We start from the raw sequence: 72089 nt of genomic DNA on the forward strand, positions 1-72089 counted from the left end.
TTGTTGATAAGTGTTGCATTCTGAGTAAAACAAGCAGTCTACACAGCTTTAGCCCAAAAGTAGGTTGGCCACTTTGCTTCATCAAACATAGTTCGTGCAGCTTCAATAAGAGTTCTATTCTTTCTTTCAACAACTCCATTTTACTGTGGAGTTCCAGGAGCAGAAAATTCCTGCTTTATTCCATGGTCTTTGCAGAACTCTTCCATGATCAAATTCTTAAACTCAGTGCCATTATCACTTCTTATGATCTTCACAGAATCTTTGGCCAATTTATCCAGTTGCTTGACATGATCAATCAAGATAGATGCAGTTTCACTTTTTGTGTGCAAGAAATACACCCATGTGTATCTGGTGAACTCATCCACTATGATCGTAGCATATTTCTTCTTTGCAATAGACATGACATTAACGGGACCAAATAGATCAACATGTAGTAGGTGATAAGGCTCAAGAATTGATGATTCAGTCTTGCTCTTGAATGAAGATTTTCTTTGTTTTGCCTTCTGACATGAATCACAAAGGCCATCAGGAGCAAATACTGATTTTGGCAGTGTTCTCACAAGATCTTTCTTGACTAGTTCATTTATATTGTTCAAAATTTAAATGAGAGAGTTTCTTGTGCCAATTCCAGCTTTCTTCAATTGATGCTCTACTTAACAGACAGATTGCAGAACCATCAGTACTTGTTAAAAGCTTGGCTTCATAAATCTTACCATGCCTGTATCCTTTCAGAAAAACGTTGCCTGTAGATTTGCTTACAACTTTACAGTGTTCTTCAAAGAAATTCACATGATAACCTCTGTCACAGATTTAACTCACACTTAGTAGATTGTGTTTAAGTCCTGAGACCAGAGCTACTTTTTCAATGATGACATTCCCAAGGTTAATATTGCCTATCCCAGAGTTTTTCCAATATTGCCATCTCCATAAGAAACACCTGGGCCAGCTTTCTCCAAAAAGTCTGATAGCAGGGCTTTATTTCCAGTCATATATCCCGAACATCCACTGTCCAGAACTAGGATGTTTTTCCTGTTGCCCTGCAATCACAAAGACCACTAATGATTAGTTTTAAGGACCCAGACTTGCTTGGATCCTTTGGCCTTTTTAAGTTTGTTAACATTTGCAGCGGATTTAGCATCAGAGTTTATGTTAACATTTTTCTTATCGGAATTTACATTATCAAACTTTGAATCAGAACTTACACTAGAAGGAACAATGCTAACTTTCTTTAAAGAAGGTTTTATTTGATAATAATCATAGTAAAGACTATGATATTCCTTACAAGTATAAATGGAATGCCATAAACTACCACAATGAAAATAAGGATTTTGTGGCTTATATCTAACAGACTGACTCTTAACTCCTAATTTTGAATGTAAGGAGTTTATATTCTTATTCTTCCTGCAAAAAGAAGCCAGATGGTTAGAATTTCCACAGTTATGACATGTTTTTCTAGGAGCATTAGGAACAGGCTTATAATTATAACTTTTGTTCATACCTTCCTTTCCATTCCTATTTTTCCTAGGTGGCTTTACCTTGTTTACATTCTTAACATCTTTCAGCTTATGCTTAAGCTGCTTCTTTGTCATTAAGCCTATGTTAACTTCAGTTGGCTTATCCTGTTTAGGTTTTTCAGAAGTTACTTTCTCCTTAACTTCTGATTTCTCACTATCAGACTTTGCAGTTACAAACTTAACATGATTTACCTTTGGTTTTTGTTTAACAACTATAAGCTCAGTTTCTACAGTTCCCTTACTGTTCTTATCATCTCCATAACCTAAGCCCTCTTTCCAGTTTCCACTACTAAGAATATCCTGAGTTGCTTTACCAGAGTTAGTCCAAGTCCTGGTAATTTCTCTTTCCTTTTCTAACTCAGTTTTTAGAGATTCATTCATTTTTAGCACTTCATCCCTAACATAAAAGGCATCATCTCTATCTTTCTGAGTTTGATGAAACATGACTAACTCTTTTTCTAAATAATCATTCCTCTTTTTATAAGCAAGATTTTCAGAAGTTAATCTTTCACATGTTAAATTTTGATCTTTATAACTAATGAACATGGTTTTAAGATATCTTCTCAACTCAGTAATATCATCAGTATGAAAGGCATAAGTAGTTTGAGGTACCTTTAAGTCAGCAGTATCAGAACTGCTATCAGCATTTGCCATCAAGGCATAGTTTTCCTCATCCTTAGAATCTGAAGCTCTGACCAGCTTTTCTTCTTTGTGACAAGAGCCTTGCCTTTGTCACTCTTCCATTTTCTGCAATCAGGAGATATGTGGCCTTTCTCACCACAGTTGTAGCATTTAACATTTGAGTAATCTCCTCTGTCAGACTTTCCTCCTTTGCCTTCAGATTTTCTGAAACCTTTCTTATCAGAACTTGCACCTTTCCTGGAAAACTTCTTTCCTCTCCTGAATTTCCTGTATTCAATCTTTGTGATTCTTTCACCATAAGAGCACACAGCTTCATCATCTCCTCATCAGGGTCCATCTCAGGTATACTTTCAGTTTCTGAGTCATCATCACTATCAGAACTCGATGACTCAGTATCAGACTTTGTGATGAGAGCCTTGCCCTTGCCTTTCTTTGAGGCAACAACTTTTGGACTTTCCTCATCAGCCACAAAAGCAACTGTCCTTGACTTTCTTCCATTCCTCTTGCTTCTTTGTTCCATCTCAAGTTCTTGAGTCTTGAGCATCCCATAAATTTCATCAAGAGTTGTTTCATCAAGATTATAGTTGTCTCTTATTATTGTGACCTTCAAATCCCATCTTTTAGGAAGAGCTAACAGGAATTTAAGATTTGAATCTTCAATATCATACTCTTTGTCAACTAGTGACAAATCATTCAAGAGTTTGACAAATCTGTCATATAAATCAGTTAATGACTCATCAGGCTTTGAGTCAAAGTGCTCATACTCTTTAGTGAGTATAGTCTTCATATTCTTCTTGATTGAATCAGTTCCCTGACACCTAGTTTCCAAAGCATCCCATATCTCTTTTGCAGTCTTGCATTGAATTACCTTGTTTGACATGACATTATCAATGGCACTATGCAGCAAGTGTCTTACCTTTGCATCCTTTGCAATCGATGAGATATCTTCAGCAGTGTAATCACTTTTCTCCTTTGGTACAGACTTTGCTGGCTGACCTGCAACTTCCACAGAGAGTTTGGTTGGCATATGTGGTCCTTCATAAATCCTGTCGAGATATTCTGGATCTGTAGCTTCCAGAAACATAACCATCTTTACTTTCCATATGGAATACTCAGAAGGTTTCAATATGGGAACTCTTATAGTCTCATATCGACTATGGGTTATGGTTTTTGGAGGTTCTTCAGTTTTGGTGGGCTTGGTTGGAGTTTCTTCTTCAGACATGATTTTTTTTGGATCTTAAACGGTTTGTGTGTTAACAGATTGCTCTGATACCACTTGTTAGGTCACACACACTGTAGAAGGGGGTTGAATACAGTGTTTAGCACAATCAAATCGAATATAAGAACTCAAGTAACAGAAAACATATTTCATTCAACACAATAAACTCTATTACAATATGGAACTGTCCTCTCTCAGTGATGAACAAATTATCACGAGAGCTGCTAGGGTTACAAAGAATAATAACTTCGATAATGATAACACTTATAATGTAAACCCTATACATGTGTTTCTATACTACACAGTTACAAGATAAATTCTAATTGATATGGAATATAATTCTGCTTCCTAAAATATATCAACTAGTTATCTTTCTTCCAAGTATTTTATTCTTCATAGAATTCTTTCTTCATGCATATTTCTTTCTGTCTTAGTCTCAATCTTCTTTCCTTTTAATCAGCCGCCTGCCTAATCTGAAAGTCATCTTAAGTCCTGATATTATCTCCTGATAAATATCTTCTGACAACTTAAGTTCTAATAACTTAAGTTCTGATATCTTAAGTCCTGTCTTCAGTATAAGTGCTGATTTCCAGTTAAGTACTGATTTGTCCTGTTATGTAAGATCTGAAAACTAAACACAAATCATATTACACATGACATTATCAAATATATCTAACACCGTATAAACTCCAAAATAAGAATTGAAGTGTTATAAGTTATTTGGAGTACACATGACATTATCAAATATATCTAACACCATATAAACTCCAAAATAAGAATTGAAGTGTTATAAGTTATTTTGAGTCTAGCTTTTATTCTATTTATAACCTTGCGATTACTTTGATGAGTAGTAAGTCACGATTATTGATCTAATTGCGATAGTATATCTGTAAGCAGTTGCACACACGCATGTCTCTGATTTGTAGGTTGATTTGTGAGGTTGATTGATTTTTATGCGAATAACTGCATTTGTTGAGATGTTGCTTGTTGATTGATTTAGTTATTTTATTGGGGATCGTTGCAATCATTTAGTTGCATTTATGCATTTTTATTTCTTGTTCTTTAAGTCTTTTTATGCTTGAGGACAAGCATTGATTCAAGTTTGGGGGTATGTTGAGTGGCATTTATGGCACTTTATTACGTTTCGTAAAGCTTTGAATTGGTGTATTTGTACTCAAGTTGTTGGTGTTTTACGTGTTTTTATAGTGTTTTTGCATTGCAGTCATTTTCCAGGTAATCAGGTAAATTAGCATGGTTGTAGTGCTAATTTGGTGTTTGGATGGTGTTGGAATAAAGGCTCGTAAAAAGACCGGCTTAAATCAGCATGAAGAAGAAAAGAATTCAGAATTTTATTCAGGAGGACAGCGCGCCTGCGCTGGTCAAGCATGCGGCCGCGCCCAAAGAGCAGAAATTCAGCGCGCCAGCGCTGGTCAAGCGCGCGGCCGCGCCAGGTCGGGGTAGCAGAATTCTGTTTCTATTAGGATTTTGAGAGTTTGAAGCCCAGGTCAGTTCTACAACATATATATACATAAATAAAGACGTTTGACAAAAGGAGAGACGTACAAAAGCTAAGGAAAAGGAGTAAAGAAGACCGGAGAGCATAATTCAACCAAGGCGAAGAAGATCTAGTTTATTCTTGTGATTCTTTGTTTAAGTTGTAATGTTGGATGCTAGTTTTCTTATTCTTCAACCTTTACTTGTGTTTCGTACTTGGTTTTATTAAGTATAAAGACTACGTTTATTATACCATGCTTCCATCAGAACCCACGTTGATGATGAGTCCGATTATGGGCTAATCGTTATCGTGGGGTTCTAGCGGATTAATTTATGGATTTATTTAGTTAATTTATTTTGATGTCTTAGTGTGTGGTGATTGTATGATAACCTAGTATTGGTTGTGCTTATTCATCTTATGAGTGTCACGAATTTATAAGATAGTGTGTTAATTCTTAATGCAGCGAAAGTGAATTTAAGGATTTAGAACTTGCCATGCTAGCTTAGGTTCATGTGTTATTGTTATGCATGATTTGTAGGTAATCTTAACCATCTTACTTGCCCTATGTAATCACGATAGATAATTTGTGCATTAAACCGTTATGTTATCAAATTCTATAGACATATAGGGTGTCAGTATAATTGGTGTCGATTCAGCTTCTATCTCTTTTGTGGATGTCTGGTAGTATAGTACTCATACAACGAAAGTTGGCGTTTATCAGTTTCGTGTTATCTGATTAGTGTTATCACCATTACATGCTAAGGTTAAGAATGAAAAGGCTATTTAATGAAGTACTTAATGAAGTTAGAATCCCATGTTTGTGTCATATATTATTCAACTCTCTTTACTCTCTTTAGTTAATGTTCTCTAGTATAATTCTCATTAGTTAATCGTAGTATAATCAAAACTCAATTTATTATTCGTCTTAGCATTGAATAATAGCGATATCATTGTTGCATAGGTGCATAAATCACAAAGTTAGCCTAAATCATTCTCTGTGGGATCGAACTAGAACTAATTCTATATTACTTGCGAACGCGTATACTTGTATGAATTTTAGCGCGTGTATAGCGACTAATAGTGGTTCAGGACAGGGTGGCTGGTGTAACATTTTTTGCTGAATCTGTTGTTGTTGCTGCATCTGTTGCTTCATTATTACCATCTGTTGTGGCATTAGATGGACCATTTGGTTCATGGTATTATTATTCTGTTCCTCAGAACTACGGTTTGAAGTCTCAGTTCTGGTCTTTCTTTTTGGTGCCATTTATCTGGTAATAAAACAAACAGTTCTTTTAATAATTTTATTAAAAAGTTGAGAGTGGATAAAGAAACAATTTAACTTATATTAAAACAAAAATTTTTAAAAACTTAGGATTTTTAAACAAATTGATTGGAAACAATTTAAAATTTTTAAATAAGTAGATTGAACAACACTATTTTAATCATTCCATTTATCTTTTCAGAACTAAACAGAATTTAAAATATGGAAATACTGTAAAATAGTAAAGTAAATATAAATGCTGTAAAATTGAAAATTTAAGTAAATAGAAGAAAAAGGTTAAAAAGGTTTATTTTATATAATAGACACCAGCATCAGGTGTTAATGCTTGATGCATACGTCCAACGTAACCGCTGCTGATCAAACCTGGATACTACACATCTAGCTAGTCTCACTATAACTATAACTGCCTTTATATACATATATCACATATACTACAAGATCTCGGTCCAACTGTCGTAGATCAGAACCCTGGCGGAATACGGTCTAACTCCCGTCGAAGGGTCTCAAGAACAGACTGGGCAAGACGGGTAGCTCTATAAAACTCTGCATATGTATGAGTCCCATAATGGATCAAGTCCCCTAACTCTTAAGAAGCCTGGTGGTACGTCTGCTGAAGTCGCTGCCTCAATAGGTAATCTTACTGGAGTGCTTGTAACATCCGGCAAATATCGTGAAATTATTTGTATCTATATATGATTATTATGTGAATATTATATGAATTTTTGGTGAATTATCTGATGGTTGATAATAATATTTGGATGTTTGTATATAGTAAAATGTGAGTATGTTAATTTTAATATGTCCAGAATAAAATATAGATAATTAAGGTATTTTTCTGGTAATTTTTGGAGTGTTATATGATTTTATAATGATTTATGAATTTATTAATTATTTTCTGAATAATTACAAAATTATTTTATAAAGCCGGGAATCGTCAGACTTCAACCGTTTTTACGTTTTTACAACCCGAAATTCTTCCAAAAACTCCTTCCTAACCTAATCTGGTGATTCCGGACATTTTCCGTGTTTTGACTTTTTCGATCCGGATTACGGTTTGACCCGTGTGAGGCCCGGCGCAAGATTTTCGATACGATAATCATTTCGGCAAATCAACAAAAACCGTATTCTCAAAAGACGAATAACATTACATTATTTTCATATAAAGTGTTTTATAAAAAGCCCGGTTATGATAATTATCCAAAACTGATATCAAATCGGATCGTTATTGCAGTTACTTAGCGGCTAAGCAACTAATTTAACGATCCAGAACGAACCAATATTCCGTAAATATAAATAGCATATTTCTTATTTCATTTTATTCGTTTATTCATTTACAACCAGTAAAAATACAGTTAAGACAGAGAAAAAACCCTAAAAACGATACGTTCCTGAGAATCAAACGCACGAACGAGGACGTTACCGAACACCGATTCAGGCGTGTAATATATCAAAACGAAGCTCTCAAAAAATATTTTCATAATCAATCATCCGTTTTTATGCAGTAATTAAGGTATTTTTCTTATTTATTTGTTTTTAATTCAAATTATTTAAAGATTAAATTATGAAAATTTGTTCTTGAGGTTGTTTATATGATTTGATGATTTCATCTTGTACATAATATTTTTTTGGTCAATTTGATATATTATATGTCAAGAACCGAGTTCAATAACATATAGAAATTGAGGTTTGCTTTTTTTGAAAATTTAAAAATTAGGGTTCTTGGTGTTCTTGAGTCGAAATTTGGGGGTTTTTGTTTGAATGATTGTTGATTCGATGTGATGTTACAGTCAGCTTTATCTTTTAATTTCCAGTCGATTTATGTTAATTAATTGAGTGTTCTATTACAGGAGATATCAACCCGAGTTCATTGGTTTTGGAGTTTTTATTTTCGAATTTTCTGAATCAATCACTAATTGTTTGTTGATTATGAATATATGGATTGATTGTATGTTTTACAAGCTTCATTTTTCTATTTATTTCGTTAATTTTGGATGAGTCTTGCCCATAATCGGCGATTGGCCGGAATAACTGCCGGCGAGCTTCGTTTCCGTCGGAATCGATGAATTCAGATATGAACATTGTTGATATGGATTGGCCTGGGTTAGGGGATCGATGTGTGTTTTGTTTGCACTTAAAGCAGAGACAAACAAGATCGTTTTAAGATCGACGGAGCTTGGCCGGAAATTCGGCCGTCTGCCGGAATATGCAAAAATGCCGTCGGATTCTTGATGTTCTTCATGACCCGTATGGGTTGAACTCCGACCCGATTAACCCGAATTCCGACCCGGAAAATACCCGGTTTTAATTCTGTTCTACCCAACTCAGATTCTAAGAATATGTTTCTGGATTTAGAATTTTAAATATATATGAAAATGTATTATTAATTTCAAATTTTTAATTTTTAATTCATTATTTATTTCTGAAAATTATTTTTAATTCTAAAATAAATCTTAATTATTTAATTAATTAATTATTTAATTAGTCAATTAATTTAAATATTAATTGATTAATTAATTTAATTAGTTATTAAATAATTTTAATTATTTATTTAATTGGATTTAATTATTTAAAATTGATCTAAAAATTCCGAAAAATAGTTTTGAGCTTTAAAATATTATTTAAAACTATTTTCAAGGCTCGATAATTATTATAAAATAATTTTAAAGTCGTATTTTGGTATTTCAACCCTATTATTTAATTATTAAATGATTCAGAGACCATTTTAATTACGAAAAATGTTCAAAAATTTATAATAAATCAACCGTCCGTCCGTTTAATACGAAACGAACGCCTCTAGACTCAGAAAAATAGTTTGCTTTTATTAAAAATATTTTCGGGACCTAAATTCCTTTGTATCTAAAGGACGTTTGTTTTATGGATCATTCCGAGTCAATAACTGATCGATAAAATATTCTTTTTGACCCAATTTCAATTCTAAACATATCGAGACCTATCTTTTGACGATTCAACTTATGTGCTACATGAATTACGTGATTATGTGGATAATATGATTACATGCCTTATGTGTACGTATTATGTGAATAATGAGTCAGCGTGTCTTTTAAACGTTATTTGAACAAGATGTGATTCTTATCTATTATTATCGGGCGGGTAGACGATAGGGATAAGTGTATAGACTAGTCAATTATATATTGTCAGTTCATTGAATAGTATTATTTATGATAGATGCACATAGTGCGAGACGTTCAAAGCCAGATAGAGACTGTAGAAGTAAAGCCTGATTGCGTGTAGTACTGAAACTAGTGGATTCAGAATAAAGATAAACCTAAGAGGGTAAATAATAAAAAAGGTCAAGTAGCCCGTCAAGGGTAATACAGATGCGACAGGACTGAGTGATATGGCAGCTAGTTAAAGATCGGAGGATTATCAATTGAGGCAAGTATTCCTAACCTTTTTCCTAAAATACTGCAAATATTTGTTCGCTCCTATTCTAAGTTCAGAATAGTTAACTGTTTTATATTTCGCTGCAATTACTCTTATTATACCAGTTCTTTTCATTATTGTTCGTATAATTCAATTGCTCTCTTGAGCAAATACCCATTCATTCGGGTTATTTGTGAACCCTGATTTGGGATGTTTTGAAATCAAAATGATTTGATATCAAAATACTCTACGGGCTGGACGATTATTATAAGGACCAGTGATGAGCTGGATCCTATGGGTCGGAGATGGATAGGACCCTTAGGCCATAGTTTCCTGGGTACCCCATATGTTGGTTGGGTCTATGCAGTTGGATATAGATCTGCACTATCTCCTGACTGATCAGCAGGTTATAGTGCATATGTTGGTTTCTAGTGTCCAGTCTAATTTATTGTTGATCGCCATTAACGGCATTCCTTTCTGAATAGTTCATAATTACAAACTCACACCAAGATTTAATTCAAAAGGATGAAATATTGAAACGATTACTGTCTTTTTTTTCGGAAAAATGTGATTTATGATTAAAGGCCAATGAGGGCCAATGTTTTGTTCGCTCAACTATCTAAATATGTAAAAACGTTTTTAAAATCATTCAACCATCGTTTCCAGGAGTTTTCTGCTCTGATACCTGGAAACCATTTATGATACTTGTTGGGCATTTTTGGCTCACTCTTGGTTTGTGAACTCTTATTTCTTTCAGTATTAAATGAGGGCAAAGTGAATAGCTTTTAATAGACAGCGAAAGTGGTGAGATTCCAGCTGAGGAAATTTGGAGATGTCAGAGTGATCAATACAAGGACATTAGTAATGAGGTAATGAAATTATATCCAGACAATGTAACTTTAGAAGGTTAAATTCTTGTTTTATACTATAACCTGTAAGCGATCCTGAATATTAGGGGTTATCTGTATATTTATTTTAATATACAGGTTTTATTATTATTTAAATTTGTGTAGTGACACCCAATCCTGACCCCGGATTTGAGGGCGTTACAGTTGGTATCAGAGCTATAGGTTATTGGTCACTGAAATAAGAATAGGTGAGGGTAAGACAAGAATGATAGGTCATATAAGATAGAAAAGACCCTAGGCATACTCATTTGAAGTTCGAATTGAGTGTGAATGAGGATTGGCAGGTCCGATACGGAATTGGTAAGCCAAGATTGTTGGGGCAAGCGTAAGGCGAATAACGCAACACTATAGGTATATTGAGTTCTCAGATCCTATAGTAATGAGGAATCGACAGATCGACGGAGACTGGGCATGTTACCCTACGTTTCATGCGGTTTTGAAGAAGATACGAATGAGTCTTGTGAGAACTTTGCGTAAGAGAGGCTAGGTGAGTTTTGGGTACGATTTAACTTAGAATTAGGCAGTAGGACGAGCTTCACGCTGGAGGCAACAAGTTGATGGAAGCTGATAAAGAACCAATGTTGCACGTTTCGAAGGTACCACCGCTACGAGAAGATTCATATCACTTATCGGGAGCTGCGCAAGGAATGATATCTACCTTACTAGGTATAGGTAAGACTAGCAAGAAGATGCGACCCTATCTATAGACTGAACATCGAATCGCCTGCGTGGTTGTAAGCATAGCGTCAAGGACGACGACAAGAATGTCAAAAATAGTACTAAATGTCAGCATTGCGGTAGGATTGTGAATAAAATGATATACATCGGTAAATGAAGTTTCGTTGACTAATAAGTGCGAGCATAATCCAAGGAAGAGTAGAAGATGTACCAAAATGGAGAGACCCTTATATGGGCATTCCTTTAATTAGATATTTCATTAGCAGATCAAGTGAATAGCAAGTAACTTATGTAGTAATGACAACCAAATAATTGAATTTCAAAATTTTAAAATGAGATTTCGGAGAAGATTTTCTTAATCAGCTTTCAGAAAATGACCTAAAAAGAAGAATGAAAGTAGACCTAGTATTATTAATCTGAAGGACCAAGTAGCCCCACTAGTGAGAAGAAAGTTTAAAGTTTTTCGTGAAACATGAACATAAAGTTTGTTTAATATTAATGATTAAATCGACTTGTTAAAACATTATTTACCCAATTCATGAAATTGTTAAAATTTAACGAGATTCGTAATTTGAACGGATAGCGGATGACTGAAAGAAATGGAAGAATCTTCCAGATAATTGGAGAATAATAGTATTTCTATCAACCGAGTGGAGACGTTGCGGGATCGACTATTACCTTACGTGGCATAAAGGAAATAGGAAGTAATAATTATAAATTTTGTAGGAACGCGATTTTGATCAAATCATTAAAGCATTTGATGTGGAGGCATTTCCAGACGACATTTTGAAAATATAATGTGACCTAAATTGTGAATCTCTCATTCGACTAGGTTCTGAAGGCATAATTAGGTGAAGCGTGGAAGGTGATCAATATCAAAATTCCTCTTCTTAATATGATAGCGTATGTTCTTCTTCATTCTTAGATACGTATAAGTTTCTTCTGTGGATAAATCATATGAGGTGAAGATAAAAGAAAATTTATTGTATTCCTTCTGAATTGTTTCACTCCTCAAATCACTAATTTCTGAATGAGACAAACAGTGTTGTGGTATGACGCTTTGTCGAAATGATGAAGAGTCGGGTGGGACGCCACCTAATCATGTGTTGTATGCCATATAGTACGAAAGACTGGCCATCTTGAGTACGAATATGGTTGTCTCATTCACATCTAAATCTTCACTCATTCTTCTTCCTTCAATTTACTAAATTACAAATTCTCCCAATAGTTTGTGGCATTGTTATTCCTTATTCAGTTTTCAATCAAAATTATATTCGCAAACTCTCCTTTTGGGTAAAGTCTTTTCTTTGATGATTTCAAAAGAAATGAAATAGTGTGGCACGTGGAAACATACAACAAACATAGATACGACGGCAAACCGATAAATGGTGGACATCTGCGGATAAGGAAGAAGGAATTCATCGATAACATGGACGTGGCGAAGACATCAAGTTTGACAGTTGTTCGTGTTACGAGGATCTCATCAGTAAGATAGATTGCGTAAACATTCCGCGCTTTAAATCAAAAGATTTTGACGTGAAATGAGTGATTAGGCTATATAAAAAGCAAACGAGTGTCGGGACAATAATCGGAGATCAAGGGAATTTTGAACACTGAATCAGACAGGAAATTAATACGTGAAGCATCCCTTTGCCGTGGAAAGATATTTGTTGTGAAGATTCAAGATTAAAGAAATCTTAATTATAAATAAACTTTGAACGTGTTCTTCAAGAGATTGTGAAGTTATCTACCTTGAGTAAATAAGTTACGATGAATTTAATACCCTTAACCGGGTCGGTGACAAAAGTTCGATACGAGAACATAAGTGGAGATAGAGTAATGGGGATTCGACTGCGAGACCTTTTAAGAAATAACGAACTGATGATGGAGTTTTCACCCGATTGTGATGATGATAATTAAGACCCTGCGTGGTTATTGAGAGATAAGCAAACTCACTAATGAAATTGAGTGTGTATTATCAAAAAAAAGGAGTATTGGTGTAGTTCGTTGAAGGATGCGGCATAATTTTTAAAAGTAACTATACCCAATTAGTAATGGTAAGGGATAAATTAAGAAACTTGCGAAATAAATTTTTTAGAAACAACAAGATAAATTTTAAAGTTCGCTAATAAAATTTTGTGATATTCTGAAAGAACTGAGAAAAGTGTGGTTATAGTAATCATTGTTGGTTTAAGACCTTAAGTCTCATTTCAAAAGATATACGTTATGGCAATTAATCATACCTATACTAATCAAAATGATATAGTTCGAACTATGGTGGATGGATGAATTTGGTTGATGGAAGTGGATGGATATGATTGCAGACGATTTGGTAGATTGATGGTGTCATCTTGAGTCCGATTGGTAGTCGATGATATAGGGGAGGTGCTGCCCAAATTTTCAGAAATTACCCTACATGTAAGGATAAAGAAGTATATTCTCATTCCCAGTTGTACTCTAAATGGTTGTGATTTCGGTTCTTGAGGAAGAATGTTATGATCAAACTGACTTTGTAATTGGTCTTTGATTCCAGTTAGCTAGTCTTCACTTGGTTTAAGTGATCATTTAAAAGAATTAATTGATCAACTTTACCAACTAATGGTTAGCTAAATGGAGATCGATTCCAATTAGATTGAGTCAAGCTCTAACATGATTTTCAGATCCAAAATCAAAGCAGTTAGCAAGTTGAAGGAAGTGATGGCAGCAGCAGGAATCAAAAGTTTAGTAGAATTAGCGTGATGTTACCACATCTATGTGTCAGATTTTATCTACATGAATACGCTCTTTTCGACAAACAAGAGGAACAAAAAGTAATTGGTACATGCAAGTAAGAAAAAAAATTTCAAGATCTGAAGGTTCAAGATAAAGCAAAGATATTCAATCATCTGTAATAGCATTCCAGGAAGGTCTTGAAAGTATACCCATGTTAAATGACGATGGAATAAAAGTTTTCGAAAGCTCGCAAATCCAAGTATCCGATGTAAGACAAAGACTAACAAAGTACACATGTGAACTTGGGAAGAAGAAATGTTGATCAATTGGAAAAAGCCAAATATGCGATCAATGATGATTTAAGTGAGGTTAAGAGAGTAACCATCGGTGAATTTGATAATTTTGTCAATAAGAACTTAAATATTATAAATAAAAGCCTTTTATTAACTTCAGAACTGGTTTATCTAATAACACACATATTAATATTATCAAGAAAAAGACATTCCTTATGTTAAAAGAGTTAATGAGTAATGAGAATGAAGAACTAAATAAGAAAGGAAGTGGAATCAAAAGGGTGATAAAGAAATTCTATAAAATAGTTCAGGATAAGCAAGTGGTGATCGTCAGCTGTGTCAGAACTAATAGGAGAATGAAGTGAAGCGCCGATAATTGAAGATAGAAATTTCATTCAAAGAATGCGTGTAAGCAGGGAAGATTAAACAACAGTATTCGTGGCAAACTATTAGAGAAGAACGATACAATAAATCTCATATCGGAATTCTCCATAATTAAAGTGAAGTCCCGAAGATTCTAACAAATGATTTACCAAGGTTACCTCGGGAAATGAGGTAAGAATTTCCATCAGTTACTGTACGAGTCGAGCTGGTGTCAAAAGCCCTGTATCGTATAACCCAGTAAAAATGAGATATTGAGTGAAGGAAAACTTCAGAAATGTGGAATGCAAGAATAATGAAATAAAAGGGGTACCTCGCGCTATACACAAAAGTGATCATGGAGAAAAGAGAAGGGAGGTATGAAGTCACGCATCGCTTATCAGAATTTGTAAGTCTGAAGATTAAATGAACATAATGTATAAGAAGTAATTGGATAGTGTAATTATATTTATAACATTCTCGCCCATTCAAGAATTAAGGAAGACCAAGTTGAACACCTGGAGATATGCATGTGAAGGGTAAAAGATTAGCAACTGCGTTCTAAGCTACAAAGGTATGAACTCTGGCTATAATTACTTATAAGCTACAGAAGTATGGTTAATTACCAACCAAGCAAGATCCATTCAGAGACAGATGTATTGAGTAGAAAAGAAAGAGTGAGCATCACTAAGATTATTGAAAACTGGATAAAGGAATTGTAAAAGTTAGGGATTGAGAACAGGTTTTGATCCAAATTCTGGATTATACTGATACTTACTTTGTTGTTAGATATCAAAGGTGGTATTAATATAGATGATTGATGTTGACTTCAGTATGGAATGTTGTGAGCATTAAAGTTCATATTGATATCTAATTTAATATGACAATAAAATTAGTATTAGTACCAAGAATTCGGTTTTGAATAAAATTATGGTTCATTCTATTCTAAACTAATATTTCCTTTTCAGATAGTAAAAGATTTCGCTCGATGAATATACTTGTAAGTGATTGAAAAGAAATTGAAAAATACTACGAAGTGATGAGTTAAATGCAAATATCGATATTTTCTTTTAATTTTTAGTTTTGAATAGATTTAGAACATTTCGAAGCATCAGACGCCATGAGCTCAGTATATCGGGCGCAGACGGATTGAAAGTACAAGAGACCAACTAAAGATTCTCGAATACGATTGAAAGCGATCATAGGCCAGACTAACCAAACAGAAGGAGACGCGAGAAGTAAAGTAGAACAATCAGGAAAATGGAAGGTGCATATTGTAAATTATTAAGTAGAAAGAAAATCAGATTGGTATAAATTAAGTTAGTCCATCAAGACAATGAGATAGATAGAACGATTACGAATGAGTTGGCCTTGTTGTTACAGGCATTACGAGTTCATAAGATGTTCAAATGTATATGACTAAGAAAGGTAATTTAGCTCCCTACGTATAAAATGAAGGTTGATTCGAGTTACGAGAACGACAAAAAGCAAAATATGCCTTGGTCTCAGTGCATCATTTACAAATAAAGAAGAAGATTACAGGAACGGTTAAAGAGCCTCGAATGCGAGGGGAAGCGTTTACAAATTAGGTTATTTGAACAAAGAAACATATGAGGACGGGGTTTAACATCGAGTAACAGTTGGAAACGTACATAAGCACAAGTTACTAAAATTAGAAAGAAAGAAAAAAAATTTAAGATGTGTTATGCTGGTCCCTCCTAGATATTAAAATAGACAGGATAAATAGAAGTGAGTTGGCTTCACCGCTACCCGTATAGCGAATTTATAGGGCATTTATATGTACATATCCAGAAGAAGTAAGTTAGCTCCATTATATATATAGGAGATGGAGAGTTGAATTGAGTTATACAAGCAACAAATAGAATATGATGTTAGCGAGAGGCTATTAAGGAAGGATTGATATTATATGTTAAAGTTATGAAAAATTATAAGGTTGAGAGATTAACCTGAAAAAAATGAAAGTTATATACTTGAAAAGTATCAGTATTATTCCTTAGTGTGATTTTGATGACATAATCCTTTTAAGGGGGGAAGGATGTAACATCCGGGAAATATCGTGTAATTATTTGTATCAATATATGATTATTATGTGAATATTATATGATTTTTTGGTGAATTATCTGATGGTTGATAATAATATTTGGATGTTTGTATATAGTAAAATGTGAGTATGTTAATTTTAATATGTCCAGAATAAAATATAGATAATTAAGGTATTTTTCTAGTAATTTTTGGAGTGTTATATGATTTTATAATGATTTATGAATTTATTAAATATTTTCTGAATAATTACAAAATTATTTTATAAAGTAGGGAATCATCAGACTTCAACCGTTTTTACGTTTTTACAACCCGAAATTCTTCCAAAAACTCCTTCCTAACCTAATCTGGTGATTCCAGACATTTTCCGTGTTTTGACTTTTTCGATCCGAATTACGGTTTGACCCGTGCGCGGCCCGACGCAAGATTTTCGATATGATAATCATTTTGGCAAATCAACAAAAACCGTATTCTCAAAAGACGGGATAAGATTACATTATTTTCATATAAAGTGTTTTATAAAAAGCCCGATTGGGATAATTATCCAAAACTGATGTCAAATTGGATCGTTATTGCAGTTACTTAGCGGCTAAGCAACTAATTTAACGATCAAAAATGATCCAAAACGATCCAGAATGAACCAATATTCTGTAAATATAAATAGCATATTTCTTATTTAATTTTATTCGTTTATTCATTTACAACCAGTAACAATACAGTAAAGACAGAGAAAAACCCTAAAAACGATACGTTCCTCAGAATCAAACGCACGAACGAGGACATTACCGAACTCCGATTCAGGCGTGAAATATATCAAAACGAAGCTCTCAAAAAATACTTTCATAATCAATCATCCGTTTTATGCAGTAATTAAGGTATTTTTCTTATTTATTTGTTTTAATTCGAATTATTTAAAGATTAAAGTAGGAAAATTTGTTCTTGATGTTATTGATATGATTTGATGATTCCGTCGTGTAGATAATATTTTTCTGGTCAATTTGATATATTATATGTCAAGAACCGAGTTCAATAACATATAGAAGTTGAGGTTTGATTTTTCTGAAAATTTAAAAATTAGGGTTCTTGGTGTTCTTGAGTCGAAATTTGGGGGTTTTTGTTTGAATGGTTGTTGATTCAATATGATGTTACAGTCAGCTTTATCTTTTAATTTCCAGTCGATTTATGTTAATTAATTGAGTGTTCTATTACAGGAGGTATCAACCCGAGTTCATGGGTTTTGGAGTTTTTATTTTCGAATTTTCTGAATCAATCACTAATTGTTTGTTGATTATGAATATATGGATTGATTGTATGTTTTACAAGCTTGATTTTGCTATTTATTTCATTAATTTTGAATGAGTGTTGCCCATAATCGGCGATTGGCCGGAATAACTGCCGGCGAGCTTCGTTTTCGCCGGAATCGATGAATTCAGAGATGAACATTATTGATATGGATTGGCCTGGGTTAGGGGATCGATGTGTTTTTTGTTTGCACTTAAAGCAGAGACAAACAGGATCGTGTTAAGCTCGACGGAGCTTGGCCGGAAATACGGCCGTCCGCCGGAATCTGCAGAAATGCCGCCGGATTCTTGATGTTCTTCATGACCCGTATGGGTTGAACTCTGACCCGATTAACCGAATTCCGACCTGGAAAATACCCGGTTTTAATTCTGTTCTACCCAACTCAGATTCTAAGAATATGTTTCTGGATTTAGAATTTTAAAAATAAATGAAAATCTATTATTAATTTAAAAATTTAAATTTTAATTCTTTATTTATTTCTGAAAATTATTTTTAATTCTAAAATAAATCTTAATTATTTAATTAATTAATTTTAGTTGATAATTAATTATTTAGTTAATCAATTAATTTAAATATTAATTGATTAATTAATTTAATTAGTTATTAATTAATTTTAATTGATTATTTAATTGGATGTGATTCTTATCCAAGAATGTGTTAGCATATTATGTGATTCTTAGGCCCTATGTGTACGTATTATGTGAATAATGAGTTAGCGTGTCTTTTAAACGTTATTTGAATAAGATGTGATTCTTATCTATTATTATCGGGCGGGTAGACGATAGGGATAAGTGTATAGACTAGTCAATTATATATTGTCAGTTCATTGAATAGTATTATTTGTGATAGATGCACATAGTGCGAGACGTTCAAAGCCAGATAGAGACTGTAGAAGTAAAGCCTGATTGCGTGTAGTACTGAAATGAGTGGATTCAGAATAAAGATAAATCTAAGAGGGTAAATGATAAGAAAGGTCAAGTAGCCCGTCAAGGGTAATACAGATGCGACAGGACTGAGTGATATGGCAGCTAGTTAAAGATCGGAGGATTATCAATTGAGGCAAGCATTCCTAACCTTTCTCCTAAAATACTGCAAATATTTATTCACTCCTATTCTAAGTTCAGAATAGTTAACTGTTTTATATTTCGCTGCAATTACTCTTATTATGCCAGTTCTTTTCATTATTGTTCCTATAATTCAATTGCTCTCTTGAGCAAATACCCATTCGTTCGGGTTATTTGCGAACCCTGATTTGGGATGTTTTGAAATCAAAATGATTTGATATCAAAATACTCTACGGGCCGGATGATTATTATGAGGACCAGTGATGAGCTGGATCCTATGGGCTGGAGATGGACCGGACCCTTAGGCCATAGTTGCTTGGGTACCCCATATGTAGGTTGGGTCTATGCAGTTGGGTATAGATCCGCACTATCTTTTGACTGATCAGCAGGTTATAATGCATATGTTGGTTTCTAGTATCCAGTCTAATTTATTGTTGATCTCCATTAACGGCATTCCTTTCCGAATAGTTCATAATTACAAACTCACACCAAGATTTAATTCAAAAGGTTGAAATATTGAAACGATTACTGTCTTTTTTTCGGAAAAATGTGATTTATGATTAAAGGCCAATGAGGGCCAATGTTTTGTTCGCTCAACTATCTAAATATGTAAAAACATTTTTAAAATCATTCAACCATCGTTTCCACGAGTTTTCTGATCTGATACCTGGAAACCATTTATGATACTTGCTGGGCATTTTTGGCTCACTCTTGCTTTATGAACTCTTATTTCTTTCAGTATCAAATGAGGGCAAAGTGAATAGCTTTTAGTAGACAGCGAAAGTGGTGAGATTCCAGCTGAGGAAATTTGGAGATGTCAGAGTGATCAATACAAGGACATTAGTAATGAGGTAATGAAATTGTATCTAGACAATGTAACTTTAGAAGGCTAGATTCTTGTTTCATACTATAACCTGTAAGCGATCCTGAATACGAGGGGTTATCTGTATATTTATTTTAATATACATTTTTTACTATTATTTAAATTTGTATAGTGACACCCAATCCTAACCCCGAATTTGAGGGCATCACAGTGCTGCTAGAGGTCCTCTATCCCTCTGATCAAATAATCCCAATATCTCCCGATAAGGCACAGTGTGCGGCTCTCTAATCTCTCCAACTGACTCTCTGGATGGAACTTGGATGTTGCTGGTAAACCCAACTGTACCTACATTGTGGTCTCCCATCCCCTCAACCGAGGCCATCAGAAATATCTTCGGGGTTGGACCATATACAGGTAGAGGAAATGGAGCTGTTGCTGGTGGAAGCTCTGGCTCTACCTCAGGTAAAAACTGATACTCCAGAGGTAATGGGGGTGGTAGAAATGGCTCGAAGAACTCCATGGGATCAAACATCTCTATAGGATCTGATAGTTGCTCTAGAGGTGGTACTAGCTCAGGGGGTACCTGTACCGGAGGTATCTGCACTGGAGCCTCTACTGACACTGGTGGAACCACTAGGGCTACTAGTCTTGTAACTGTAATCTCAGATGATGACGCCATCTAATAATATAACCAAAATTTAAGAAAAGAGAGGGTCACTTAGTGTGATATCCCGTATTTTTCAGAATTATTATTATTATTATTTGAATATGTTTATGTGATTTTCTGATTTGAAAGGAGTAAAATTGTGGATATTTTATTCCTGTTTGACGAGTTCGTATTATTAAATGGTAATGTGCTAATTATTAAGTGTTGTATTGATCCTTTCAAATTTCTGAAATATTTACGTAAATGTATTATTTTCAAAAGTTTATTTGAGAACCGATCATTTTATATGAAATATCCGGGATATCGTGTGTAGTTATTTTTATCAATAAATAAATTTTATATGATTATTATGTGATTTTTGGTGAATTATCTGATGATTGGTGTGGATATGTGGATGCTTATATGTGATAAAGTATAAGTATGTTAATTTTATTCTGACTAGAACAAAAGATAGATAATTACGGTATTTTTCTGGTAATTTTTGGACTATTATATGATTTTACATTGATTTATGAAATTATTAATATTTTCTGAATAATTACAAAATTATTTTAAAAAAGCCGGGAATCGTCCGACTTCAACCGCTTTTTACGTTTTTACAACACGAAACTCTTCCGAAAACTCCTTCCTAACCTAATCTGGTAATTCCAGACATTTTCCGTGTTTTGACTTTTTCAATCCGGATTACGGTTTGACCCGTGCGCGGCCCGGCACAAGATTTTTGATACGATAATCATTTCGGTGAATCAACAAAACCCGTATTTTTGAAAGACGAGATATTTTTACATTATTTTCGTATAAAGTGTTTTATAAGAAGCCCGGTTTGGATAATTATCCAGTACGGGTACTAAATTGGATCGTTTTTGCAATTACTTAGAGGTTAAGTAACTAATTTTTCGATGCAATACTCGTTTATGCAGTTACTTAGTGGCTAAGCAACTAATTTAACGATCCAGAATGAACCAATATTCCGTAAATATAAATAGCATATTTCTTATTTCATTTTATTCATTTATCCATTTACAACCAGTAATAATATAGTAATTACAGAGAAAAACCCAAAAAACGTTACGTTCTTGAGAATCAAACGTATGAACGAAGGCGTTATCGAACTCCGATTTGGGCGTGCAACATATCAAAATGAAACTCTCGAAAAGTACTTTCATAATCAATCATCCATTTTTATGTAGAAATCAAGGTATTTTTCTGATTTAATTATTTTAATTCGAATTATTTATGAATTAAATTATGAATTTTTGTTCTTGATGTTTTTGCTATGATTTGATGGCATAATCTGGTAGATAATCTTTTTCTGGTCATTTTGGTATATTATACTTCAAATTTGGATTCCAATAACATATACAAATTGATATTTGATTCTTTAAAAAGGAAATTAGGGTTTTAAAAATATGAATGTTCTAAATTAAGTTTGGGAACTCTTAATCCGTGAATTCTGGGTTCAAATGATTCATACCAGTCAACGAATTGTATGAAAACAAGCTTATTTATGTGTTGGGTTTTTGTGTTGGAGGCCGGCGATAATGGTGGTTTCACCGGAGAAGGTGAACGAGAATGCCTATGAGAATAAGGCAAGTTGGGTTATGTTTCTGAATCAGTAGGGGATTAATTATGGCAAAAAACAAGCAAGAATCATCAGTATTTCGGCCGGATTTAGCCCGCCGGAAACTGCTCTTTCGCCGGTGTTCTTCAGCAGATGGGTGACCCGATCAGGTCAGCTTTGACCCGGGGTTTGACCTGGTTTTAATCCATAATTTCTCAAAATCAGTTGCAAAAATATATTTTTACAATTCAGCCACCAAAGTTTCAATAAATTGCAAATATTGGATTTTGTTATTAAAATTGATAAAAAAAAGATTTCTGTTTATAATTATTTTCAGAAATTACTTTAATTATTTTTAAAATTTCCAAAAAAATCAATATTTGTAATTCTGAAAATTATTTTTAATTCCAAAAATAAATCTGAATTAATTAATTAATTAATTTGAGTTGATAATTAATTATTTAATTAATAAATTAATTTGAATATTAATTGATTAATTAATTTAATTTAGTTATTAATTAATTTTAATTGATTATTTAATTTGATTTAATTATTTAAAATTGATTTAAAAATTCCAAAAAATAGTTTCGAGCTTTAATATATTATTTAAAATTATTTTCAAGACTGGATAATTATTATAAAATTATTTTAAAGTCAGACTCGGGTGTTTGAACCCTGTTAATTAATTATAAAATGATTTGGAGGCCCATTTTAATTCCGAAAAATGTTCAAAAATTCGTAATAAATACTTGGAAAATAATTTTGACCCCGAATCTTCTTTGAAAAATTATTTTGATCGAATATATTATGTGTTATGTGCTACGTGCTAACTGATTGATGTGCTATATGCCTATGTGGTTATGATTTGACTGTTTTAGTTATAACTTTTAATTCGTAAATGGGATTTGGGTGAAATGAAGGGTAGATAAAAACTTATGATGTCTATGTGACGATTAGAATGATATGAGATTGAGTGTTAATAGATACTTGTGATGCCTAGCAGAGTAAGCGAGGCATAGAAAAGGAAGCCAGTGATCAGTAAATAGAACGAAAGTATAGAAAAAGAAAGCAAGATATCGATGAATAGAAGTAAGACATAGAAAAATAAGGAAAGTGATGGAAAAGTAAAAATGTTAGATGGGTACAAGTATAGTTGGAAATCATCGGTGATAAGGCAAGTACTTCTGAACTTCTCTTCAAGATATATTACAAATATTTTAGAACTGTGTTCATAACATGTTGCTATTATTAAAAATAATTCTTGTTCTATATTACAAGTGCTTTAAACTATTTAACCTTGAACCCCGATTCTTAATGATCTTGAGCCATACGCCTCATTCTTCATAAACCATTGATTGTTGAATTCCCAGATACAAGCCATACACATACGATACTACTCCACAAATACATGTCTACCACATACTGATTCTGATATTGAATTTCTTAACATACCAACCCTTATCCCTTGTTTAACAGAAGACCAATTATTGGAACCCTTGAACCCTTGGTCTTCTACTTTCTGATTCTTTCCTTGATTGAAAGCCAATCTTTTTGAATTCCTTGTCATACCGACATAGTATTGTGAATAACCCTATGCTTCAAGATAAACGTTGTTCATGATTCAGCTTATCGATTACATTGGTTATCATTTTGAATTGTTTTAGAATGGGATGGTTTTATAAATGTGGACCAGATTCGTGGTCGGACCAGATTCGTGGTCATAGTAGGCCAATGCGTGCCTTGGATCCAGTATATAGAGTAAAGCTGGGAGCCTTGCTTGGGGTTAGTGCGTGACTGATCAGCAGCCTAACCTTGGTTTTTAAAATGAAAATTGAATATCCAATTCTAATCATTGCTTATTCAGAAACTTGATTCTTCTGAATCATTCCAATTGGTGATTGTTTAACCTCAATTGTTGCTATTATTACTTGCTGAGCTAGTAAGCTCATTCTTGCCAAAATTTTATGTTTTCAACAGTTGGAAAGGAAATTGTTGGTAACGAGGATTCCCTATCCAGTGTGCGAGCTAGGATTTCCGGTTAAGTTGGATCGAGCTAGCAGGAGCTTTATATTATAGATGAGTTGTGTAAGATTGTAAGTACGATATCCTTAGCCATTGTAAGTTAAATTAGTAGGGATTTGGTACGATGTAATAAAAGTTAAGTTCATGGCTTGTATTCATACTTTAACATGTTGCGATCCATGGTTGTGTACAGAAGGGTCAATGCATATAATACTTCATATAAAAGTTTAAATATTGTGGTGTGTGTTGTGAGCCCCAAACTTCTGACCCGGGTTTGAAGGGCGTCACGGGTTGGTATCAGAGCTACAGGTTATAAGTCACTGAAACAAGCCTAGATTGTCGGGAATGGATAGAGGGTTAGGATTAGGATTAGAAAATAGAAAGATGGAACGTCGAGATGTTGAGTGCGATCAAATAGTAGGATTTAGTGGGATTCGTGATGAAATTTGACATCCTTATCTAGCGATGCGATTTTCAGATGGCGGCAATGGAAGATTCTTTTATCCCTGAATCGTCTGATCATTCGGAGCCTTCATTCGGAAGACTATCATCTGACTCACGCCTTGCTCGTCCACCGGTATCCGCCATGTCACCTCCTGTTACGACAGTTGTACCTTTTCACATTATTATCTCATCCCCTGATGCGAGACTATCTATTCGAGAATTTCCCCCACACACTGATTCTAGTTCTACCGGATATTCAGCCGTGTGCGCATCTTTTCTAGTCTACTCTATATTCTATTCTATAACATCCGTTCAAAACTCATCTTATGAAGTGACAACACCCAGAAAGATGGATTCGAAAGCTATAACATATGGTGAGTATACAAGGCATTAAGAAATGTTAGAAGAACCTAGAGTGAGGATACGCGTGCTTCGGAAGATTGCCGCTACCAGTTTATATCGAGCTACTAATGAGTATGCCACCCACGATTATCTTGTGGAGTGAGCTAGATGAATATTTATAGAAATTTGAGAGGATTGGAAATCGAGAGTTTTCTTGAAATTATATGACAATGATATGATCAAACAGGATACGTATAGAAGTAATGTGATATAAATTTACCTTGTGTTATAAAATAAATTTGATGATTACCGGATAGATTTGTTATACTTAGTAACCGTAAGAGATGAGGATGTGAATGTTACCAGTATGGAAAAGTAGAAGTGAAGTTACGAATAAGATAGTATGCAACTGTAACTGGAGTTTTGTTGACCAGTGAAGGCAAAATGGACCTTATAAGGGGTAGAAGATATATGGAAAGGAATGGGCTCTTATCTGATTATTTTTCTAATTGGATTCCTTGGGATAGTTGAGGAGAACGACAACCAACTCATATAGTAATGACGACCATGTGTATGATTTTCAAAATTTTAAACCGGTTTTCCAAAGAGATTTTCTTCACAAAATTTTTCTAAAATTCCTTGGAACAAAATAAGTTTTAGAAACTTGGTTGTCCAAATACTACTTGAGTTTCTTGTTTGATTCAGATAATCCAGACGAATACTTGTTTTAGAAATTAGTATGGTTCGTTTAGAAGGATAAGTGGACCCGTTATTACGGAGAAACTGTTTATCTAATTGCTGAGACGATTAGAGCACGAAGGGTATGTCGATTCACGAGAAGCTGAGTACGAGCAAAGAAGATTAAGGAAATCTCTAGACCTTCTAAAAGGAGAACGTTATTAGCAAAAGAGGCGACAAATTGAACGATTAGCAGCATAAGCGAAATTTGAAGTTATGAGTGTAAATCTCGTAAGATTGCAAATAAAATCGCATATGAACGTGGAAGCATGACGCTAAAGATACAAGACCTAATAAATAGGAAATTATTTTAATGATTGATTCAAGAAAGCATTTCTGAGAACTTTCTAAAATTAATACACGACTCGGCATGGGATCTATTGATCGGAAAAGCGTTGAAGCTGTAAACAGATAAAATGCGAATGGCGGCCAATGATATCATTCTTTCTTATCATTCTTATAAATCTCGAGTAAGTATGAACTTTTTTCATGATCAGCTTTATAATGTGATTGTTGAATCCCTTTCAAATAATTCCTCCTTCAAAACATTATTTCCTAATTGGGACAAGCAGTGTTATGATGTGACGATTTGTCAAAATGACAAAAAGTCTGGTGGGACACCACCTAATCATGTGCTGTGTGCCATATGGTATGAAAGACTGGCCATCTTGAGTACTAATATGGTTGTCTCATTCCTATTCAAATCATTATTCATTCTTTCTTCTTAAATCCTGATTTGTTGATTCATGAATTTCTCCAATTGTTTCCTTATACTCTTATCCCTTAAAGAAAGTTTTCAATCAGAATCATATACACAAATTCCTTCTTATGTATGGTCTACTCTATGAATATTTTAAAAAGGAAGCGAAATGAACCCGTGTAGCAGATGGAGTTATGTAACAAGTGTGGACAATTGCAAGCCGATGAATGGTGGACATTTACGTGTAGAGAAGAATCATTATACCGATAACGGGATAGTTGCGAGAGCATCAAATCAAAGGCGGAAAATCTATATACATGATATGTTTCGAGTCTGAGATTTTGGCATGAATTGGAGTAATTAGCAAACTGTATGAGGTAAATTAACTAGAGAAACACGAAAGTAAAGCTACATGTATTAGATGAGGCAAATGATCGATTGGACAATGAAGGCGAATGAAAAAATTCTTAACAATAACCAGATAATCAAGTAATACATTGTGAAGATGAAGCATACCTTAATCATGTGGGAGATATTTATCATGAAGATTTAAGATCGAAGAAATGCTAGATACGGATAAACTTTAAGTGTGTTCATCAAGGGATGGTTGGGCTTTCCCACCCAAGTAAGTGAGTAGTGGTAAAATTGATGCTTGTAGCTGGGTCGGCAAAGAAGGTTCAATATGGAAAGGCATAAGGGGAGATGAAGGTATGGTGGTTTGACTGCAACAATTTTTAAGATGTGAAGCTTTAAAACCAAATGAACTCATTCGCAAGATTTTAAGAGTGTTGGTTGAGACCAGGTGTTGGTCATCAGAGGTTGAGCAGGTTACTTAATAAGAACAAATGTATATTGCCAAGGATGGATGAATTTTTAAGTAGAGAGCTTGAATTAAAACATGAACTAGAAGAATTTTAGAATAATTTGTAATTAAACTCAGTAGTGATATTCTGTTATAATCATAGAATATGAGAAAAACATATGGTATAATAAGAATTATTCGCTATAATCTTAAGTTGAATTAGAGATATGGGTTGTACTGATTAATATTACATGAGGTAGTGAAATGGTGAGTTTAGAAAGTGAAAGTGGACTGGTATATTTTAGGGTTGATTGTTGGTTATTTGATTGATTGTTGGTATCGGCTTGAGTCTGACTGGTAGTCAATGATATAAAGGAGATGCTGCCCAAATTTTTCAAAAAATACCATACTCTTAAAAAAATAGAACGTATACTTCCGTAGATATTCATGTTGATACTCCAATTAATTGTGATCTTGGTTCTCGAAAGAGGTTGTTACATCCAATTCGACTATATATAATTGGTCTTTGATTTCATTTAGCTAGTCATCACTTGGTGCAATTAATAAATTAGGTGAGTTAATTGGCTAATTTTACCAATTAATGGTCAGTTACATGGAGATCGATTCCAATTAGATTAAGTCAAATTTTGATGTGACTTTTAAATCCAAAATCAAAACAATGAGGAATTGGGGAAAAGTAAGGACGCTGGTAGAATTCAGAAATTGCTGCAAATGTGTGAGTTTTTACTTGAATGATTATGCCCTTCATAATAGATAGGAGAAATAAAAAGTCATTTGTATGGATAAGTGAGAAGAATATTTTCAAGAGCTAAAGATTTAAGATGAAGCAACGAGAAGGAAGGAAGAAGGGAGATGGAATAAAGCAGACGTTAATAACTACACCAATATGGACGTCATTAGACAGTCAAGGAGATGTTATCATCTACAACAAATTTTTATCAAAGGACATCTTGTTTCTAAATGGTGGTGATAATCATACAATAAATGATTTTTCAAGTATTTATATTTTGGGATAAAGTGTAACACCCGAAAATCCGGGGTCGGGGATTCGGGTTGTCACGAGTTCTATTTCCCTTAATAATACTTAACCTTAACAATCAACCAACTGCTGCGTACTATGACCCCACAATATACACACACACACCACAAGTTATAGTCTCAGAGATGAATACCAAAAATAACATAAGACATTTTACTCCACAATTATAAACCATTTCACCTCAAAAGGGTTTCTGAATAATTTACACATTCTTTGCCATTATTACAATTCATAATATACATAAGTCGGGTTCATCAATAGTTGAAAGCCTAGCCTATTGGTAGTTCCTACCTCAGCTACGGCGGCATCAACGCTTCCAGAAAACTACGGAACGTTTTCTAACCGCTTGCGAATTGGAAGCTTGGTCATGTTCATCTTTTCTATCTGTTGTTGTGTGATGAAAGAAGAAAGCAAGGGTGAGCAACAAGCCCACCGAAATAATATGTATAATAATTAACAATATATGAGCATTCTCATAGTACTCATGAAACTCTTGGTCAAGAAGAATTGAAACCAAGTTTGACCTCTTAATGCGACCAAGTCGCAAAATATTTAGTATATATGTATATATACTTTTCAAAATCTTTGAAATCCTCTGCCATGCATAATATATGCAGAGTTCCAGTTTATAACTATATAAAAATATCATTGCAAGGTGATCTCTGTTATGGATAAAAAACTAATATATATAATTGTTGTATTTATTACTAAGGTTCGGGAGCTCAAGGCCTTTAATGGCTGCTCTCGTGTTTCGTGGCTTAACTCTGCCTTTATGAGATGCCTACATATCTCTGTGAATTAGAAAATCAAGCCAAAAAATGTAGTTCTGATCTGTGGGGTGAGACCCCTTATATAGATGCAGGAGTCCTTGAATTGGACTTGGTATAGGAGACTTGGAGGTCAAGTCTCTGAATTAGGATATACTTTGGAGTCCTAGGAAGTAGGAAGCTGATCCCTTATCCTATGAGGTTAATTAATTAATAATCAGGGTTTTGGGCCTTCTTTGTTCCATCAGGCCTGATATGGTCCATCAGGCCTGATCAATGTGGTAACCTTTCTGGTCTGAATATCATACATCTTCTTATTGGGCCTAGCAGCCCACACCTTGTACAATCAATGTAATATTTAATTATACAATCAGGATTTATTTATCCCTATCATTTGCCCCCCAACTTTTGGGAAACATTGATTAGGTTTCGCATAAGTTAAGTCTATTCATTTCCTTACAGAGTTTCGTTTTTACGTAAAGTGTGGAGCGACCTACACATTTATAACGATAATTCCTTTATTCCTTTTATTCAGGAATTATCTTAATTTCCAGGAATTTTTTCCTTAATTCTGGGATTTTCCCTAATTTTCTGGATTTTTCTCTTAATTTTCTGGATTTTCCCTTAATTTTTGGGATTTATCCTTAATTTTCTGGATTATCCCCTTATTTCTGAAAATACCAACATTTTTCAGAAAATATTTTAAGGAATCTCCTTATTTTTCTGTAATTTTCCTCAATTTTTTGGCTTAAAATCGATCAGGATGTATACTAAATCGATCAGGATCCTGATCGAACTAGCTCAGAAAGTAACACTCTGATCGATTGAATCTTCGACCGGGATCTATGCAGAATCGATCAGGATTCCTGATCGATTTCGGTCAGGAATCTGATTGAACCAGCCCTCAAAGTAACACTCTAGTCGATGGTATTTTCGACCAGGATCCCTGCAGAATCGATCAGGAATCCTGATCGATTTCGATCAGGATTCTGATCGAACTAGCCTTCAAAGTGACACTCTAGTCGATTGAATCTTCGACCAGGATCTGTGCAGAATCGATCAGGATTCCTGATGATTTCGATCAGGATTCTCATCGAACTAAATGAACTTCTACCCTCCTGATCGAATAAAATATCGATCAGGATTTTCTCTTTTATCGATCGGAACTTTGATCGAACTGAGTGAATTTCTACCCTTTTGATCGAATGAAATATCGATCAGGATTTTCTCTTTTGTCGATCAGGACTCTGATCGAACTAAGTGGATTTCTACCCTTTTGATCGAATGAAATATCGATCAGGATTTTCTCTTTTGTCGATCAGGACTCTGATCGAACTAAGTGGAATTCTACCCTTTTGATCGAATGAGATATCGATCAGGATACTTTTTTTTGTCGATCAGGACTCTGGTCGAATCATTTTAAGATTCTGGTCGATTTTCGACCCTTCATTTTCCATTGGAGCTTCTAGATTATTCCTGACACTTCTTGTAAATGGGCTTTTTAAGTTGGGCCTGGCTACATGGGCCTAAAAATGCCTCGTATTCGGAGCTTTTCGCTTATATAAGTGAAGTGTGAAGTGAGAATCCTCACTTCACTCCTCATTTCTCAAACTTCCTCTCAAAATTGTCTCTAGAGTTCTCTCTTTAAGAAGGCAATTTTCGGCGACTTCAGCCACCGCAGCTCCACCTTTCTTAAGTTTTTTCTGGGTTTCAAGCATTCAACCGAAGCATATCAATGGCGGATCGTGACTTGGCTCGTTTGGGGAAGATGAATGTTTCTAAGAGAGGTACAAACATTCAAATTCAATCTCCGTATACTTCCTTAATTGATATGATTAACTCTAGAGGTGATGAATATCCCTCTCTATCTGAGTTAGATTCGTATAACCATGGTAACACCTTTCATGAGTTAGATGGTAGAATCGATTCTATGAACACCATGTATAGACTTCCACCCTACCTTAGGATTACTCCAGCCGCCCCTGGGGATAGGACATGTAACTGGGAGGGGGATACCCTGTTTATTTATCGAGGAGCCCTGACCGCGGGTCTTAGGTTCCCATTCCATGAATTTATTCCTCGTTTACTTGCTGATGTACAAATCAACCCTTGTCAACTCCCTCCTAACGCCTGGAGGAACATTATCTGTTTTATGGTCCTTTATCTTAGAAACAATTTTCCTCTTTCCGTAGCTGTCTTTAGGAAAGTTTTCCAATTCTATAATAGCTCCATGAGTCAACCGGGCTGGGTTTTAATTCGTCAACGCCCCAAAATCCCCCATATCTTTGATAGTAATTCTATAGTTGAGAACAACCCAAATGGAGGGATGAGTTTGTTAGGCTGACCTGGGCTGGGGGTGATTGGGCCACACTATTCCGTAGGCCCTTTTGCAAAGTGTCAGATGGGAGTCCAGGTAGCATCAGGTTAACTGATGAGGAGGAGGTGGCCTATCAAGCCTTAATTTCAGATGATGGGAAAACAGACACCTGGACCCTTTTAGAAGAGTTTTCCTTGAAGAAAGTTGGTCTCTCTCAAGCCAGTGATAAGGGTAAATTTATAACTGCGTAGCTGGTTTTCCTTCCCTTTAATTGTAACTTTTTTATCTTCTGCAATTTAATATTCCTTCTATTTTTTTCTTTCAGCTTGTGAGGCTATTAATAACGTCAACAGGCCCAAGGAAGGGGAATCTGGCCGCCAGAAGAGGGCCAAGCTAAACAGACCCCAGGAGCAAGCCTGATGCTCCTACTTTCCTTAAGCCCCATGTCCCGGTGGTCAAGCTGGGGGACGATGTGGATCCTCCACTTAAGGCACATTCCTTCAGGCCTAACTGGGGCTTTAGGAGGAGCGATACGGTGGTTGGATCCACCAAACATGCTAAGGATTGGTCGTACCATTCCATCACTCCCCATGATTTTACTAACATTGTTACGGGGAGTGATATCGAGACTATTGAGATTCTGGGTTCTCAGGCCCAAGCTGTAGTAACTTTCTACTTTCTTTTTTCTTTGAATTCCAACTTTCTTGTATTTCAATGAACTAGTGTTAACTCATATTTCTTTACAGAGTAACACCTATTTCCAGGCAGCCTTCCATCAGGCTAGGTCCTGGAAGGGTAACTCTGATGAGTTTGAGAAGGAGATGAAGAAATGGGAGGAAAGAGCCAAGGTCCTGGAGAAGAAGCTGGACACAAAGAAGGAGGAACTGGCTAAGGCTCATTCCGAGCTGGTAAAACTTAGGAGCGATAAGGAAAAGCTCATCGATGACTACATGGATTCTGACAAGTTTAAGAATCTCATGGAGATTAATGATGAGGGTCTTTATTCCCTACAGTTTACTCAGGGATGGGATGCGGCCTTAAAGGCGGTTTCTGAGAGGCATCTGGGCTTAGTCGACCCTAAGGACTTTATAAGTCCTGAGCAGGCTGAGATGGAGGACAGCATAGATGCCCTCTTCAACTCCCCTCAGCTAGATGATCGCATCTTGGATCCTAACACTGCTTCTCCTCCCGCTTCTCCTGCGAAGGATGCCGAGGGTGCTGATAAGGAGCAAGGGAATGAAGGCTCCCGCATGGAGGAGTAGTTTTTTATTTTGTATTTTTATCCTTAACTTATGTTTGAACTTCATTTATATCAGAACTTGTTACCCTTCGGGGTTATTTCATATGCTGCTTTTCTTATTCGCATCTTTCTCCTTTATCTTTCCAATACTTAATATGCATTTAACCTTGAACTAATTGAACCATTGAATTATGCAACGTGCACTCTTATAAAAGAATCCTTGAAGTCCTTTTTTCAGTGATCAAAGCATGATATTTTGTTAAAACCACACAAGGTATTATCACAACTTAAACATCCATAGGTTGAAATAATTTCAAACTTATTAATATGAAGTCTAGTTTTCCAAAACTTTACATAGTATGGGTTCGACCCTTATCAATAATGACTCGACAATGTAAATTCTACTGGAATATAAAATCCTACGCAAGCAAAGCTTCAAGGTGCTTTTCAACCTACTCGTCATCCTGACAAGTGAGAATCGTATTCAGTTGCCCTACACATAGTAAACCTTCAGGTTTTGTGCATGCCAAGTTCTGGGGACTTCAAAACCATCCAATGTCTCCAGCTTGTAGGTTCCTCTACCTTGAACACTCTTGACTTTGTATGGCCCTTCCCAATTCGGGGAAAGCTTCCCTATCTGTCCTACACCAGAAGCTTCTATCTTCCTCAAGACTAGGTCACCTTGTTTGAAAAACCTTTCTTTAACCCTTAGGTTGTAGTAGAATGAAGCCTTTTTCTGATATTCTACTATCTTTGCATGTGCCTCATCTCGCACTTCATCAATTAAGTCCAGAGCCAACCTTTGTCCTTCCTCATTTTCCTCAGCATTGAAAGCTTGAATCCTTGGAGAGGAATGTGATATCTCCACGGGAACAACTACTTCTTCCCCATATGCGAACATGAAGGGAGTTGCTCCAGTCATGACTCTACAGGTAGTCCTATAGGCCCATAATATTGGAAGTATTTCATCCACCCAATTATTTCTTGATTTCTCGATCCTCTTCTTTAGTCCATCCAGGATTATTCGATTTGCTACCTCCGCTTGCCCATTGGCTTGCGGGTGAGCCACAGAGGTGAACCGTAACTCAATTTCATTTTCTTCGCAATACTTCTTGAATTCTTTGTTATTGAATTGTGTTCCGTTGTCGGTGACTAGGATACGGGGAATTCCATACCGGCACATAATATTTTCCCACAGGACTTGTGCAACCTGCTTAGTTGTGATCTTGGACAAGGATTTGGCTTCAATCCACTTGGTGAAATAATCAATGTCTACAATCAGAAACTTCCTTTGTGCCGTGGCCATGGGGAAAGGCCTCAGAATGTCCATTCCCCATATAGCAAAGGGAATGGGTGAGTTGATAGAGGTCAGCATCTCGGGGGGTTGTCTAACAATAGGTGTATGCTTCTGACAGCGATCATACTTTTTCACATATTCTTTGGCATCAGCCATCATTTCTGGCCAATAGAAGCCTAAACGAGTTATCTTATGAGCCAAGGCCCTGCCCCCAAAGTGTTGCCCACAAATACCTTCATGCACTTCTCCAAGAGCCAAGCATGCCTCATCGGGCCTGAGACACCTTAAGTAAGGAACCACGAAAGATCTTTTGTACAGAATCCCATCTATCAAAGAGTACCTTAGTACCCGAACAGTTAACTTTCGTGCTTCAGTCGCATCGTTTGGCAACCAACTGGTTTGAATGTGGGCCTTAATGGGATCTATCCATGACGTCCCCAGGCCTATAGGAGCTACAAGCTTAACATCTATGCTTCGTGTCTTCAAAACACGGAAGTACACACTTCCTGAACTTTCTTCTATCTCGGACGAAGCAAACTTCGATAATGCATCTGCCTTAGCATTTTCCTCCCTTGGAATGTGCTCAACATGGCACTCATCGAATTGGGTCATCACAGCCCTTACTAGACGGACATACTTAGCCATCGTATCATCCCTTGCCTCAAATTCTCCCTTTACCTGGGATATGATCAGCTTCGAGTCTCCACAGACCTTTAAGTTTTTGACTCTAAGCATTCCAGCTAGGCCGAGACCAGCTATCAGAGCTTCATATTCTGCCTCATTGTTTGTGGTTGGGAAGTCTAGCTTTATGGCATACTCAATTAAGAACCCATCAGGGCTTTGTAAAACCAATCCTGCTCCACTGGAATTTGTTTTTGATGCTCCATCAAAATAGAGAACCCAATATTCTTTCTCCTTATCATCCTTCTCTTTGTTCCCATTATCGACTTCCTTGTCTTGAAGTATGGTATCTTCCTGCCCCCCGACTTCCTGGTTGGCTATGTTACATTCCACCACGAAGTCAGCTAATACCTGGGCTTTTATCGCTGTCTGTGGCTTGTACTTAATGTTGAATTCTCCCAGCTCTATTGCCCACTTAATCAATCTCCCACTTGCCTTGGGACTGTGAATGATATTTCTCAGGGGCTGATTTGTTAGCACCTCAATCTGATGAGCCTGAAAGTAAGGACGCAGCTTTCTCGAAGTCATTACCCAGGCTAGAGCAAATTTCTCAATAGTTGAATAATTCAACTCAGCACCATGCAGAATTTTGCTGACATAGTATACGAGTTTCTGGATTTTCAATTCCTCCTTAACTAACACAGCGCTCAAAGCACTTTCTAAAACGGCTAAGTACAAGAATAAAGCTTCATTCAAAGCTGGCTTGGCCAACAACGGGGCCTGGGTCATATACTTCTTTAACTCTTCGAATGCCTTCTGGTTTTCCTCATTCCATATAAAGTCCTTAATGTTCTTTAGTGACTTGAAGAATGGCAAGCACTTGTCTCCTGACTTGGAGATGAATCGTCCTAGCGTAGCAACCCTTCCTGGGAGCTTCTGAATATCCTTGATGGTTTTTGGTGGTTTTATGTCTAGGATTGCCTTTATTTTATTGGGGTTAGCCTCTATCCCTCTCTTAGAGACCATCAATCCTAAAAAATTTCCAGATCCTACTCCGAAAGCACATTTTGTAGGATTTAACATAATCTTGTGGTACCTCAGGACCTCAAAAGCTTCCCTCAAATGGGTTATATGATCAGTCTTTACTAGACTCTTGACTAACATGTCATCAATATAGACTTCCATAGTCTTGCCAATAAGATCCTTAAAAATTTTATTTACCAACCTTTGATAGGTGGCTCCTGCATTCTTGAGACCAAATGCCATAACAAGATAACAATAAACACCAAAGTCAGTGATGAATGATACCTTTGGAATGTCATCATTGTGCATCTTAATCTGATTGTATCCGTTAAATCCATCCATGAAGCTCAGCATCTCATGCCCAGCAGTGGCATCAATCAAAGTATCAATTCTTGGAAACGGAAAACAGTCTTTAGGGCACGCATCATTCAGATCAGTGAAGTCTATACACATCCTCCATTTTCCATTGGCCTTCTTCACCATTACAGGGTTTTCTAACCATTCCAGAAATTGAATCTCCTCAATGAAACCAGCCTCTAAGAGCTTTTCTACTTCTTGTTTTATAGCCTCTTGTCTTTCCGGGGCAAAGTTTCTTTTCTTTTGTTTCACTGTCTTCCGGCTTGGGTCTACGTTTAACTTGTGAGTAATCAGCTCCGGGTCTATGCCTGGCATATCAGCTGCTGACCATGCAAACACGTCACTATTTTCTTGCAAAAATCTCACCAACTTCCCTCTAAGGGGCTCCTCTAATGTGGTTCCAATGAATGTCATCCTCTCAGGATTCTCGGGGTCTAAAGGAATCGAAACCAAGTCTTCTATTGGCTTTCCTCTCTTTTCATCATTTTCTCGGATATCCATATCTTCAATAGGAAGAACCTGCCCCCTACTCCATCTGCCCTCAAAGAGGCCACATAACAGCTTCTAGCCATTTTTTGATCTCCTCTCTCTTCTCCAATCCCGTTCCGGGTGGGAAACTTCATGACTGAATGGTAGGAAGAAGGGACTGCCTTGAAGGCATGTATCCCTGTTCTTCCCATGATAACATTATAGGTTGAACTAGCTTTTACCACCATAAAGTCCAACATCAGCGTTGCTTGCCTTGGTTTCGTACCTATGGTGGTTGGCAACTTGATTATCCCTTCAACGGGACATTCTACTCCTGCAAATCCATATATCGGCATGTCGGTTGGGGTCAACTGGGAGTCGTTATACCCCATCCTTAGAAAGGCGTCATGAAGCAAGATATCTACTGAAGCACCATTATCCACAAGGACCCTTCTTACCGGGCTGTTCCCTATTATCGGGGTTATGACCAACGGGTCGTCATGGGGAAATTTCACACCCTCCAGATCAGAATCATCAAAAGACATTGTTACTCCTGTCCTGGCCCTCTTCGGGGCTTCCCCAACAATATGCATAACTTCTCGAGCATACGCTTTCCTGGAGTTCTTGGATAACCCAGCAGCAGTTGGTCCTCCAAAAATTGTGTTGATCACAGGCCCTTGGGGGCGCGGTCCTCTGAAGATTGTGTTTATCATCGGTCCCCTAGGTTGGGGATTTCACCCCTGATCTTCATGATCTCTCCTTCGGTCATCAAAGTTCCTTCTCACGTTGTTGTTTCTATCCCTCCTTCTCCAGTATATTTGTTCAATCTTACTTTTCGAATCAGAAACTCAATTTCATCTTTCAGTTGCCTACACTCATCGGTGTCATGACCAACATCTTTATGAAATCTGTAATACTTGGTTTTATCTAGCTTGGCAGGATCAGCCTTCAAGGGCTTAGGCGAACGAATATCTCTATCTTTCTCAATCTCCATAAGGATCTGGCTTCTAGGAGCATCCAGCTTAGCGTATTCAGTGAACTTTTGCCCAGGTCCTCCCTTCTTGGGGGTTGAATCAGAGTTTTGCTCGGTTCTAGGATACTTGTCCTTAGCAATATACTCCAGATCAGTTTTCCGCTTCTTGCCTCCAGTGGGCTCATTACTCACTACGGTCTTCCTCATGCTTTCTTCAACCTTGATATACTTCCCTGCCCTATCCTGGAGCTGCAACATGCTTTCAAGGGGACGTTTGGCCAAGGACATCTTAAAAAAATCATCCCCAGTTCCTTGTTACAGTGCTATCATGGCTACCTTATCATCCAGGTCTGGGACTTTTAAAGCCTCTTTTGTGAAACGATTCAGGTAATCTCTCAAGGATTCCTTTGTTCCCTGCACAATTCTCATAAGAGATGCTAAAATTTTCTCATGAACTCTCCCACTAATGAATTGCTTAATAAAAGCCTGACTTAATTCTCTGAATGACCCAATGGAGTTTGGGGGCAAGCGACTATACCACCTTTGAGCCATCCCGACAAGGTTTGAGGAAAGGCTCGACACTTAATAGCATCGTTCACGGGCTGCAACAGCAGGGCATTAAAGAATGTTTTAACATGATTAGCGGGATCTCCCGTGCCGTCATAAGCCTTTATAGTTGGCATCTTAAACTTTCTTGAGATATGAGCATTCATTATATCTTCAGTAAAGGGCGGAGTAGGATCATCAAGATCTCCAAGGGGAAGAAGATTGCTTAGATCAGCCCTTGGGACAACAGCCCTTCTCTGCACTGGACCGTCCAGGTCTATGATTGAAGGAGGATTTCTCCCTCTAGGAGGTGCTTGGGGTCTAGTGGTCTGGTGCGCCTCCAAGTCGCGCCTCAGCCTCATGAGCCCTGATCCTTTCCTGCACTTCTTGGGGATTCACCCCTTGGGTGCTTTAAGGACGTTGGCTTCCATCAGCCATTGGCTCTTTGCCAGCACGCCTCCTTCTTGGGGCTACTTCATCATCCGAAGATTCGGAGTCTCTCTTAGTGTAAGGACCGGAAAATTCCCGATCCTCAGGGATAGGAGCCAAACCTCGTATGTAGGGGGGCGATTACCCTCATGCTTCACTTCGCCCAGCATGTCCACTTCCTCCAACCTCGGGGTAAAGGGGCATCCCATAAGGGGGGTTAGTAGTAACAACAGTTGAATATTCATACCCGACGGGTCGAGAATTCACAGGTGCATGTACTTGTTGAACTTGAGGATTCGTACCTTGAGTAGTCGAGGGGATCGTCCCTTGTTGCTGAGGTTCAGTTGCCCCTATCTGGGCTTCTCCTTGCATGGTTGCATATGTTGAATGAGGAGGTACCTCCACAGTTAAAGAAATCACTTGGGTTGTCCCCGTTGGTGTTCCTCCTCGAAGGGCTCTAACTATTCTCCGTGTATTCGCCATGGTTATTGTTGTGCCTTTCCCACAGACGGCGCCAAATGTTATGGATAAAAAACTAATATATATAATTGTTGTATTTATTACTAAGGTTCAGGAGCTCAAGGCCTTTAATGGCTGCTCTCGTGTTTCGTGTCTTAACTCTGCATTTACGAGATGCCTACGTATCTCTGTGAATTAGAGAATCAAGCCAAAAAATGTAGTTCTGATATGTGGGGTAAGGTCCCTTATATAGATGCGGGAGTCCTTGAATTGGACTTGGTATAGGAGACTTAGTGGTCAAGTCTCTGAATTAGGATAGACTTTGGAGTCCTAGGAAGTAGGAAGCTGATCCCTTATCCTATGAGGTTCCTAGGAGGCCAATCTACAAGGATATACATCCCAACTAGGACTTATCTTAATAGTTGTTTTTCTCCCTTATTAATTAATTATGAAATTAATTAATAATCAGGGTTTTGGGCCTTCTTTGTTCCATCAGGCCTGATCTGGTCCACCGGGCCTAATCAATGTGGTAACCTTTCTGTTCTGAATATCATACATCTTCTTATTGGGCTTAGCAGCCCACACCTTGTACAATCAATATAATATTTAAATATACAATCAGGATTTATTTATCCCTATCAATCTCATATATCTAACCTTGTCTCAACGTTTTTCTGAAAATCTTTTTCATGTGTAAGATAATCATTAACTAGATATAAGTTGAAAAGATGAAGTTACAAGATACTCCAATATACTTATATCTTTTCCGAATACTACTTGAACCACCACCGTTCAAGGTATAAACAGTTTCGAAAGTTCATCACATAAATTAGACTACACGATAAGACTTGAATAGATTCAATCTTTGAAATGTTGTTTAAAAGAAATGAAGTTACGAGATACTTCATTTGAGGGAAACATCATTATAACTATTTGACCCTATCAATGCTTCAGCAATCACCCATCCGTAGCCTTTCGATCGAATGCTCCGGGTAGTGTTGCAGAAATATCCAACTGGATGATGAACTCATTACGGGAGTTTGCCGCGCCAGGAAGACCACTTACGATGATCAGTCGCAGTAGTGCAACCCCACCATTTTCTATATGTAGAGGAGAACCTGTCGGATTTACTTGTCAACCGAACACTGGACTCCTAAGGAATGGACCGTCTTAGCGGAACTTCCCGGCCATTTAGGCCAATATAATAAGGCTGGGGGACGCCACTCGACCACTTACGCCACTCCTAGTTCAGATGAAATCCATGACTCTGAAACATTAAGCTTGTCCCCCTTTCCCCAAGTAGAAACTTGTTGATACGACTCCACCAAGAAGTCGTATCTAGTTGGAAAGGAAAACTCACCGATATTTCCCAGGCGGTGCTTGTTAATGGATTAACTTGTTCTAAGAATTTTACTTCCCGAGTGTTGGGTAAGTAATCAAAAACTCTTTTATCAAAACAACAACCTTGTTGCGAATATAAAACACACCACAGAGCCGGATCCCTCAGGTTTTGAGCGAGTATTTAAATCCCCTTCGGAAGGAATATCTTAAATATTGAGTTTTGGGATCCGCCCTAACCTTTAAAATCATTTTGAAGACTCGAAAACATTTTAAAGAATGTTTAGAGTAACGCTGATTTAATAAAATAAATCAGTCCCAATATGTTAGAAAGTATCTGAATATTATTATTTAAATAATATTCCCATAAGGATGATCCTTATAAAAATAATTGAGGTAGGAGTTTTAAAACTCATACTTGAAATGAATAATAAATAACCAAAGATATACTTATACGAAAGTATGATCTTTATTTGAATAATCGAAAATAAGTTTGATTATCGAAACATTATTTTTTAATAAAATAAAGAATATTATTTAGTAAATAAGCAAAGTCATAAGTCCTCGAATGAATATTCAAAATAATATTCATTAAATAAAATAAACGGAGTCATAAGTCCTCGAATGAATATTCAAAATAATATTCATTAAATAGAATAAACGGAGTCATAAGCCCTCGAATGAATATTCAAAATAATATTCATTAATAAAAATAAAGTTATCGAATAAACCTTATTCGATTAATAGTTTTGAAAACTATATCTATATATATATAAATATATATAATATACTCAGGAACATCGACTCCCGGTTTTAGAAAATGTTCACATTTGGGTCCCCTATACTAAGGGTATACGCAATTACTGCTTATCTCTAGCATATGTATTATGCCACTATAAGCATTGGAATCAACAGATAGATATCAAGATTACGAAACAGACATGCATATATCCCATATCAGCATGCTCCAATATATTGCAAGGTTTGCTAATTAACCATCATGCATCTATCACAAGATAATGCATATACATATATTTACATCACAACAACAGTATAACGGGTAGAAAACTTGCCTGAGCGACTGGGGGTGGTAAAAGGCCTGGGACGAGCCTGGTAACCTATAAACAACATATAAGTTGGAATTAAACCAAAGTCGCTTAAGAATCTACATTTTAACCAACTAGACTCTAACGCTCGCTTTTGCGCTTAACGATTCACTTAAGTCGCCCGAGTACCCTCGGCTCCACCATTTTTAATAAATTAACCATTACGAATTTTAAGGCGATTCTTTCGCGAATACTTTACCACTTCCTAATCCACATTACATAATTGTTTAGTAATCCAATTAGTCATTTAGGGGCCTCAACCAAGGTTTCAAAGTAAGGCGAGGGGTAATGGTCCGTTCGCGAAATGCTGTTTCTTAAAACGGTCGTTTCTCCTAAACCGTACATCGGATTCAAGCAAACCACATATCAAAACGAAGCTCGTAACATGAACTATCTAATCATGGCAATGGTCAGTTCATAGAAGTGAGTGTTCTGGTGCAAAATTTAAGCACAAAACAGTCTAAGGTAAATCGGGCATTACGACGGCTATGTTTACGCGATTACCAAAGTTTAAACTACTCCAATCAACCACAAATCAACCACAAATCAACCCATAACCACCAATACCACCAAACTTCATCCAAACCTTACTAACTCAGTCCATAACCTCATGCTTTTTCCAACTTATTCAATCTCAAACAAGAGCTACTAACTATACTTAAGGTTCATCAACCAACAACAAAGTTATAACCCAAAATCATTATAATTCCAATCAAACTCTAAACATACAAGAATCATGCTCTCATTGTGACGGCCTCAACCCCGGGGTCAGGAGTTCACGTCACTAAACATAATTACCAAAAATATAAACAACATAATTATTATTAAAATATACTAACTTGACCCCAAACCAAGATCCGATCCAGGTTCAAGTATAATTCAGGTTCTCACTATTACAAACTCTTTATTCAACATCTAACACACACTGACTTTATTCAGCAACTCTTCAGACCTCATGGCCTGATACAAACTATCTTAGAGGAGCCGGGTCCAGTAGGGGCGGGAATATGGGTGGGTCTGACTAATCTTCTAGGCATCTGCAAAATATACATAACAGTTTACAAGGGTGACCATAATCGCTCAGCAGTACCAAGATATGAAAAACAGAGTAAAACAGTAATGTAACAATAATGGGAACAGAGTTATAATCATGGTATCAACATTTCATAATGAAAATCAGAGATAACTGGATATCACTATCTAGCATGCTTTATTAAAACAACATAGTAGTGTGTTGTGTAAATACCAGAGTCCAATTTTAGCATGCTAGTCATTTTTATAAAACCGTTGTATCAACTATTTATGCTCTTATATAAATCACAAATCCCAATTAGATACATAGCGGATATGTGAAGACAGCTGATCAGGCTATCAACACCAGACGACTCTTACTGCCATCCCATTTACCTGTTCCGGAACTCAGAGACTAGCAAGGTCTCTGACCTGCTGGACTAATCGGTTTTATAGTGCGCGCAACCGAATTAGCCTCTTACGCCACCTCAATAGGCCTACTTTGGCCCCAATGTATCCCATATCTGACCGTTTTATCCAGTTTCCAAAACACTGGTACCTATCTCATTTCCAAAATCATTTATTTAACCAGCACACATATAAAAGCTATTCCGCAAATCATTCCATTCGAGATAGGTATCTTTCGAAGTTACTTTTCCCCAAAACAATTTGAAAGCAGTGATTTATAACTACAGGGGATACGTAACTTAAAACATTTATGTTCCATTACGAGAATAAAACATTTAGCTATTCATATGTACTGAACCATAAAAGAATGGTCAGGGGTACTTGCCTTGCAACGCTTTACAAAACCCTAAGTAGCTTTCATGCTGACTTTGATCCTAGGAAAACTCGACTAGGATCTACAAATACAGAGTACCCTAATTAGTTATACCGACATGCTTGATATCCTCAAATCCTAATTATCCAATCTTATAACCCGACTCGTTTAATCACTATACACATAATCACGTAATCACGTAGTCGGAACACTATTAGGTGTAACACGTATAATATAAATACGTATGTTTACACACACACACACACATATATATATATATATTTTTTTTCTTTTAGAAAATTTTGGCAGCAACTTCTTTGTTACTAAGACTACCCGTCGATTACAATCGACGTCCACAATCGCAGTAATCCGAAATATTGCTCCATTATTTAATACAACATACATCTCACCATTCACAATTAATTATTTAAGTCTGAAAATATTTTATGTAATTATTTTATTTATTTATAAAATTTAGGACTCAGAACATCGTCATCACCGTCCACCGTCCGCTCGTAACGAGTCATCGCGGTACGGCGGCAAAATTTCCGGGGTACCCGATAATTCGGATTCCAACCAAAAATTTCACCGATTTTTTAAAATTGTTTTTACCGCACGGATATTTTATTTCACAAAATCAGTCAACAAAATCCCTGCAAGAACACAATTAATTCGTATTAAAACCAACTGCAAAATATTTAAGCCCATAATTAGAGCCCACTATTAAACCCAACTGCCAGGCCCAATAATAGGTCCAACAGAAGGCCCAAATAGTCAAGCCCGAACTTCAGCCCAACAACACAGAAAGTCCAACACCATGAACACAGTCGCACCACCACTGCACAGCCAACACTTCCCATCACACACATGCACATCACAAACACACGTGCACGTCACAAACACACACAAACATTACAAACACACGCAGACATCAAAAACATAGAAGCACACACAGAATCTCACAATACACACACATAATCACCTACCACCGCCACCAACCCGGAGAACCGGCGGCGACAGCAGCCAGAAAAAGAGAAGAACCGGCGATGAAATAAAAGAAACAGGCGGCATAGGAATTACCGGGAGGAGGTAGCAAGCGGGGGAGGAAGGGTACGAGGAACAGAGAGATAGAGATTACGAGAGAGAGAAATAATGAGATTAGAGAGAGAATGAGAGAATAGAGAGTAGAGAGACTCGAAGAAGACAGTGAACAACCGGGGGGGGTTGTTTCTTTCTTTTTTTTATTTGCTAACAGATGTTGTAACATGAGGCATAACACGTGTCCCCGGTTAATAAGAAACTGACACGTAATACTTAAGATAGGTACGGAGACTCTGAAGCTCAATTTTGTCCTGAAACTCAAATTTAACGGACAAATGTGCACGAAAAATAATCCCAGAAAATTATGAAAATAATCTTAAAAGGTCATAAATATCCCGAAGTTTATACAACATAAGTTTCGTAATTTTTAAAATAATTTTTAAGGTGCACTTTGTACCCGCTTTTAACAAATAACGAAGCGACGCGCGGGTGAAACAATTCTCGAAAATTTCCAAAATAATTTTAAATTTCTCAGAATATTATAAACTTTATAAAATATGAGTTTCGTAATTTTTGAAGATTTCCACAATTAAGTATGTATTTTACAACCAAACATACTCAGAAAATCATTTAAAAATAAATAATTAATAGAATATTGATTTCTCAATTTTATAAAGTCCTAAAAATAATTACTAAAATTATAAAATTATAAAACCAATTTTATAAATAATCCAAGTATTTATGGAATTAAAACTATAATAAAATCACTTTTACAAATGAGATAAAATCATACCACTTACTAATAAGTCACACAATTCAATCCAACATATCCACAGGTCATACATAATTAAATAACAATCAATAACTGCTGCCAAAACCAGTACCCAACTTTATTTAATGATTCAAATCTTTATTACACGTTTAAATGAAAAGAGAAATACACGAGTCGTTATATCATTTCCCCCTTAAAAAGATTATGTCCCCAGAATCTGACTTAGCTAAATAAATAAGGATATTTATCAAGCATGTCTGACTCTAATTCCCAAGTAGACTCTTGTACTCGAGGATTTCTCCACAAAATTTTACTATAGGAATCGACTTATTCCTAAGGACTCGTTCCTTACGGTCTAGGATTTGGACCGGTTGTTCCACATAGGACAAATCTGGTTGAAGTTCAATCGGTTCATATTCTATGACTTGATTCGAATTAGGGACATAGGGTTTTAACATAGACACGTGGAATACATTATGAATGTGCTGCCATTGCGGTGGTAATGCTATCTCATAAGCAACCTTTCCTACTTTCTTCAGAACCTCAAAGGGTCCTATAAATCTAGGGCTAAGTTTACTTTTCTGACCAAATCGTACTAACCCTTTCCAAGGTGATACCTTTAGTAATACTAGAGCTCCTATCTCGAAGTCCATATCTGTCTTATGTAAATCTGCATACTCTCTCTCTCTATCTTGGGCTGCTTCCAACCTTTTCCGGATCAACACTATGGCATCTCTAGTTTGCTGAACCAACTCAGGACCTAACACTTTCTTTTCTCCTACCTCATCCCAATACAACGGTGATCTACACTTACGTCCATACAAGGCTTCGTAAGGCGGCATCCCAATACTGGCATGATAACTGTTATTATACGAGAACTCAATCAAAGGTAGGTGCTCATCCCAATTACCTTTAAAATCCAGAACACAGAATCTCAACATATCCTCTATGGTCTGAATCGTTCTTTCACTCTGGCCGTCCGTCTGGGGATGATAAGCGGTGCTCATATTCAACTTCATTCCTAGGCATTCTTGGAATTTAGTCCAGAACCTGGAATTAAATCTCGGATCTCGATCTGACACTATAGAAACAGGCACTCCATGTTTGGTAAATATCTCATCCAAGTATAGCTTAACTAACCTTTCCAACGAATACCTTTCATTGATCGGAAGGAAATGCGCTGACTTAGTCAACCTATCAATGATTATCTAAATAGCATCATGATTCGCTCTCGTCCTTGGAAATCCTACTACAAAATCCATAGCAATTTCCTCCCATTTCCACTGGGGAATCTCCAAAGTTTGTAAGAATCCACTCGGTCGTTGATGCTCTGCTTTCTCCATTTGACACACATGACATCTACTTACCCAATTGGCAATATCCTTCTTCATTCCTGGCCACCAAAAAATTTTCTTCAGATCCTGGTACATCTTGGTACTACCAGGGTGGATAGAAAATCTAGAGTTATATGCTTCCTGCAATACTTCGTTCTTCAACTCCGTTACATTAGGAATCCAAACTCTGGACAAAAATCTATATAAACCTTGACTATCTTTTTGAGTACACAACTCTTCTCCTATCAAAGTATCCAACTCTTGTTCCATAACTCCTTCCTGACATATTTTCATCTTTTCCATCAATGCTGGCTGGAAAGTAACTTCATATAATTGCTCCTGACTTTCGTTAAGTATTCGAACTTCAATTTCCATTCTTTCCAAGTCTCGTGCCAATTCTTCCGCAATCTTAGCCATATTCAGCCTTTCCTTCCTACTCAAGGCATCAGCCACTACATTGGCTTTACCTGGGTGATAATTAATCGAACAATCATAATCCTTAATCAACTCCAACCACCTTCTCTGTCTCATGTTCAGATCTTTCTGCGTGAATATGTACTTCAGGCTCTTATGATCTGTGTAAATATCACATTTCTTGCCATACAAGTAGTGATGCCATAACTTTAAAGAAAATACTATAGCCGCCAATTCAAGGTCATGAATTGGATATTTCTGCTCATGGGGCTTTAACTGTCTGGAGGCATAAGCAATCACTTTGTCATGCTGCATTAACACACATCCCAATCCTTTCAAAGAAGCATCACTATAGATTATAAAGTTTCCCGTCTCATCTGGCAATGCTAACACTGGAGCCGTCACTAGTCTTCATTTTAACTCCTGGAAACTCTCTTCACACTTTTCCGTCCAAACGAACTTCTCATTCTTCCTGGTCAATTTAGTTAGTGGGAATACAATCTTCGAGAAATCTTTTACAAACCTTCGATAATATCCTGCTAATCCAAGAAAACTCCTTATTTCCGTAGGTGTCTTCGGTTGCTCCCACTTTGATACGGCTTCGATATTTACCGGATCTACTTTGATACCTTCTTTACTCACTACATCTCCAAGAAACTGTACTTCCGTCAGCCAAAACTCACACTTAGAAAACTTCGCATACAATTGCTTTTCTCTTAATTTCTGAAGGGCAATCTGCAGATGCACTGCGTGATCTTCTGGATTCTTCGAATATATAAGGATGTCATCAATAAATATAATAACAAACTTATCCAAATACTCCTTGTATACCCTATTCATCAAATCCATAAAAGCCGATGGCGTATTCGTCAATCCAAATGACATCACTAAAAACTCATAATGGCCATACCTTGTTCTGAATGCAGTCTTGGGGATATCTTTAGGCTTTATTTTCAGTTGGTGGTAGCCAGATCTTAAGTCAATCTTTGAGAAGTAACATGCTCCCTTAAGCTGATCAAACAAATCATCGATTCATGGAAAATGATACTTATTCTTTATTGTCAACTTGTTCGGCTCTCTATAATCAATGCACAATCTCATGCTTCCATCCTTTTTCTTCACAAATAGCACTGGAGCACCCCACGGGGAAACACTAGGTCGAATAACTCCCTTGTCCAATAATTCCTGAAGTTGCTTAGCCAATTCTTTCATTTCCATCGGGGCCATCCTGTATGGAGCCTTAGAAACTGGTTCAGCTCCAGGTATCAAATCAATGGAAAACTCTATCTCTCGATCAGGTGGCAATCCTGGTAACTCTTCTAGGAAAATGTCAGGGAATTCTCTTACTATAGGGATCTCATCCAAGATAGGGGTCTCTTTCTTCGTATCCACCACATGAGCCAAGTACGCCTCACATCCTTGCCGCATCAATCTTTTTGCTTGCATCACTGAAAGGAACTTCCTATCTTGTCTCTATCCTTGGTAGCTGATCCTTTTATTATCTGGGGTGTACATAGAAACTTTCTTTTTCTTACAATCTATATTCTCCTTATGTAAAGATAACCAATCCATGCCTAAAATAACATCAAAGTCTCCCAACTCGAAGGGTATTAAGTCAACAGGGAACATATACCCCGAAATCTCTAGGGAACAACTAGGACAAAATTTTTTTACAGGTACTTTATCTTTATTAGCCACTTCTATGGTTAGGGGTTCGTCTAGGTCTTCTAACATCAATTGCATTTTATTCACACAATTCACAGATATAAAAGATTTGGACACTCCTGAATCAAACAAACATTAACAGGTACGGAATTAAGAGTAAGCGTACCTGCAACCACATCGGAATCATGAAATGGAGACTTCTGGGTCATCTTAAAAGTCCTAGCTCTAGCAGTACTGGTTGCTGGTCCTTGGGACACACTCCTTCCGACATTACCTTGAGTCACTGACTTGTAATTCCTAGCTATGTGTCCCACTTTGCCGCAATTAAAACAAGCAACTCCTTGAATCTCAGACTTACACTCTGTGGAATAGTGACCTTTCGGTCCACACATAAAACAATGAATGTTCTCTCGGCACTGTCCACTGTGCCTCTTCCCACATGTCTTACACTCAACCACCGGCTTGCTCATTCTCGTCGGGGCAGAGTTAACTGAAGTAGTACCGGGTTTAGCTTGGGAAAAGTTTTGCCTTTTAAACTTCTTATTCTTATTTTTGCCAAACCAACGCTGGAACTTCCGACTTGCCATTCCTGATTTTGACTTAGCGGGTCCATTTTCAAATTTCCTTTTTTTTTTCTCACCCTGCTCCTTTGCAGCTAACTTCTGATCACTCTCTATCACTAGGGCAGCCTGGACTACCGAAGTATATGTCTTGAGTTGTAAGGCTACAACTCCACTTCTTATTTCTGGCTTCAACCCTTGCTGAAACCGCTTCGCTCGTTAAGCTTCTATACTCACATATTCCGGTGCTATACGGGCCAACTCCGTAAACTTCGCTTCATATTCCGTGACACTCCTATCTCCTTATTTCAGTTCCAAAAATTCCATCTCCATTTGATTCTGGAGACGGTACGGAAAGTATTTTTCCAAAAACAATTCTGTAAATCTGGCCCAGGGAACTGGGCCTTCTTCTTCTAGGGCTCGCGTAGATTCCCACCAATAATTCGAATCATTCCTCAAAAAATAACTAGCATAATCAGTTTTTAAATCCTCACTCACCTTGGTGAGCGCAAACGCCTTTTCCATTTCCTTTAACCATATCCTGGCAGCAACAGGATCTACTTCTCCTTTAAACTCTGGGGGCTTCACTGCTTGAAAAGACTTAAAACTAACACCCTAATTTGCTCTCTCATCTCATGCTGCTGTTGGATTTGTAGTTGCTGCTGTTGGATTTGCCGTTGTTGTTGTTGTATGAGTTGTTGTTGCTGTTGTTGTTATTGTTGCAATTGTTGCTGCTGCTGCTAGAATTGTTGTTGTTGTTGGGCCAGCTGTACAGTCTGCTGGCGCAACAAGTTCATCAAGTCACTCATGGAAGGATCCCCAGCAGATCCGTTATTGGGCTGAGAATTTCTCTTTGGTGGCATCTCCTGAAACATAACAGTCATATATAAGAAAATCAATTGCTCCAGCAGTTTATATATATATGCATCAGGAGAGCGTTGCCACAAAGACAATATTCCCATCCCCAGTTTAATTGGATCCGTCGTGAGTGAATGATTATAGTCTAAAAATGCCAGCAACAGAAACAATAATAATAATAACAATAATAATAGCAATGCACAATATATAAAACTGAACAATAAGATAAAGCAGCTGAAATACAGTAACCAACAGAATCCAACTAGTACAACTGAAAATCCAACTGAAAAGAACCATCCGAATACACACCAAAATTGGTTGTCATAGCAGCCTCTCCTACTACAAACTATCACAACATAATATACATATTCAAAGTAAACAACTACAGAACTCCTAGAGGTCAACTCTGAGCTCTGCATCCCTCTGCTACAACTATGTCTAGCCACTACCACTACCACCAATGGAACCTAGCTCAAACACTAGCCAGTTCACTAGGTCCTGATACTGCACAGCTCTGAACTCTGAACTAATGAAATGGTCAACAGATCTAGCCCTCTCTACAACCATCTAGGTCAATGCTCGCACACGGGCTCGCACCTCAGGGGAAGGGGCAAAAATACCCTGAAATGGTGCAATAGGTACATGGTCCAACTGAGCAGCAAACTCTGGACTCTGATCTCTAATAAAAGTAGTATTCACCGCCCTATGGACATGGTAAGGGATCGGTGAAGAAGTACCACTAGGGGCCACAGGAGGTACTGGAGGTCTCATCATGGAAGAACTGGGACCGCAGCCGGGAGGGAAATTCCTGACAACAGACACAGACCTACTTACCCAACGGGGACGAGGACCAGATCCAGGGATATCTCGAGGCACAAAGGAAGGGACCAGTGGAGGAGGCATAGGGGTCTCCTCGGTAACAGTATCAGGGGGTCTCTCAGAATCTGAGATATCCGAATCAGAGGGATTTTCCCGAGATGGAGAACTCGAAATCGCAATAGGACACTGCCAACATAATAAATATACAGGCAAGACACAACCAGGTCAAGGCAATTCTATCAAAACATTTAATAGATGTCAGGGTAACGCCGTCGGAACCCTCGACTGACTCTAATGGTTTGCTCCTCTATATGAGTTGCTGACTCACACCTACAGACTTACACTATCACCTACTCGACACACTCCCTAACCTGAATCAGGGACTTGAACCTGTAGCTTTGATACCAACTGTGACGGCCTCAACCCCGGGGTCAGGACTTGACGTCACTAAACACAATTACCAAAAATATAAACAACATAATTATTATTAAAATATACTAACTTGACCCCAAACCAAGATCCGATCCAGGTTCAAGTATAATTCAGGTTCTCACTATTACAAACTCGTTATTCAACATCTAACACACACTGACTTTATTCAGCAACTCTTCAGACCTCATGGCCTGATACAAACTATCTCAGAGGAGTCGGGTCCAGTAGGGGCGGGAACATGGGTGGGTCTGACTGATCTTCTAGGCATCTGTGAAATATACATAACAGTTTGTAAGAGTGAGCATAATCGCTCAGCAGTACCAAGATATGAATAACAGAGTAAAACAGTAATGTAACAATAATGGGAACAGAGTTATAATCATGGTATCAACATTTCATAATGAAAATCAGAGATAATGGGATATCACTAACTAGCATGCTTTATTAAAACAATATAGTAGTGTGCTGTGTAAATACCAGAGTCCAATTTTAGCATGCTAGTCATTTTTATAAAACCGTTGTATCAACTATTTATGCTCTTATATAAATCACAAATCCCAATCAGATACATAGCGGATATGTGAAGATAGCTGATCAAGCTATCAACACCAGACGACTCTAACTGCCATCCCATTTACCTGTTCCGGAACTCAGAGACTAGCTAGGTCTCTGACCTGCTGGACTAATCGGTTTTATAGTACGCGCAACCAAATTAGCCTCTTACGCCACCTCAATAGGCCTACTCTGGCCCCAATGTATCCCATATCTGACCGTTTTATCCAGTTTCCAAAACACTTGTACCTATCTCATTTCCAAAATCATTGATTTAACCAGCACACATATAAAAGCCATTCCGCAAATCATTCCATTCGACATAGGTATCTTTCGAGGTTACTTTTCCCCAAAACAATTTGAAAGCAGTGATTTATAACTACAGGGAATACGTAACTTAAAACGTTTCTATTCCATTATGAGAATAAAACATTTAGCTATTCATATGCACTGAACCATTAAAGAATGGTCAGGGGTACTTGCCTTGCAACGCTTTACAAAACCATAAGTTGCTTTCATGCTGACTTTGATCCTGGGAAAACTCGACTGGGATCTACAAATACAGAGTACCCTAATTAGTTATACCGACATGCTTGATATCCTCAAATCCTAATTATCCAATTCGATAACCCGACTCGTCTAATCACTATACACATAATCACGTAATCACGTAGTCGGAACACTATTAGGGGTAACACGTATAATATAAATACGTACGTTTACAAATATATATATATATATATATTTTTTTTTTTCTTTTAGAAAATTTTGGCAGCAACTTCTTTGTTACTAAGACTACCCGTCGGTTACAATCGACGTCAACAATCACAACAATCCGAAATATTGCTTCATTATTTAATACAAGATACATCTCACCATTCACAATTAATTATTTAAGTCTGAAAATATTTTATGTAATTATTTAATTTTTTTATAAAATTTAGGACTCAGAACATCGTCATCACCGTCCACCGTCCGCTCGTAACGAGTCATCGCGGTACGGCGGCAAAATTTCCGGGGTACCCGATAATTCGGATTCCAACCAAAAATTTCACCGATTTTTTAAAATTGTTTTTACCGCACGGATATTTTATTTCACAAAATCGGTCAACAAAATCCCTGCAAGAACACAATTAATTCGTATTAAAACCAACTGCATAATATTTAAGCCCATAATTAGAGCCCACTATTAAACCCAACTGCCAGGCCCAATAATAGGCCCAACAGAAGGCCCAAATAGTCAAGCCCGAACTTCAGCCCAATAACACAGAAAGTCCAACACCATGAACACAGCCGCACCACCACTACACAGCCAACACTTCCCATCGCACACACGCAAATCACAAACACACGCGCACGTCACAAACACACACACACACATTACAAACACACGCACACATCACAAACACAGAAGCACATACAGAATCACACAATACACACACATAATCACCTACCGCCGCCACCAACCCAGAGAACCGGCGGCGACAGCGGCCAGAAAAAGAGAAGAACAGGCGATGAAATAAAAGAAACAGGCGGCATAGGAATTACCGAGAGGAGGTAGCAAGCGGGGGAGGAAGAGTACGAGGAACAGAGAGATAGAGATTACGAGAGAGAGAAAATAATGAGATTAGAGAGAGAATGAGAGAATAGAGAGTAGAGAGACTCGAGGAAGATAGTGAACAACCGGGGGGGTTGTTTCTTTTTTTTTTATTTGTTAACAGATGTTGTAACATGAGGCATAACACGTGTCCTCGGTTAATAAGAAACTGACACGTAATACTTAAGATAGATACGGAGACTCTGAAGCTCGATTTTGTCCTGAAACTCAAATTTAACGGACAAAGGTGCACGAAAAATAATCCCAGAAAATTATGAAAATAATCTTAAAAGGTCATAAATATCCCGAAGTTTATACAACATAAGTTTCGTAATTTTTAAAACACTTTTTAAGGTGCACTTTGTACCCGCTTTTAACAAATAACGAAACGACTCGTGGGTGAAACGATTCCCGAAAATTTCCAAAATAATTTTAAATTTCTCAGAATATTATAAACTTCATAAAATATGAGTTTCGTAATTTTTGAAGATTTCAACAATTAAGTATGGATTTTACAACCAAACATACTCAGAAAATCATTTAAAAATAAATAATTAATAGAATATTGATTTCTCAATTTTATAATGTCCTAAAAATAATTATTAAAATTTTAAAATTATAAAACCAATTTTATAAATAATCCAAGTATTTATGGAATTAAAACTATAATAAAATCACTTTTACAAACGAGATAAAATCATACCACTTACTAATAAGTCACACAATTCAATCCAACATATCCACTGGTCATACATAATTAAATAACAATCAGTAACTGCTGCCAAAACCAGTACCCAACTTTATTTAATGATTCCAATCTTTATTACACGTTTAAATGAAAAGAGAAATACACGAGTCATTATACTCATGAACTATAACAAACAAAACCAAACCTAATACTAAAAGTAAAGTTAGGGTTTGGAGGGGTTATACCTTCCTTGGAGTGAATAGAGTAGCTAGGAAGCCTTAAGAAGCCTTGAGATAGCTTAGGAATGCTTGGATCTTGCAAATTAACAAAGCTTGGATCTTGATTTTTTGGAATTTTTCTTCTTAAAAATAGTGAAGAAGCCGAGAGCAATGTTCTTGGGAGGGTTTGTTATTTGTTGAATGTATTTGTGGTGGAAGAATGAAGTGAATGGAATATTTGGATGATTTGTTGGTTGATTAAAGTGAGTGGAGTATGACTAAGCATGACATCATCCTAGTGACTTCATCTTTTGCCACTTGTCATCACTTGGTGGTGGAAGCATCTTCTTATGCTAATCCTTGATTAATTGCTTCATTATCATCCATAATCCTTGAACTAATCTCTCTTGCATTACTTATCGTTTAATTGTTTTACGACTCGTTTATCGTTTGTTCTTGCTAATCGTTTGAGGGATCATATCCGGGATCTTATTACTTGGGTTCCCCTAAACCTTTCTCAATATATTATATTCCTTTTATGATCCTCTCTTATAATCCTTGAATTTAAATCCTTTTAATCACGTTACCTTATACTCAATTCTTTCGGTATCTGGTGGATTTTCTGGAAAAATCAAAGTGTTCGAATTTGGATTCTGACGATCTTTACATACACTTATATACCATATGGAGTACTAATACGATCTTAGAATTTCCATAACAATACTCCTATATAGTGTGGTTTGATAATTTTCGTTAATCAGCATCATCTGCAAAAGTTACTATTCATCCGTGTTTCAAAAATTCCAAAAATTGGGGTTATTACATAAAGTGTGAGATACAGTTTTAATTCAGTTTCCGATTGATGTTGATACTTAGGTTGTTGTTAAATATCGAAAGTGGTATTAATACAGATGATTGATGTTTACTCCAGAATGGGATGTTGTGAACATCAAAGTTCGTATTAATATCTAATTTGATATGACAATAAAATGAGTATTAATGTCAAGAGTTCGGTTTTGAATAAGCTTTGAGAATAAAGAACAGAGACAGAAAAAGGAAGTGGAATCAAAAGGGTGATAAGGAAACTTCATAAGATGCCAGGAAAAGTAAACGTAGTAACAGATGCATTAATCAGAAAGAAAAGACCTAACGTGTTGACAGTGTTGGAAGAATTATACAAGGAATTTTAAAAGTTGAAATTGGAAGCCAGAGTTTGCAAACCTAACAATGTAAAGATGTATAGTATGACTTTTCAGCCAGAATTACTAGAGAAAGTAAAGAAACGTCAAGGGGAAATAATAGATAAAGATATTATCGTTAGAAAAAAATATATATATATTTGTATATATACTCAAAAGGATGATCAAGGCATTCCCAAATTTTATTTCAGAATTTGGGATTTTACCAGTGACAAATGGAATTTTACAAGAAGCTCACAACTCAAGATATTCAATCCATCTATAGAGTACTAATATTGGTGGCCAGATATGAAGAAAGAAATGGTGGGATAGATCAGCAGATGTTACATGTATCAAGGAGTTAAGGCGGGACATCAAAGACTAGATGGGTATATTTTGCCAAGAAACGTCATGGTGGTGCCACCTGAGAACCAAAGGTGAGGAAAGCATTAATTGCATTATTGTTGATAGGTTATTCAAACTAATCATTCTCATTTATTAATAAACAATTTGGCCAATAAATGGGTTAGTTGCTGCTTCAAGAAATGATGGTACATCATCAGATCTAGAAATTTATTGTAAATGATCAATATTGTTTAATGTGAGATTTGACGGGAGTATTCAGAATATACCTGTCGAACCAAAATAGTATATACCACTCCTAGATGAACGGGCATTATGTAATGCGGAACTAAAAAGATAGAAATTTTGTTGAACGACGAAAACTCAAGAGATTCAACTTACTCCGAAGGTATGATACGAGACATGGATGTCAAATAAGACTCTCTGATAGGATGGCATAAAGAAAGAATAAACGTTATATATGATTAGACGTCAAGGAAAGCATTGCAGTCAGTTTCATATGAGAACTTTTCAGAACCAAAATAAATGATAATATGGGTTTAAAAATATGCCGGTAATGTCTCCAAGTTAGTGTACTTTCTCCAAAATGACAAGAGATCTTCGCTCGATAAATATACTCGATTGTGATTCAAGAAAAATAAAATATGGTGATAAGTGTGTGCGTTAGTTATAGTTAGTCGAGATCTTCTCGTTAATTTTTATTTCTGGAGTAATTTCGAGAACGTTAGAAATCGAATACGCGCCATGGTTTCAGTATATCATTCGCAGATGGACGAGAAGATTAAAAGAATGATTAAAGTGCCTCGAATGCGATTGGAAGTGATTATGAACTAGTTAATTGAATAGATAAACATGTGGGAATGATGTTCAATAACCAGTAGCTATTGCAAACGTTCATGAGTACGAATTACTAGAATTACAAAGAAATATAATTAGTAAGAATTACGCTGGTCCTTTTGAGACAGTAAAATATTTGGGATAAGTGTAAGTAAGTTGGCTTCACCGCCACACTTTTAGCAGATTCATAAGGTATTTATACGTGTATACTTAGGAAGAGCAATTTAGCTCCATTATATATAAAATGGAGACTTGAGTTGAGTTATATAAGCAACAGATAGTATATGAGGTCAGCGAGAGGTTGTTAAGTAACGATTGATGCTGCGAGTAAAAGTTTATGAAAAGTTGTAAAGTTGAGAGATCAACCCGAAAAAAATGAGAGTGAGATACTTGGATGTATCATTGTCTGATCCTTATTATGATTCTGAGGACAAAATCCTTTTAAGGGGGGAAAGATGTAATATTCGGGATATTGGGTGTAATTATTTTTATCAATAAATAATTTTTATATGATTATTATGTGATTTTTGGTGAATTATCTGATGATTGGTGTGGATATGTGGATGCTTATATGTGATAACGTATAAGTATGTTAATTTATTCTGACCAGAACAAAAGATAGATAATTACGGTATTTTTCTGGTAATTTTTGGACTATTATATGATTTTATATTGATTTATGAAATTATTAATATTTTCTGAATAATTATAAAATTATTTTATAAAGCCGTGAATCGTCCGACTTTAACCGTTTTTACGTTTTTACAACCCGAAACTCTTCCGAAAACTCCTTCCTAACCTAATCTGGTAATTCCAGACATTTTCCGTATTTTGACTTTTTCAATCCGGATTACGGTTTGACCCGTACGCGGCCCGACGCAAGACTTTCGATACGATAATCATTTCGGTGAATCAACAAAACCCGTATTTTCGAAAGACGAGATATTCTTACATTATTTTCGTATAAAGTGTTTTATAAGAAGCCCGGTTTGGATAATTATCCAGTACGGGTACTAAATTGGATCATTTTTGCAATTACTTAGCGGCTAAGTAACTAATTTATCGATCCAATACTCATTTATGCAGTTACTTAGTGGCTAAGCAACTAATTTAACGATCCAGAACGAACCAATATTCCGTAAATATAAATAGCATATTTCTTATTTCATTTTATTCGTTTATTCATTTACAACCAATAAAAATATAGTAATTACAGAGAAAAACCCTAAAAACGATACGTTCTTGAGAATCAAACGTATGAACGAAGGCGTTATCGAACTCCGATTCGGGCGTGCAGCATATCAAAACGAAGCTCTCGAAAAGTACTTTCATAATCAATCATCCGTTTTTATGCAGAAATCAAGATATTTTTATGATTTAATTATTTTAATTCGAATTATTTATGAATTAAATTATGAATTTTTGTTCTTGATGTTTTTGATATGATTTGATGGCATAATCGGGTAGATAATCTTTTTCTGGTCATTTTGGTATATTATACTTCAAATTTGGATTCCAATAACATATACAAATTGATGTTTGATTCTGTAAAAATGAAATTAGGGTTTTAAATATATGAATGTTCTAAATTAAGTTTGGGAACTCTTAATCCGTGAATTCTGGGTTCAAATGATTCGTACCAGTCAACGAATCGTATGAAAACAAGCTTATTTATGTGTTTGGGTTTTGTGTTGGAGGCTGGAAAAATATCGCCGGAAAAGCTCGAAGCTTCGCCGACGATAATGGTGGTTTCACCGGAGAAGGTGAACGGGAATGCCTCTGAGAATAAGGCAAGCTGGGTTATGTTTCTGAATCAGTAGGGGATTAATTACGGCAAAAAACAAGCAAGAATCATCATTATTTCGGTCGGATTTAGCCCGCCGGAAACTGCTCTTTCGCCGGTGTTCTTCAGCAGATGGGTGACCCGATCGGGTCAGCTTTGACCCGGGGTTTGACCTAGTTTTAATCCATAATTTCTCAAAATCAGTTGCAAAAATCTGTTTTTACAATTCAGTCACCAAAGTTTCAATAAATTGCAAATAATGGATTTTGTTATTAAAATTGATAAAAACAAGTTTTCTGTTTATAATTATTTTAAAAAATTACTTTAATTATTTTTAAAATTTCCAAAAAAAATCAATATTTGTAATTCTAAAAATTATTTTTAATTCCAAAAATAAATATTAATTAATTAATTAATTTGAGATGATAACTAATTATTTAATTAATCAATTAATTTAAATATTAATTGATTAATTAATTTAAATTAGTTATTAATTAATTTTAATTGATTATTTAATTAGATTTAATTATTTAAAATTAATTTAAAAATTCCAAAAAATAGTTTCGAGCTTTAATATATTATTTAAATTATTTTTAAGACTCGATAATTATTATAAAATTATTTTAAAGTCAGACTCGGGTGTTTGAACCCTGTTAATTAATTATAAAATGATTCAGAGGCCCGTTTTAATTCCCAAAAATGTTCAAAAATTCGTAATAAATACCTGGAAAATCATTTTGACCCCGAATCTTCTTTGAAAAATTATTTTGATCGAATATATTACGTGTTATGTGCTACGTGCTAACTGATTGATGTGCTATATGCCTATGTGGTTATAGTTTGACTGTTTTAGTTATAACTTTTAATTCGTAAATCGGATTTGGGTGAAATGAAGGGTACATAAAAACTTATGACTTCTATGTGACGATTAGAATGATATGAGATTGAGTGTTAATAGATACTTGTGATGCCTAGAAGAGTAAGCGAAGCATAGAAAAGGAAGCCAGTGATCAGTAAATAGAACAGAAGTATAGAAAAAGAAAGCAAGTGATCGATGAATAGAAGCAAGGCATAGAAAAAGAAGGAAAGTGATGGAAAAGTAAAACTGTTAGATGGGTACAGGTAAAGTTGGAAATCATCGGTGATAAGGCAAGTAATTCTAAACTTCTCTTCAAGATATATTGCAAATATTTTCGAACTGTGTTCATAACATGTCGCTATTATTCAAAATAATTCTTGTTCTATATTCCAAGTGCTTTAAACTATTTAACCTTGAACCCTGATTCTTAATGATCTTGAGCCATACGCCTCATTCTTCATAAACCATTGATTATTGAATTCCCAGATAGGAGCCATACACATACGATACTACTCCACAAATACATATCTATCACATACTGATTCTGATATTGAATTTCTTAACATACCAACCCTTATCCCTTGTTTAACAGAAGACCAATTCTTGGAACCTTTGAACCCTTGGTCTTCTACTTTCTGATTCTTTCCTTGATTGAAAGCCAATCTTTTTGAATTCCTTGTTATACCGACATATTATTGTGAATAACCCTATGCTTCAAGATAAATATTGTTTATGATTCAGCTTATTGATTACATTGCTTATCATTTTGAATTGTTTTAGAATTGGATGATTTTATAAATGTGGACCAGATTCGTGGTCGGACCAGATTCGTGGTCATAGTAGGCTAATGCGTGCCTTGGATCCAGTATATAGAGTAAAGTTGGGAGCCTTGCTCGGGGTTAGTGCGTGACTGATCAGCAGCCTAACCTTGGTTTTTAAAATGAAAATTGAATATCCAATTCTAATCATTGCTTATTCAGAAATTTGATTCTTCTGAATCATTCCAATTGGTGATTATTTAAGCTCAATTGCTGCTATTATTACTTGCTGAGCTAGTAAGTTCATTCTTGCAAAATTTTTATGTTTTCAACAGTTGGAAAGGAAATTGTTGGTAACGAGGATTCCCTGTCCAGTGTGCGAGCTAGGATTTCCGATTAAGTTGGATCGAGCTAGCAGGAGCTTTATATTATAGATGAGTTGTGTAAGATTGTAAGTACGATATCCTTAGCCATTGTAAGTTGAATTAGTTGGGATTTGGTACGATGTAATAAAAGTTAAGTTCATGGCTTGTATTTATACTTTAACCTGTTGCGATCCATGGTTGTGTACAGAAGGGTCAATGCATATAATACTTTATATACAAGTTTAAATATTGTGGTGTGTGTTGTGAGCCCCAAAGTTCTGACCCGGGTTTGGAGGGCATCACAAGCTATGTGTTGTATGTAATATTAATTGTGTGTGACTCACTTATGATTGAGGATTATTTGTGTTATTAATTACTGAGTCGTATCATTTTATTTTTGTCGTTAAAAGTGGTTTTATTGAAAATTTATATTCATAAATATTTAAATTATCTTTAAAATTATCTTTATAGCTTTAAAATATCAATAATTATTTATTGGAATTTATAAAATTTAGAAAACAATATTTCATCAATTATTTATCCTTAAATAAATTTCTGATTGTGTTTTAGTATAAATTTAGTATTAAATTCCAGAATATTTTAAAAATCATGAAACTCATATTTTCTTACGTTTTGAATATTTTGAGAATTTTAAAATTATTTCGGAAAATAATCGGGTAATATTTACCCGCACGTTTGTTCGTTAAATCGTAAAATGCGGGTATATTGCTCGAGTAAAAATGCTTTAGAAATTATGAAAATTTTATTTAATTAGTTTTTAAATATTCCGAGAATTTTAGAAGTATTTCGGTAATTTTTCAAATTATTTTCACTCGCATGTTTGTTCTTTTAATCATGAAATGCGGGTCTGATGTTAGATTCAAAAATATTAAAAATTACGAAATTTATATTTTATTAGTTTTCATATATTTCGGAAATTTTAAAATTATTTTGGTAATATTTTGATTTATTTTCACCCGTAAATTGTATCGTTAAAAGTCAAAATACGGGACAGAATTGTGCTTGCAATTGGAAAAGAAACACTCGGCAAAATTATATACTCAAAAATTCATATCTCACAAACCGTACATCCAAATTTCAATTGTTATATATATAAACGATCAGCGCTTCGATAATTACGCATGGGTATATATATTGAGAGGTTCTGAAAAGAAAATTTATGGAGCATATTTCCCATTTTAATTTATTTTCGGGGCATAAAATAGGAGTTTGACGACGTTGATTACTCCATATGGCATTTCAGCGTGTATGTGTTTAAGGCTATGAATTTTGGATTTTTCTGGAGATATTTTCCAGACATCAGATATTCACTTCGGGGTGATCAGAATTTAGTTTGGGTAACGATTTCAAAAGTTCGCCTTCGTACTTATGTATATTATAGCATTTTAGTGTTTATATATTTATTTCATAATTTTTAGAAATTGTTGTAGAAGTCGCTTTTGGCCATGTTTTTCATTTCTTGCGTGTTTATACGTGCAAATATAAATTATTGTGTGTTTTAAATTTATAAATTTTATTAGAGTATAGTTGGACTGTGTTGTTTGTGATTGATTTTGAGGGGTTATGACACCGGGAAAAGTCCGTTTTACAAAGACGTTATATCGATTTATTTTTGTAAAATATCTTTTTTAATTTCAAATCATTATCTTTTATAATTTTCAAAAATTATAATTTGATTCAATTATTTATAATATGTTTTGATTAAATATTTATTCATTTAACTAATTGATTAATTCATTTCATTAATTAATTTTATTTGTAAATAGTTGAATGAAGTGTAATTATTTATAATTGGGACAAATAATATTCTAAAATTATTTTAAGCTTTTAAAATTATATAAAGGTATTGAATATTCAATTAATATTATTATTAATTGATTTATTCTTATTTTATTCATAATAAATAGACCGTTTGTTTGTTTAATACCAAACAAACGCGTATAGACTCATAAAAATATTCCGCTTGCATTAAAAATACTTTCGAGAACCAAATTCTTGTGTTTCGAAAGGTCTCTTGTTTTATGAGTCATTCTGAGTCGATTATTGATCGATAAATCATATTTTTGACCCGATTTCAGTTTAAAACATACCGAGTCAAATGTTTTGAGAAACCGAGGCATGTGTGATATGAATAATATAATTTGTGAGTTATGTGCTATGTGAATTACGTGCGTGCGTGGGTCAAGAGTCTTGTGTTTGACTGTGTCCTTTATGCGTGGGCTATCGTATGGGTAGACGATAGGGTTTTCACGCGAAGTTCATCGAGTAATTATCTTTTAGATGATTAAAGTTGTATCTTTTAATTATAGATGTGGATTGCTCGAGTTCATTAGGACCAGACATGGGGGAGAATGAGATGGAATGGTATTGGATATCTAGCTTCTAGCAATCGCAGGAGCAGCACATCAGTGAATTATCGAAAGGAAAGACGGTGATGCCATGAGATGTCAGAATGAGGGATTGTGTTTTTGCGAGTGTGACTAACTGCTAAAAACCCAAAGGCAAGTATCCTTATCATCACTTATTGTTCAAGTGATATTTGTTTGGAATCCTATTATGCAAGTTTCCTACACTACTCTAATTTCAGAATAGTTCAATATGTTTCATACTCAACTGCTTATGATTATGCAAATATTGCTTTTCTATTCCCAAGTTCAGAATAGATAAATATTTTACATATCGCTGAGTTAAATGTTTATTATGCAAGTACTCTTCTCATATTCTATGTCCAGAATAGTTAAGTGTTTTTACTTATCAAATTAATGGATTTATAAATGTTTTGGATTTTGAGAAAAATGATTTGGTTGCGAGTATTCCTGCCCAAGTGAATGGGGGAATAAATTTTTTTTATAAGGGTGTCGATTATTATGACCCCTTTCAATAAAATGTTTTAAGATTGGATGGCTGCGTAAGAGGCCGTGGCGGCGATCCAGCGGAGAGCTAGGTATTATACATGATATAATACCTTTTTAGGCCAATATGTGCCATAGGTACCCCTTTATTTAGTTGGATATGCTTCAGCATACCGGTGTTGCTCCGCGGCTGATCACCGGCGGCAACACACCGTCGTTCGAGGATTCCAATCTAAATTATTATATTATTTTGATAACCATATAATAAATGATTTATCAAGTGTTTTGGTTTCGGATAAAAGGTGAAATGTAGTTTTGATTCAGTTTCTGATTGATATGGATATTTAGGCTGTTATTATATATCAAAGGTGGTAGTTGTTGGGTTTCGAGCACATAAATGCAACGGAAACAGTAATTAAAAACATAAAAAATCAGAATTTTCGAAACTCACCGCAGGATCCATGCGAAAGACATATATTTAATTTGTAGATCAGATTGTTTACCTTAAGAACTTTTACCAATTGGATGACTAATGGAGATCCAAAACTTGTTCAATCACCACGCATCCAGCCCTCGCGATCTACGTTCTATCGGTATCCACACGAATGCTTGAACTCAAGGATTAAATGTGTACTAGCACAAACTCGTTTCTTCTTACTCTCTCCATCTTCTCCCTTGGTGACTAGGGTTTTAGTAAAAGTCTTGCTTACAAAATTAGCCACACAAGAGATATTATATAGAGAGTAGAAAAACGAATTATAACTCTTAACTAATTAGAAGTTATTATTATTTCAAAATTCCTATTTGTATTATAACTAAGTCTCACTTAATTATTTAATAAATAAATTTCATAATTAATATTAGTAAATTCGAATATCAATATTTATCTAATTAATTAAGTCATACTTAATTAATATTATAAAAAATTCAAATTACTTTAATATAATTTAAATCAAATTTAAATTAAATAATCCTTCAAGCATTCTTAGTGTGTGACCCTATATGTTATTATTATGTTGGCAACGAATTTTAAATCTAATTTAAAATAGTAAACAATGAGTGACATCTAATAATACATCATTGCTACCCAAGTAATAATAATTGAATCGGTGATCGATTAAACCTTTCGTGAATAATGTACAATGTAATATAATCCCTTTAACCACATATTATAGATTAAACTAGAGGCATGTAATGTGTTATCCTCATCAATGTTTAATCCATGTTTCCTTGATCATTGAGTAGACTATCATATCAAATTAACATTTGAGCGTGACCACGCATTTCATAGTCTAGCTCACACAAGAGGCCAATAATATCACTCCTAAATTAGGAGGGTTAAATCCCATCTATATCATTCATATTTCTCATACGATTCATAATATACCCAATGTCCACTTTTATCATTACCCGGTCAAGGATAACTTTTAATGGAATGAATGTATATTAATTCTCGTATAGAAATATATTGACTTCAGGTCTATGGACCATTTATCATTATCACTGTGAGAATTACTTATGACACAACAGACATGTAGAATCTCACATTGGGTCTGTCCAGCACCATGTACATATACATCTGCCTGTATTTTTGACTTTAGTATCACTATACCTATGATCAATGAGATGTGATCATCAGTCAACAAACACACCAGTATTAATGCATTATTATTGTCCCTTAATAATAATACTCGACTAGGGACCTTTAGGAATATTGATATTATTCTCATAATCTCATTTCTAAGTCACGTACTTAGAGATATAGAATTGCATATCATATTCCAAGGACATATATTAATCTAACATTTATATCACAGTAAATTAAAAATTAATACATTATAAAGAGAACAATCGATAGAACATAAACATTAATAATCCTAATATCTTAAACTAAAAAATCATAATATTATCTCTAGGGCACAAACACTAACAATCTCCCACTTGCACTAGAGCCAATCACCTATGTATCTAATACTTATGGAACTAGTATGACCATCGTAATTCTGCTGCGACAAAGCCTTAGTCAGTGGGTCAGCAACAATATCATTATTATGCACTTTAAATTTATATCTCCTTAATCATTAATCTCATTAATAAGGCGATATTGCCTAAGGACATGCCTAAACAGTCTCCATGGTTGTTTCAAAAAAATATCAATATATTCAGCTTCCATAGAATCATCAATGTTCTTGCTGTGAACTATTCAAGCTAACATCAATTATATCTAGAAAAAACACAAAACATACATAAACTCGTAATCATCCTTGTTTGTCCAAAAATTAGGTTCAGAAACTAGTATCAGTGTAACCCTTAACAACTAGTTCCCTATCTTCTCCATACACAAAATATAAATCTTTAGTCCTCTTTAAGTACTTAAGAATATTCTTGAAAACTATCAAGTGACCCTCACCTGGATTAGACTTGTATCTGATCGTCATGCTCAAAGCATACAAAATATCAGGATAAATACATATCATTGTACATATTATAGATCCAATTGCTGATGCATCTGGAACTTTCTCAAATGACCCTTATCATCTAATGATTTAGGGGGAAATTATCTTTTGAGATCACTATCCCATGAGACAGCAAAACATATCCTTTCTTTGTCTCTTGCATCATAAAATGATGTAATACTTTATCAATGTATGTACTCCAACTAGGTCGATTAATCTTTACAATCTATCTCTATAGATCTTGATCCCTAATATATAGGTAGCATCGCCTAAGTCTTTCACCGAGAAACTATTTCTCAACCAAGTCTTAACAACCTGTAGAGAAGGTATGTCATTTCATATCTGTTATATGTCATCTACATATAATACTAGGAATGCCACATGGCTCCCTCTAACCTTCTTGTAAACACATGGTTCATCTTCATTTTGAATGAAGCCTAACTCTTTGACCGTTTCATCAAAATGAATATCCATTCTCCTTGAGGCTTGCTTCAATCTATAAATAGATAGAAGCAACTTACAAACTATCTTAGCAAACTTTGGATTGACAAAACCCTAAGGTTGTATTATATATACATCATGTTCAAGGCTCCCATATAAGGAAGCAGTTTTGACATCCATTTGCCAAATCTTTTAGTCAAAGTAAGCAACTATTGCTAACAAAATCCTGATGGACTTGACCATAGTAACCGATGAAAAAGTCTCATCATAGTCTATATCATGAATTTTTTTGAAACTTTTTGCCACTAGTCGCATCTTATAAGTTTGTACTTTACCATCCATGTCAGTTTTCTTCTTGAAAACCCACTTACACCCTATAGGTTTTACCCCTTCGAGTGGATCAACTAAAGTCAGTACTTTATTTTGATACATGGATTCCATCTCGGATTTCATGGCCTCTAGCCATCTCTTGGAGTCTGAACTGTTCATAGCAACTTGGTAGGTGAGAGGCTTATCATTATCCGTAAACATCACATCACCATCTTGAGTCAAAAGAAATTCATAATTTCTCCCGGGCTTATGGTGAATCCTACTAGATCTACAAATAACCTGTGTTTCTTGGACAAGATTACTTTCAACATTTTGATGTACATCCTGATCTTATTCCAGCTCTGGTTCAATGTTATCATGTGGTTCTCGATCTTCATCGAGATGTATTATCCTCCCATAATTTTATTTGAAAGTAATTCTCCCTCAAGAAATACAGCGACTCGAGCAACAAACACTTTGTTCCCGAAAGGATTATAAAAATAAATACTATACCCTAGTCTCACTTGGGTATCCCACAAAATAGCATATATCTAATTTTGGTCCAAGCTTGTTAGAGGTTAAATGTTTTACAAACGCTTCACATCCCCAAATTTTCATAAATGACATGCTTTGACATTTATCACTCTATATCTCATACGGAGTATAGTCGGAACTTGGTGAAGTGTATATGCAGCCATTTCTAGAGGATAACCCTAGAAACTGAATGGAAGATCCGCTTGACTCATCATCGATCGCACTATGTCCAACAATGTACGATTTCTCCTCTCAGAATCTCTATTCCATTGAGGTGTTCCAGAATGAGTAAGTTATGATACACTATCACACTCCTTCAAGAAACTCTTGAAATTGAGGTTTTAGTATACTCCTCCACAATCTAATCGTAAAACTTTTATACTTTTCCCTTGTTTGTTTTTCTACTTCGTCCTTATATTCTTTGAACATTTCAAAAGAATCGAATTTGTTCTTCATAAGAACCACATATCCATATCTACTAAAATCATCAGTCAATGTTACGAAGTAGTATAAGCCACCCCTTGCCATCATACGTATTCAACCACATACATCATTATGTATAAGTCATAATCGTTCGTTGGCCCTTTCACCTGATCAGGTAAAAGAAGCTTTAGTCATTTTGCCAATGAGACAAAGTTCGCATCTTCCGTATGATTCAAAATCAAACTTATCCAAGTATCCATCTATATGTAACTCAGAAATGTGTTTCTCATTAATATGGCTTAACGACAATGGTAGAGGTAATGTTTGATTTGAGTCATCTTAGAACATATAAATTTTTAACTAATTGTGCAACATTATAAGCCTTATCATTAAAATAGAATAAACAATTATTGTAATTTAATTAAAATGAAAAACTTTCTTGTCCTAACAAGAAATTGACTTAATGTATGCGCTAAAGCAGGCACGTAATAACAATTTATCAAGTTCTCAATCTCGTGTTATGGGCAAAATTAGGTATCGAGTTCCTTCAACTAGAGCAACAACTTTTGCTCAAATTCTAACCCTATACCTGAAGCTTAACCATTGCTAGTCTTCTTCTTTAGATCTTCCAAATAAGCTTGACAATTTAACTTCCATTCATCCAGTTATTTCCACAGAAATGACAATCATCTCCTTTAGCAACACCACTATTAGGCTTCAAAAGCCCTTTGGGATTGGACTTTGGTTTGGCACCGAATAAGATCAGATCTTCACCTTGCATGTCCATTTTCCTTTCCCATTTGCATTCCATGTGTACATTATCAATATGGACATAATTCTTGCCTTTATCGTGTTACTTTTAGCAGTTCTAAACTTGCTTAACAACTCGGTGAGTGTTCAGTCTATCTCATTCCTTTTGTTCTTAACAAACTAAGAATAGAAGTTGTTCAAAGATTGTTTGATCAAATCAAGCTGAGTCTCTAGACTATTCTTGAAACCCAAAATATCAAGGTACATATACCTTTCATCTTTAGAACATGTGGTCTAACCGGATATCATTCTCCCATTAATGCAAAGTATGGTGCCTTATTATTGTCAAATCTTTCTGACGAGCCTGTCTTTTAAACATCCTTTGAAGGTGCTCTATCATATCATAAGCATCATTATGCTCCTGTTGCTTCTAAAGCTCAGCTCTCATAATTACAAGCACGAGACATGAAACATCAGTTGCATACTCAATTTACTTCTGGTAAGCATTTTGTTCAGCACATATTTCATTCTCAGCTAGAAGAGATAAGGGAGGGGTTTGAGTGACATTCTTGAACCTGAGGACAATCCTCAAGTTCCCATGTCAATTGAGGAAATTATTTCATGTCAACTTGTCCTTCTCAAGGACTATTACATAGAGAAGTTATTTGTGTTATTTGTCATTTGATATTTATAATATTAAAGTGCATAAAATGACTTAGTCTACAGATGATCATTAAATTATGTTCAAGTGATCATTCATATATATATATATACAATCTATATCTCCCACTATTTTTATCAAATCAATAGCCCTAACTATTAATTTGGATATCTTCTATATCCTTTCTAGTGAGCCAAGATCCATATTTCACCATGCGTTAGGTCAGCTTTGGCTTTTCTCCTAAAACATGATTATTTAGGTAGACAACATTTGTCAATTATATCAACTATATAACTCTTGGATAGCTTGGTGGAACAATATTTGTTCACATTTATCTAATAAATCTCGCCAAACTCTATTCCTCTAAGTTCACAATCCTATTGTGGTAACTTAGTTAAGTCAAACCCAATAGTCAAAAATATCAATATACTTCAACACATCTCCCATGATAGATGGGAGTACTTCGCTTTGACGAACCCACTCCTTATCGATCTAGGGTTAACGCATTAGACTTATTGGAAGGCATCCGATCAACTTAATATTAACTTTAGGATTTTGTTAATTTTAAAACGATCATGATCCCATCATAAAGAGATTCTCAATTTTTCCTTGAATAAAATACTTCAAATCAATATTCGTCAATGGTTTGATTTTCAGGTAGTGAAGGAGTCACAACGGTCTCGCTTAAAACCCACAGCCTTACAAGTTCAATGAACTCGCTTTTGACAAAATCGCCCCATGTCAGAAACAAAGAAAATTTGTATTTTATTCCGTGTTTCATAAACACGAGAATTTCATAATCGTTTGTTCATTTTAAAATCTTGAATCGTTACAGATTTTATCTTATTTAGCAAGCATGGCATGGGTGTCGTATCTAATACATACATCCTTAATCTAATTAAGCATGCATCTTTATAAACTACTCTACACATACATTCATCATATACGCATATATATGTAAAGTGAAACAAATAAATGTGGTTGGTTATGGCTTCATCCTATGTGATCTTTATCAAGCTAATGACAAAGATCTAGGTCAATCTAATATGGAAAATAAATACAGACTAACTATTACATGTCTTCTTTCTTGTATTGCTTCTTTAGATGGACTCCGTGTGGGATTACCCTTGATCTTCAAATCTTCATGTCTTCATGTACATTACAAGAATGAAATATGAAAACTAATCTAATGAACTTACAAGAAGAACTCGAGTTACATTTGAGATTTAATAATTACAAGATTAAACAACATGCAAGCCGTATTTGAAAAACCAAAATCATTAACCTAAGGTCATAAGCCATAACCATCCACCATGCTCAATTAATACAAATTAACATGTTAAAACACTAATCTGATCTTAACATATCATACCCATCATGATCTAATCATAAAAGCCAACTATTAAAAAAATCAGAAAATTCGAAATTAAATCTGATAACATTAAATCATAGATTACATGGCCTAAACGACGTCAAATGCTTTACAGATCAGTCGATCATAGATTTAGCTATCAGTTACGTTCAGACGCTCGATTCTATATGAAGTAGCGTATTAGTTCGCCAAAATCGGACACCGGACACAGATTTCAGCAAATCCGCTGCATCCGATTCAGAATCGTATCAAATATGATTCTTATAATAAGAACAAACACAAAACATGTATATATCAGTATATATACAGATTATATAATCATCATATGATTATACAACTCTCATGAATATCATATATTTAAAATATATATATATATACGCATATATAAACATAACAACATGTAAAATATACAAAATCGCATACATAACAGTCATGGAATATTTATCATCACAAAACCAGTAAACACATAAATGAATTAAACACTTTTCGAAAGTAGCTCTGATGCCATTGTTGGGTTTTGAGCACACAAACGCAACGGAAACAGTAATTAAAAACATAAAAAATCAGAATTTTTGAAACCCACCGCAGGATCCATGTGAAAAACATATATTTAATTTGTAGATCAGATTGATTACCTTAAGAAGCTTTACCAATTGGTTGACTAATAGAGATCCAAAACTTGTTCAATCACCATGCATCCCGCTCTCGCGATCTACGCTCTATCGGTATCCGCAAGAATGGTTGAACTCAAGGATTGAATATGTACTAGCATAAACTCATTTCTTATTGCTCTCTCCATCTTCTCCCTTGGTGGCTAGGGTTTAGTAAAAGTCTTGCTTACAAATTAGCCACACAAGAGATATTATATAGAGAGTAGAAAAATGAATTATAACTCTTAACTAATAGGAGTTATTATTAATTCAAAATTCCTATTTGTATTATAATTAAGTCTCACTTAATTATTTAATATATAAATTTCATAATTAATATTAGTAAATTCGAATATCAATATTTATCTAATTAATTAAGTCATACTTAATTAATATTATAAATAATTCGAATTACTTTAATATAATTTAAATCCAATTTAAATTAAATAATCCTTCAAGCATTCTTAGTGTGTGACCCTATAGGTTATTATTACACTGGCAACGAATTTTAAATCTAATTTAAAATCGTAAACAATGAGCGGCATCTAGTAATACATCATTATTACGCAAGTAATAATAATTGAATCGGTGATCGATTAAACCTTTCATGAATAATGTACAATGTAATATAATCCCTTTAACCACATATTATAGATTAAACTAGAGGAATGTAGTGTGTCATCCTCATCAATGTTTAATCCAGGTTTCCTTGATCAATGAGTAGACTATCATATCAAATCAACATTTGAGCGTGGCCACGCATTTCATAGTCTAGCTCACACAAGAGGTCAATAATATCACTCCTAAAATAGGAGGGTTAAATCCTATCTAGATCATTCATATTTCTCATACGATTCATAATATACCTAATGTCGACTTTTATCATTACCCGGTCAATAAATAACTTTTAATGGAATCAATGTATATTAATTCTCGTATAGAAATATAATGACTTCAGGTCTAACGACCATTACATCATTATCATTGTGAGAATTACTTATGACACAACAGACATGTAGAATCTCACATTGGGTCTGTCCAGCACCATGTTCATATACATCTGCCCGTGTTTTTGACTTTAGTATCACTTTACCTATGATCAATGAGATGTGATCATCAGTCAACTAACACACCAGTCTTAATGCATTTTTATTGTCCCTTAATAATTATACTCGACTGGGGACCTTTAGGAATATTGATACTATTCTCATTATCTCATTTCTAAGTCATGTACTTAGAGATATAGAATTGCATATCATATTCCAAGGACATTTATTAATCTAACATTTATATCGTAGTAAATGAAGAATTAATAAATTATAAAGAGAATAATCGATAGAACATAAATATTAATAATCCTAATGTCTTAAACTAAAACATCATAGTGTTGTCTCTAGGGCACAAACACTATCCGTATTAGTAGAAATGATTGATGTTGACTTCAGTATGGGATGTTGTCAGTATCAAAGTTCATATTAATATCTAATATTATATACAACAAAATAAATATTAATATCAAGAGTTCGGTTTTGAATAAAGTTTATGATTCAATCCATAATCATGGTTTCATGTTATTGTTGTTTATGATATTTCCGTAACCACTGTTTTACGAGTTTTATTTTCATTGAGATTCAAAATATTGCTGAAGTATTTTCGCTCGAAAACATCAAAAAGGGTTTTAATACAATTAGGGAATCAATTCTGGGATTCCTTAACAAAAA

The sequence above is a fragment of the Apium graveolens genome, chromosome 3 (assembly GCF_009905375.1).
Source record: "Apium graveolens cultivar Ventura chromosome 3, ASM990537v1, whole genome shotgun sequence".
Classification (NCBI taxonomy): domain Eukaryota; kingdom Viridiplantae; phylum Streptophyta; class Magnoliopsida; order Apiales; family Apiaceae; genus Apium; species Apium graveolens.